Source organism: Acomys russatus, chromosome 1, assembly GCF_903995435.1.
Source record: "Acomys russatus chromosome 1, mAcoRus1.1, whole genome shotgun sequence".
Classification (NCBI taxonomy): domain Eukaryota; kingdom Metazoa; phylum Chordata; class Mammalia; order Rodentia; family Muridae; genus Acomys; species Acomys russatus.
Genome location: NC_067137.1, coordinates 34419982 through 34492070, shown reverse-complemented (window position 1 = coordinate 34492070; position 72089 = coordinate 34419982).

Here is a 72089-nt window from a genome sequence, read left to right as displayed (position 1 = left end):
TAGGGGAGAGGAATAATGGGAAAAAAGGGGGGGGGGAGGAATGGGGAGGATACAAGGGATGGGATAAACATTGAGATGTAACAAGAATAAATTAATAATAAAAAAAAGAAAAGAAAAGAAAAGAAAATTAATTCATTCACTTTGCATCCTAATGGTAGGGCCCTCTCTCCTCTCCTCCCAATCCTATATCCCTACCACTCCAGGTTATATACCCAAAAGCTGCCCAACCATAAAACAAGGACATTTGCTCAACTATGTTTGTAGCACCCTTTTTCATAATAAAAAGAACTAGACCCAATCTAGATGTCCTTCAATGGAAGAATAGATAAAGAAACTGTGGTACATTTACACAATGGAATATTACTCAGCTATTAAAAACAAAAACATCTTGAAATTTTCAGGCAAGTGGATGGAACTAGAAATGATCATTGAATGAGATAACCCAAACCCAGAAAGACAGGCATGGTATATACTCACTAATAAGTGGATATTAGCCCAACATAGATGTCTTCTGAAATACTCCACCCTGCAGGGGATCTGGACAGATGCTGGGACTCACTGCTGGACTCCAGGTGAAAGTGGTATGGAAGAATGGGGGGATAGAACATCTCAGAGGGTCCAGGAGACTCAGAAGAAGACCATCAAGGCTGGCAGGTCTGGGCCCAGGGTGGCCCGCACAAACATCCTGTGCCAACCAAGGGCAATGCATGCAGTATAAGTAGACTCCCTGTTCAGATCCAGTCAATGGACATCTCACTCTCCATGGTTGTGAGAAGAGCTGGGACTGGCTCTGACATGAACTTCGGTGCCCCCAATTTGGTCCCTTTCCCTGGGTGGGGAAGCCCAATATCACGTAAACGAAGGGTAAGCAGGCTATCTGGATGAGACATGATAGGCTGTCATCTTATGGTAAGGGAAAAGGTCCCCTTCTGTCAGAGGTCTAGGGGAGGGGAAGAGGGCAAAAGATGGAGGGGAGGGAAGGGGAATATAGAAGTTAGGAGATAACAATCAGGATGTAATATGAATACAATATAATAAAATAAGTTAAAATATATAAGCAAAAGCATTAAAAAAGAGTGAGAATCAAAGAACATCATCATGTTAAAGTACTTTACAGCTCAATTCAGCATGTAGTGTAAACATGGAGTATATGCAATTCACAATATCCATATGAAGGATGAAAACAAAACAATTCATATAATAGCTTCAGCATCTCCTAATGGACAATATCAATAACAGAAATGTAAAGTAAGAAAGCAAAACTTTAAAATGAAGCAGAGGAATAAAATAATTAAGTCCAATTACAATTACATTTACTCTTCCTACTCAATCTCATATATATATGACCACTATCATCTTTATATCATTTTCGAAACTGTTATAATCAAATTTTTTTAAATTTTTTATTAATTTATTCTTGTTACATCTCAATGTTTATCCCATCCCTTGTATCCTCCCATTCTTCCCTCCCTCCCATTTTCCCATTATTTCCCTCCCCTATGACTGTTCCTGAGGGGGATTACCTCCCCCTGTATATGCTCATAGGGTATCAAGTCTCTTCTTGGTAACCTGCTGTCCTTCCTCTGAGTGCCACCAGGTCTCCCCCTCCAGGGGACATGGTCAAATGTGAGGCACCAGAGTACGTGAGAAAGTCATATCACACTCTCCACTCAACTGTGGAGAATATTCTGACCATTGGCTAGATCTGGGTAGGGGTTTAAAGTTTACCTCCTGTATTGTCCTTGGCTGGTGCCTTAGTTTGAGTGGGACCCCTGGGCCCAAATCTGCCTATCATATTGTTCTACTTGTAGGTTTCTAGGACCCTCTGGATCCTTCTACTTTGCTATTCTCCCATGCTTCTCTCATTTAGAGTCCCAATAGGATGTCCTTCCCTCTGTCCCAGTTTCCTGGTAAGTGAAGGCTTTTGTGGGACATGCTCCTTGGGCTAGTATACTCTGGTTTCTCTTCAGATCGTATAAATCTTTCGCCTTTTACAAATTATTATTTTTAAGACTTGTGGTAGTAAGAAAACAAAAAATCTATAATAAACATATTCAAAAATACTCAAAGAATTGGAACATAATTCTAACTTAAATTACTTAACCATAAGAAAAAAGAGAAGGCATAAAACCACAAACAAGAACATTGGAAGATAAGTTACAGAATGCCTAGTGCAAGATCTCCCCCAGTGGATGATACTTATAACAGTAATGGGATTATGTATCCAATTAAAAGGCAGAGTATGTGAATGCATTAAACAAATAAAATGACTAGATAACTTAGCTCTTAAAGCTCAGTTCTGCTGAAAGGAGAAGCTTCCACTGGATTCCAGGGGTGGATTAAAACACTCCATGTAAATACAATACCACAAAGAACAAACCATAAAGACACACAAGATTTCAAGACAATGACTGAGCTACTGTTCTTAATAAGGTCACAGACTCAGGGTGACAGATACTGCCTATTCCCTATACATGTTTAGATGCATGTATTTGAGTAGAAGTAAGTTTTAAAGCAGTGGTTTTCCCTGTTGCTAAGGCTGGGACCCTTTAACATTTCCTCATGTTGTGGTCACCTCAAGTGTAATGTGATTTGTGTGTCACTTCCTCACTATAATTTTGCTACTGTTGTGAATTGTAACATAAATGCCCATGTTTCCCGGTAGTCTAAGGTGACTCCTGGGAATGGATCTTTTGATCACAAAGGGGTCACAATGCAATTGTTGAAAACCACTATTCTAGAAGACAGGGAACTAGAAAGTGATCTCCGAGTTGGGAAAACAAAAGTTGACTTTAAGTATGTGGGTAGTGCTAGGAAGGACAAGAGAACAGACACGATATGAAAGCCCCTAGAGGAGGAAGTGGACAGCGTGGAAAGGGCTGCAGAATGCTGAGAAGGAAGAACAAGAGCAGAAGTTCCATCTGAAATGGACATGCACCTTTTCCTGTCACTATTTCCTCAGCATTGAATTTACATTGTACTAACATTGTAAATGTTGTATGATTTTTTTTAAAAGCAAGCAGGAGTAGCCATATTTTTATAAAACAAAATTTAAACTAAAAATATAGAAAATGACAAAGAAGTTCATAACACAAACTTTACATTCTAAATTTGTCTCCATATAACAGCACAGTACCTAGACAGACAAATAACATGAAATAGGCTTATAGGAGATCAGAGATAAAGACAACCCTTTCAGGATAGACTTAATAAACACAACATGCTGCTACTAAATATGAAGTCTGGCAAGTCTTACATTTCCCCAAGTCAATAAATTAAATTCAGTTATACCAAATTTACATGAATCCTATGAGACCTTATATGTTCATTGAAATTTATACATCATAGCATTAAGAAAAGATGAAAGAAAGCATAAAAGATAAAGCAGATTTACAGAAAGTAAATTAAAAGTACTAATCAGATGTAATGATGTATAATACAATTACTAAGTTAATGTGATAATCAGGAAATCAAAGACACACTAGTGGAACAGAAAATAAGGCAAAGGCAAACCCATACATGTAAGGACACAAGAACTGGTCAAAGGTATATATGGGAGATGCTAAGTGTCTTCGTTAGGGTTTCTGTTGCTGTAATAAAATACCAACAACAAGAGCAACCTAGTGAGGACATGGTTCATCTCATCTTACACTTCTACCACCCTGCAAGACTGTGCTATTAGGTCTTTTCATTTTCTCATGTTGCTGTGGATTTTACTGTTTGAAGCAACCAATACAACTTAGTTGTTAATTTGAATTTATTTGAGTGAGAGATTGACTTCCTTGGTTTTTGGTCTAATGATTTGATTCCTTCAATGTTAACATTAAATGTTTTATAGCAACCTTACATTTCTCCCACAATTATTATTTTAAAACTTGATTTGTACCACTAGGATGTATCTATACTAAAACTGGTTAAACATTCACTGGATTTTTCTGGGAGGCTTCCTTTCACTTATTTTATTTTAAATATTAAGTGCAAAGGAACTATAATATTTTGCTGACCACCTTTAAGGGCTTTGGTCTTTATACTGTTGTCCAATAGATGTTTCTTTTTTCACGGAGTAACTACTTGATTGTTTGACAACCTGGAACAGGTGTTACAATATCAGGAGTTATCCAAGATTCACAATTGCAAAGATGCCAGGTGTTTTGTTTTGCTTTATTTTGACTTCTATATAGAGGTTCTCCCACAACCTAAAGCTGTTCATGATTTAAAATTACTCTAAATTTTTGTTTTCTCGTGAGACAGACATTCTTTACAAAAGCACCTACAGGTCAACAGAAAGTCAGTCACAGAACACTCCTCTAATGGAACTTGAGTTTAAATGATCTGTAGCCTCAGAGATTTGTTTGAATTCGTATCGGAAAATAACTGCAAATTACTAGATGGCATGAAGTGTCGTGTAGCAGACAGATTGGACATACATTGCTTGGGTTTCAATTATAACTGTGGCTGGAGTGAATAGAAAGGAGGCACTAGATTGGGAAGGTATTTGAGTGGTAGGACCTTTCTCCCTCTACAATTCAGCAAGGGAAACTTCATGACCTTTCTTTGTTCTATCAGTAGGATTAGTCATTGATTCAGGGTTATTATCATTTTTTATGAATAGATTCAGTTCCCTGGTGTTAATAAAATTATTCTCCAGTACTCCTCTAGTTTAAAATACATAATGTTCAATTTTCTTTATATTTTCTCAAAAGGTCAAAAACCTGAAGGATTTACTTTTCTCAGGCTATTCCCCTCTTTCCCTCCATCTCTAATGATGCTAAGTATTTTTGTTGGGTAATTAATATCTTTGCAATCAGTACTCAAAAATAACACATGATACTCAGTATTTCATTATATATTTGAATTTTAGATCAGAAAGTTCCCCAATCCATGGAGGTAAAGTAATCCTAAAATTTGTAATTACTTTGAAAATGAATGGTTTATAGTATTTGTTTTGCTTTTTACATATATATCTAACTTGTTGATACTACAAAAACAACTGCTTTCTATTGCAGAGCATTACAAAATTCTGTAAGTAAATAAATCAAGAATAGACTGTCACAGAAAGCTCCTGGAATTGCATTGAAACTCTTCCTGTTTTTTCCCTGTCACTGTGGAAGAGGGTATAAACTACTAAAAGCCAGAATATTAGGGAATTTGTAGGGCTTGGAAGTTAGAGGCTATGACATGGTTTCACTGGTTGCATACTTATGAAGTTTGTGTTTAATAGAGAAATATATTTATTATTTACAACTCGTGGATGTTTGTGTGATTTCTTATCTTACACTGCTTTAAATTTGAAACAATAATGCCTAAAGCACTTACTTAAATATGCACTATGTATATATCGTAGGTAATTTTCTTCTTTTAGTCTTCAAAATATGGAATTGATATTTTAAATGACACACACGATAGTTTTATCTCTGAGTTCACAGTTCTAGGACTTAGCTCTGAAGTTGTATGAGTACACACTTTGATAGACATCTGCCAACCTAACATTTTGCTTTGTGTTTGAGTATTAATTACTGAGGAAAACTAATAGCTCATCATGTTAATTTGCATTTTGTACTTAATCACATTGAATGTTTATTCACCACAACCATTTTCTATTTATCTTTCTTGCTTCCTAAAGTTGCAATTCATGCACTGAAATAGAGAAGTTTGCAGCTTTAAAAATTAAAATTAATAGAGGATTGGAGATGGGTGCACAAGATAGCAGCCAGGACTTGAAGTTACTCTGTATGCCAGACTTAAACTCAAACTTAAAATAATCTCTCTGTCTAAGGCTGCTGAACGCTAGGATTATCATTTGCACCACTATTCCCAGCAAGGTGTTTGCAGAGACAAAAACATTTAGGTAGCTGCTGGGCAAGCTAATGTCTGGTAGAAATATGAGCTTCTCCTGATATATAAAGGATCTGTTGGTGCATTCTAGTCTGTGAAGCACATGGACAAACAAATGACCTATGGTCGATGATCCAATGTCAAAGCCTACAGCTTTAATGTCATCCTGACATTTTCACTTCTGTTGAAAAGGCTGGCTTTCCTCACAGTAACCTAGACATGTTCATATGAAGTTCCTGTGCAGATGAATTTTGTAACAAGAGTTCTATAATAGAATCTGAAGTTATTAATTGCCAATTATACTTGGCTCTTCATTTAACTTCAGCATGGGAGTGAAAGATATGGAGAAGAGAATCCTGCCTTGTTCAATTTAGAGAGCGGAAGAAATTTAATTTGTTTAAATCACATTTCTCCTAGGAAAAGGACAGGGAGAACCTTATGAAACACAGAGTTCAATTTTTTAAAAATGCACTTATTCCACAGAGAAAGAAATAGATATGAAAGAACATAACAAGATGTGGGGGTGTTGGAGCCTACAGCACTCATTTAAATCTTCCTCAAAGTTTATTTATCAACGGTGTCTTGTTTAATCATCAGGGAGCATTATTTTACTCTAAGAATTTAATTCATTTCCTCCACAGGAATCATGTTTTATTACCCAATAAATTTTGTACACTTATCTCTTTATAGTTATGTCCAATGACACTAATCAAAATGACAGTGTAAAATTTTATTATAAAGAGGGTTTTTTTTTATGTCGACCTTGTCTTTGTATCTCTATTGCAGACCCTAAAATAACTGTCCAACAAAGAACACTGAGCCTCACTTAGTTACCAGCCTGTTTCCCACAGGGCATTCTCTTCAGGCTGGACTGTATTGTATTCAGTTATGTAACTCTACAGCCCAACATGACACTTGCCATCTACCTGGATCCAGTTATTAAACACCCACAAAGTACAAGACTAACCAAGAGCTTCCAAGAATTATCCAACTGATAGCGGCATAATAGCAAATATTATATTACTGACACAAAGGCAAATGTTGATAAATGAAAGCATTTGGAGGAGGATCTGTGCTTACAAAGGCTCTGTGCTCATTTCCTAGAATGCATGACTTTCAAATCCAACTGAAGACAAATGTGAGAAAGGTGTTATTAATAATACAAAGAAGGAGGCATGGTGGGCTCATTTTATTTCCGGTGGATCATAGGCTATCCTGTTTTTGCACAAATGCCAGTATTCACAAACATGCTTATTGATTATTTGATTTGTAATTTGAGCATGGGGAGTTGCACAAAGTACTATCAGCTCATTATTGAATGAGTTGGCTACTAAATAGGGTTTAAGCAAATTTTCTGACTTCAGCAAGGTTGCAGTGGCTGCTACTAAGAATGATAATATCTAATTACAGGTGACCTTACAAAAACAGTCTTCTCTTAAGGATCTGCTAAATGCTAAGACCCCCCCAAAAGCACCTGACACTGTGGCAACAACATTTCTTTAGTAAAAGGAAATGAACATTTATTGAACCTCAAGTAATGAAATGAAAACCCTGTATTTTTGTTACAGTTACAACTGGATGAAAACTCCTTTAAAGAAGATGGGTCTCAAGCTGGTGGTATTGTTTAGAAAGGTTCAGAAAATGCTGCTTTGCAGGAGGAAATATGTAATAAGCATGTAATTGGGGTTGGGCTTTGAGAGGTTAAAGCCTCACACTACTGTACTGATGGAACTTCTCCCAGGCTCTATCAAGTTGTCCCGAGGGCTTGTCTTCCAGGTGATTCAAGATCCATTCAAGTTGATAATCAACACTAACCAACACACACAAAAGTAGTTGAAAAATTAGATAAATGAATTCTGTTATACCGTGGATAAGATATTCTAAAATAAAAATTCATCAATGTCAATAACATTAAGCATAAAGAAATCAATCGGCCCCATGTACTAAGACCACACTACTCGTTAGATACTGAACTTCAGATATCTATGCATCACTTGCTTTTCCAAAATCAATTGAGATAATGAAGCTCATTGAGTTAAAAATACAAAGCTAAAACAACAACTGAATGACAAAGCCAAGGTCGAACTTCTTGACAAATCTGCTGGGTTTTGTTGCTGCAATTTTTTTAAATTAAGAAAACCACAATTGCCTGGTAGAAAAGGAAGACCTCTGTACCAACCTTTGAGGAAATTACTTTCTCCCCTCCTTTTCTGTCTCCCTCTCTACTTTTTTTCTTAACCAACTTCTTTTCCTGCTTAATATAGTCTCACACTTTTCACAGACAAAGATTGTGATATGAAAGTTTTTTGAGTATATGCTTTGTTCAAAATCCAATCTAGAACTGACATATTAGATGCATGTAATTAGTGTGAAGTCGGCAGCATTCTCATTTTGAAAGTGATATCATAATTAAGAGGGTGTCAAAGAACTCCTTAATTTAATAAAATCAATAGTTAATGCAAAATTTTAAAACACACAAAATCTACAAAGAAATGAACATCATATTTTACAAAACAAGAGCATATAAACCTGTACTTGCATGACTTTTCCTCCTGGTCATAGCTGGGAGAGTGTGTGTGATGCTCTGAAAAATGAGTTACAGACATCTATGAAGCTGCCATGTGGATGTTGGGAACTGAGCCAGGGTACTCTAAGAGCATCAAGTGTTGTTAATTACTGAGCCATCTCTCCAGCCCAGGGCCTCTTATCTCTAAAATTTGGTAATGGATCTAAAAGTTTTCCAGTGAAAGTGCATTGACTTCCCTGTCCATCTCTCCAATTACATGGGCACTTCAAACCCAGCTACGTAAGGATACCTAAATTATAGAGCAGGACTGGGGATATGCTAGGGTTCCTAAATCTTGAAAAAAATCACACATTAGAGAATTCTTCAGTTCCTAAATCACTGCCCAGAACATAATAGAAATTTTAGTAACAGCCTAATAGTCATTTTTGGCTGAATCTAAGATTTCTATTGTTTTGTCCCCCTAGCAACTTGTTTTTTGCCTTATATTTTTTACGTGTATGCATTTATTCATACATATACATTACAATAATAATTAAAGAAAAATACAAGATGAATTATAGTCGAAACTAGAGGATGGGGATTGGTTTTTAGGAGAGAAATTTGGAGAAAGAAGAAGGAAGGGAGAAATGATGTAATTATATCCTTATTAAAAATGCTCTTTTATTAGAGTAAAGACAACTTTCTTTAGTTAGTTAATCATTTCTCCATTTCAGTGATTTTGAGTTGTATTGATACAGACACTGACTCTAATAGATATAAAATTACATGATTCTAATTTTACCATTTATCCAGATATTATATACCATTCCTTTCCCAAAGTTATGTACTGATAGAAATTTGTAAAATCTTAAGCGTGTTTTATATTTTTAACTGTAGTAACCTATGTGTGTGCATCTGTATACATCTGAAAATAAAAGATGTGAGGCTGAAAATAAGATTCACTGGATTTTCTTTTCTTCTTTTAGACTGGTATTTATTCTACTCACAAGTACATTTTCCTCCTCAAAAGCACTTGATGAGAAGGAAGGATCTTGGATTTCAAGTCTGAGCAGAGGTGTCATCACGTTGTTCTTATACAGAATGAGCATAATTTGTGAACCTGGCACTGAATGGAGGTTTCGGCTTTGTTCCTCTGTGGACTGATCTCCTCACCTTCCTTCTGTACTATAAGTTTATTTGAAATCACTGTGACACATACTGTATAGCCACACTGATCTCTTATGTGCAGACAAGAACATCCTGTGCTGTCTCTCCCGTGGTCCTGCCCTTCCCCCACTCACATATGTGTCAAGAAACATCTGTAAAAACCACAGCTCCAGCTCAAAGTCTCTCAGGTATTTACTTTGTCTCAATTTTTTTCTCAACCACATATTACTTCATACTGGTTATAAAACCTCTAACGATTTTAATCCTGGGAGCCTCAGCAATATAATAGCCATAATTAGAACATGTTTCTTCAATTCATCTTTTTAAGGGTCTTGTCAAAAGAAAATGATACCTGGCATTCTTAAATATAACTATAATAACTTTGGGGACCATTGTTTCAATCGAACCACAGACCACAAATTACCTTAGTTTCACGTGCCATTGGGAAATCTTTTTTTTTTCTTGAACCAAGATCAAACTGGCATATCTATAATCTAGTACACAAACAATGTATATATCCAATAAAATGTTTAAAACCAATACCATATTTCATTTTTTCTAATAATGTTTTAAGAAGGACACATCTATAATCTGGTGTGTCTGCACAGCAAGTACAGTCAAACAACCACCTAAAGTTTCAGTCCTTCTCAAGAAAAAAATTAAAATGTAATTATATTTTCCAAAGGATTATTATAAATTATGATAATATACAGGATTCACAAATTTAAGCTGCACTAATTGGGGCTACTCTATTTATGGCCTGTATTCAAAAATTACAATGAAATGGAACCGAATGTACATTCTACAAGGCCCCAAATTGATGGGTTGCTAGCTAAAATATTGCCCCCTTCTTCCTTTGGATAAGTTCTAAGCAAGAGTTAACTACTAATTTTGAATGCAAAGTGTCATTAGAAGTGGGGGCAGAAGAAGCAGAGGGTAGGAACTAGCACCAAAGAGAAGTGTAGATAAGTAATAGCATTAAAGTAGAGACTACAATTATACTGAAACTTACATCCAGGCTGTCTTGTGAACATGTAAATATGCAGCTATAAGAAACACCTACCAGCATGGATTCCCCAAGGATGCAACAGATCTGTGACTTCACTACCATGCTTAGTGTTAAATGTATATATCATTTAGTAAAAGAAATTATTTCCTTCAGCAGCAAATATAAGTTGCTTAGTCTTAAATCTCTTTGAATATCTTTGTTTCTCAGGCAGGCTATTCAATAGGACACAAGGCTATCTTCCTAGCTGTGATTTTCATATTCCTTGAAATGAAACTCACTCAGGCAGGCCCTGTAAATGATTAAGTGCAACTGAAATTAGACTAGAGCAGGCAATGATGAGTGAGGCATTTCAGCATGTACAGAGGACGTTGCCATTCATATTGACAATTACCTGTAAAGCAGAATGAGTCCATGCTGTGCTTTGCATTAATGGGCACCTCTCATGTTTCCTAGTTGCCCCTCAACTTTAAATATCTCCTGATCATTTGGAAACTCTTGAGTGAATTGTACCATACACCCTCTCTTCCTGGTTTCTCTTTTGCAAACTTAAGGATGTGCTGAGGACACTAATAGTCATAAGTCCCTGTAGGGGACTATCTTGGAGCAACAAAATGGAAGGTGGAGTTTCTGGTAAGGGTGAGATCTGTAGAGTTTCTGGGCACCATGTTTTGTGTGTCTCTCTGTGTTCAGTGCAATGAGCAGCCTGTGGATCAGGTAGAGAGAATATCACTTTGGACTTTGATAGTAGCAAATTTGACTGTTTCAGTTCTCCACCTTTTAAAATGTTTTTGTTAGTTCCCCAACATAATTTTATTACATGAATTCCTAGGAATAAAAACTAATGATGTTGAAAATGCAGATTGTGTGACCCCAGTATAGTTCTGCTTCTGTCACTCTCACACCACAGATGAAGAAGTTAACTCGCACATGTGAAGAAACCTACCAGTTACAGAGCCTTAGTAATTGATGGAAATAAGTAGAGCACATAGCCTGTGGAATTCTAGAACCCATGCTTGTTAGTGTCCCACCATGCTCTCTGACACAACATATCCCAGAATTATGGCATAGGTATCAGTCCATAGATTGAAGACCTCTATGCACCCTGGAAGAATGGATATCTGTGTGTTTGGAGCATGACTTTGTGTGAACAGGTTCACTAGAAAGTTCCCAGAACTGTCTTAGTTTTCATGGCTTCTCTTCCTAAAGCTGTAAGTCAGATTCCATGACAAGCTTCATTTTTTTTATTCAATTGCCATAAATTTGTTAAATACTTACTCTGTGTTAAGAACTGTGCTAAAGGTATTCATTAGGAAACATACTCAATACAGACTCACCTTTCCCATCTACCATTTGTTATCAGCATGACCTTGGGCCATGGGTTTTTTACTGGATTATTAACCATACTGTTATTGCTCTCAAAAGGTTTACAATGTAAGTTCCAAGTTATATTATAGTGCTAAGGACAGGGCCCAACAATGAGTATTTAGCTAAGTTATTTTAAATTATTATCAAAATACATACCATAACATTTAACTCAGTCCTTTGAGAAAGGACTGCGATAGATACAAAAGTCAATAAAGAATTTCTCAGCTGAGGAGGAGTCTCACAGTACTCTGGTTTAGCTGTGAAGTGTCCCACTAAATAGATTGTGCAGTGAAGACTAGGTCTAGTGTGCAAGCTGAGTTCATAGTAGTGATGTGGGGGAAGAGATTGGGCCAGCATTGAAGCATGAAAGATGGTGCAACTGTGGAAGACTGCCTTATCCTAGCTTCATTTCTCCTGATGAGATAACATATGCTGACAATAAACAACTAGTAGGAAGATGACGCTTTGTTTGTGGTATTTTGTTTTGTTTTTTTTGTTTGTTTGTTTGTTATTTGTTATTTTGTTTACAATTCCAGGTTATAGTACATCATTGTAGAACTCAAAACAGAAACTGTGTCACATCACAATCAGAAGTAGCGAGAGAATAAATGCATGTATACTCAATACTAAGATGGCTTTCTCTTATCTTACACACTCTATGGCTTCAAACCAAGCTTTCAGGCTCAGTCTACCCACAACAATTATGACAATCAGGAAAATACCTATAGACATACCCAATCTGAACTAGGCAACCCACCTCTTCCTAGGTGACTCTAGTACTCATTAGAAAAAGTGTATTGAAGAAAGGCTTGGCTTAAAGGACATATTTGTCCCTGGCCCCTTCTTGTCATTCTATTAGCTTCTAAGGTGTCATGAACTGAGATGTCTCTTTCAAAACATGGTCCTGCCACTGTGTTCTTTCTTACTTCTGTCCACAATAGTGGATCCAGATGACTATGAAAACCTCTGAGACCATGAGCCAAAACAGATAGCTCTTCCTTTAAGTTATTTGAGTTTTGTATTTGCTACAGCAATATAAAGCACTGCCCAATACACTCTGACCAACACTCTCTGTAAACTGAATAGTGGTTCAAATCAGGAATGTTACTCAGGGATTACTTAGTAGGCAGGCCTCAGTACATACATACTTTAGTGTTATCACAGACAGAATACATGCATATATACATGGTCACACGCAAATATAGAGACCTACACAGACTGATGTAAAAACTGAACAAAACAGTTTTTTTTTTTCATTCTAACATCAGAAACATAAGATTTTCTTATTGTTTGTCACTGAGGGATTGTTATTAACATTCTTTATTTGCACACTGTAATTGACTTTTAAAAATAATGAGATCTTTGCCACCTAGCCATCAAAACGCATCTGTCAAAAGGGAAAGTAATTTGCATACAGCACAATTATATTTTGACAGGTAAATTACTACAGCATCATCCAAGTTTTGTGTAAACAGAACTTTCTTTTTCAATTAATAACTATAGTTCCATTTTAACTTGTTCCTTTTGGATTTCTGATGGAATGTAGCAAGAGATCCCATAAGGGAGGTGGCATTTATTTAGGTCAGAATGAACAAATAGGCTAAAATAAATATGATCTAAATGATATTACAGTGGGATCCTAGCTCACTTAAGTCTGTATCTTTATTCCAGTTAACATGATTTAGAATATTTAGAATACCTTCCTGCCCTCTGGGGTCACAGAATATTCTGTGGCTTTGAGTGAAGCAGTCCTATTGTATATTTATGATTTATGTCCTGTCTTCTTCCAACTAAGCTAGAGGCAGCTTGCCACAAGATGCAAGTGTAAATGTAGCATTAACATCCAAGAGAGACGAAGATATCAATGTAGATATAAAAAATGCCCACAGGAAAGTTAAAATGAAAATGAACAGAGAAAAGAAAATTTATGAAGAAAGCAGGTGATAGCTGTGTCAGGAACCAATTTGAAGTTTATTCAGGACTCCCCAGCAGCCAAGATAAAAAAGGAAACAAAATTGATTACATAGCATCTTAGTCTCCCAGATGGTTTCCTGGAGAATTAATCATGCCCATTTCTAGCAGGCTGCCCATCACTGACTGAAAGCTGGTTCACAAAGAAGGGGAATTTAAAGCGCCAATCATGGCTTCAATATTATCTTTAGAGGTTAACAATGCCAAGCCCTTGTGTGATTCTAGGGAAACCAAAAGAGTAATCAAACTCACATCCCCAAAAGGATAATAATTTGTCTTGAATAGGGTCTACTTTCCTTATTTCCACAGGATGATTTAAGGAAAACCATCTATAGTATTATATTATATTCTTTACTGCAAGAATTTTGGCTTATAACAACTCCAAAGGTAGCAACTCCATGTTGCTCAATGTTAGTTAAGATGTTGTGACCTGAAGAGTGTCATATAGGTTTTATTTCATCTATGTATCATGTTTATGTTTATGATATAAACACATATGTGTTTACACATGGCATGGACTCACATAGACAGAAGTCAGAGGAGGTCATCTTTCACTCTCCACCTTATTCTTTTGAGGCAGGGTGTCTCAATTAGTCTGCAATTAATATGGCACACAGCGAGCCCCAACAATCCTGTCTCCACCCAGTCACAGAATTGGGGTTATAGCACCCTGCCCAGCCAAGTCTGGATTAAATATATATATATTATATATATATATATATATATATATATATATATATATGAGGGATTTGAAGTCAGATCCTTGCACAGACCTGTTTCAAGTGATATAGCTCCATAGCTCCCCATGCTGATGTTGGTCCCTGTTGTCATTATTTAACATAGTCACTGAACACCACGGAAAGAGAGGATCAGAATGGAGTTGGGCGTGCCATCACAGTTCACGTAACCAGCATTGCCTGCCCAAGCAAAATTTCTCAAAAACTTTTGAGTTACTGTGTGTCCCAGAGCAATTGAAGAAACTCAAATAGCAACAAACCCTGGTGGACAACAGCTGCATTTGGCATATAGATTTCTGGAAGGCAACTAGAGAGCTCTGATCTGAGCCCTGGCAAAGATAAAGGAAAACAAAAGATCCAGCGCAGAACAGCTCTCAGTGACCACCCTTACTCTGTGCACCTGCTGTTTCACTTACACTACATTTTCCTCTCATGTGGTACCTACATTGTAATGGGCAGATACAAGTTAGATTTAAGGCGGCTGTGAGATATTTCTTAGTTTGTGGCTCAGTATTTTAGCATCTGGGGAAAAGGCACATTTTTGACATGAACTCTGGGTATAACTTTATAAACTCCAGAGATTATGATAGATTCCATAAACATTTAATAATAAAATATATGATGTACTGTCAAGTCCTACATTTGGTTATTTTTAATTATTATCTCATTTAATGGCCTCAAAGGCCCTATCAATATTATGGTGCCATTTTATACACTATAAAACTAAGTCTAGAAGACAGAAATGAAGCTGTAGTTTGAAGTTCATTTAGTGACGGGAACTTTTTCTTGTGTGCAATCTAATGTGTCATTCCTACGCTATGTCATATCTAAATGCTTCTAGAATTTACTAGATGTTGCAATCTCTCATATCTCTTCCAAAACAGGATGGTCTTTATCTATCCTAACTCACAACCTAATGATACAGCCAAAAAACAAACTGTGGAATAAATGAACTAACACAAAATATGTTATTTTAAAGTGCTGGCAGCTAAAATTTTTTCCATGAGAATCTATTACACCCAATTTTAGTGTTGAGCTACAGGAGACCTCAGGCCAATCATGAACACCTTTTTCTGCACTAGGAAGAGTTTATTTCAAATTGAAAGCAAGAGCATAAAATCATCTTCTATAGGTTGCCGAAGACACTCTTAATATATTCTAAAATGAAAGATAGCTTTGGAATTTCTGTGGCCACTTCATGATATTTGGCCCTTTGATCCTTGAAGTATTTTAGCTCTATTTTATTTAAAGTGTGACAGTAAGCTTAAGAGAAAATGAATTGTGCCAATAAATATTTACTTTCATCTCTTTTCTTTATTTCCCTACAGCTGCTTCTTATAAACTGTTTTAAAGATGGAAATTAGTTAAGCAACTGAAAGGATTTGTGAATAGGTTGGTAAAAGAAAACATTTCTAAAGTACAATATGAATTCATCTGCTATATGGTCCCTCATGGAAATTGCCTCTGAATGGCTTCAAAAGTGGGAACTGGATCTCAAGAAATTCAAATGCATAAATAAAAACCCAACACACTCACTTCAAAGAAGCAGTAAAGCATTTATTTCTTCTCCCTCACTGCTTGTGTAGAGAAAGTTGTTGGGTCACTGAGATTTAAGTACCTTTCCCTTATGGCTTCTATATCTTTGATAGGATACACACAGCCACAGCCACAGCCACAGCCACACAGCCACAGCCCCCCCCCCACCACACACACACCATTTTCCATTGATTGGACCACTTGTATCTCATATGCAACCAACTGGCTTACCTCCAGGGATACTTCTTGTTCCCTCATTGTTATAGTACACAGGCTGCTCTTCCACCGCCTCGGCTCTCAGCAAACACTTTCACACTGCTTTCATCTCACTTTCCTACCTTCTTTTACTTAACTGTCTTACTTAAGGTCCCAAAAGTAACTTCATTTTACTCATTTCAGAATCTCCGGTTACCTGAATGCCTGGTGAGGAACATGTTTGAGTATTTATTAAAGAATTAATGAGAAACTGAGCCCAATACCTGACTTGGAGACATATAATAGTGATGGATCTGGGTAGACATAGTTGAATGCTTCCTGTTAAGTCTTCGGCATATTCTGATTCTCATCTACCAGAGTGAGCTTCAACTTGAAACAAAGTCAGTGAAATAGTAAAGGGCTGCTCTGGAAAGAAAGACTAAGGAACACTACCAGTATAGGGGAAACACATTCTTTGTTGTGTAGTAGGGATCAGTTATCCTGGATAGTAAAAGAAAATTCAGGAAACACTTTAGAAAAAATATAGAATTGGTTAAACTCTAGAGTTATTTATTTGAAGACTTCAGCACCATGAACACACCGTGTCATCCATCGGTGGCAGTTCGTTTTGTTGTTGTTGTTGTTGTTGTTTTTTATTTAATGACTAACAATATCAGGCTCCTTTAGTTTTCACTTTCAAAAAGTGATATGTGAAGCTATCCAGAAAAAAAAAAAAAAAAAAGAAACGACAAAGGCCTACCAGTATATGAAGCCATGTGCAAATAAATAAAAACCACGAAAGCAAAAGGAATGTGATTGGCCCAAGGAAAAATATTCCGATGCTCTCAAATACCAATTCGAGAGCATGCCAGGATAGGATAGAAAACAGAACTCAGTCCAGGATAACTGAAGCAGTTACAGCAAATTCTAACAGCAATGGAAGGAAAGCTGATTTTCACACAGCTTTGCCCGGCTAAGTGAGTTTTCCACGCAAGCAGGTTCTCTAGGGGTGGGGAATTAATGTTACTAAATGATTCGTTCATAAATACATGCTCTATGTTCCTATCTAGTTAGTGAACAGAACACACTGTTCTACTGCAGTGCTTCATTCGTGGTCGTAGATATACCATATTTTATGATCATTGAGCTTTGAGTTTAATCATTTATCCAGGTATTTTTAAAATTAATTTGAATATATTTCACCCCTGGGCCGTACTAATTTCTTGTTGAGTGGTACACAGATGAACAAAAGTCTCTCTGGAACATAACTATTGCAGTCTAATCTTCCAGTCTTCCAGTCTTTTGTACATACATGACTTACTACCCACATTCAGAATTTCAGCTGAGTATTGCTTGAGTGATGCCTTGCACGGTTACACATGTAAAACAACTATAAATTAGATGCTAGTCTTAGTCATTGTTCTAGGAGATATCCTTCCCATCCTTCAACACCCAACTCAAGCTCAAGAAATATCTATCTCCAGAAGACTGCTCTGATGTCCCATATAGCACGATGTCCACACATCCTGCATCTCATTGCATCCAGAGTGTAAATTTACCTCTTTATAACTCAGAACTTGCATATTTATATGAAAGTTTGTGTAAGGGTTTAAATGTCAGTAGAATCACTGTTCATTCAAATACTGTGCCTGTGACACCAGGCACTATTTACACATGTAGCAGGTTTACATCTTTGATAAATGAATATAATTGTGTTTACTCTATTTTATGAATAGTAATGTATTCCATGCAGAGTTTACATTTTGGGGGAGATTCTTTGTGTGTGAGTGGTTCTTTCCTCATTCAACTGTTAATATCATGTGCTTTTCCCCCTTCCACTTATTACATTCCTGTGCATTTTTCTTATCCTTGTTTTTTGTTTTATTAAACACATGAACAATTTTAAACACTACTTTAAAATTAGTGTTGAATTGTCAATTAAACAATTGTTATTTCTTATGAGAAAGATATAGCTTGAGCTCTGCACTGAGAGTCTTAGGTGCTTTTATAATTATTGCAACTATATATTTGTTTTGTTTATGCAGCTTTACCTTTTTACATTAAAATTAAGCATAACAATTTTTGTTTCACTATTCCAAGCTTTATACATGTATTTTTATTTCATCTATTATTTCTAGTGTATCTAGTGCATAATATCCCAATTTTATCTTTTAAAGATTTATTTGTTTGTTCAGTTTTACATGTGTGCTTTTTGTGTCATATGTGATGATAGTGCATGAGGTCACAAGAGTGTGTTAGATCCCCTGGTACTGGAGTTACAGACAAGAATAAACTTCCATGTGGGTGGTGAGAACATACATAGGTCTTCTGCAAAAGCAGCAAGTGCTCTTAACAGCTTACACACTGTATTTGTTGTTAATTTGCACTCGAAGTTAAGTCTTTTTTTAATATATTGATTTTAGGATTAAAGCTATGCTAATATCCAGCATCTTATATGTGCACACAAACACAAACATATTTATGTAATGACACTCTGTATAGAACTACATACTGTAAACACAAGAATTTTTTCTCATTGTACAGAGTTATTTTTCTTAATTGGTGGACACATTATACTTACTTATCGAATATTTAAGCTATTTTTCTAAACAGAATTGAGCTCTTTTCCCTTTGTATACATAGTTACCAATGTCATATTACATTCAATGTATTGGCTAGAATGTTAATTCTGCCATCAAGTATTCACTGAGTGACTTGAACATACCTGCCACAAAGCATAGGAGATTTAATGTGGACCCTAGGAGACATCAGTCACATGGTGGTCACTTATCATCCTTGAAGACCGTGGATTGCACACTGTCTGGTATTTGCTGCCCAGATCCCGAGCCCATGGGTCTCATGCAGAAACAGGCAGTTCTGTTCACCCTTCATGAAGGAGTCCCTTTCTTGCCCCACTCTATTCTCTTCCAACTATGTGCCAAACCTATGTTCTGCACAGCTCTTCCAAACTACGTGTATTCAAGAACTTATCTCAAACTAAGGTTGACATCACACACTTAAAAATTCATAAGCTCCTATTTATCATGGAAAAACTGTGTTTTCTACTGCCTTAATTCCTCTGTTGTATAATCATATTGGTTGTTTTATTTAATAATCTCACTCTATATGCAAACACCATGCTTCCTATAGGCTATTTTTTAATACCATCTCTAATAGTTTCCTCTTGTTCCAATTCAGTTGCAATTTACAGGATTTCTGCAAGAGTGTACTATATATAACTCATTTTCTTTTTTTTCTTACACTTTATTTACTCATTTGTTTTGTGTGTGAGATACAGACACAGAGGCAAAGATACAGAGAGACAGATAGAGAAGAAGGGAGGGAGGTAGAGAGGGAAGAAGGAAGGGAGGGAGGGTGAAAGGAAGAGAAAGAGAACTTATGTATGTGAGCTGGGTGGATGTGTGCCACTGTGCACTTGTGGAGGTGAGAGGACAACCTTGTGTGTCTGTCTCCACCTTCCACAATGTTCGAGAGGGTGTCTTCTTTTTCAACCATTGCATACACCAAGCTAGCGGCCCCGCAAGTTCCAGGAATTTTCTTGCCGCAGCTTTACACCAGTTCAGCAAATACTGGGTTTCCATTGTCCCACTATCAACACTGGGTTTTATGTGGGTGGGGGGGGGCGGGTGGCAACTGAAGCTATGAAGCACCTGAGCAAGAGTTCTACTGAGAAGCTGTTTTTCTAACCTGAGTCATGCCTTTCCCCCTTCAGAGTACTGCGAATTGAATTCTCTTAATGTTGCTTTCCATTTGCTGAGAAGATCTTCTGCTGTATTCTTAGTCTGGGAGGGGACTCTGAAATGTATGTGCATCTATTTCCTCTCTCAGTGGGTTGGTGTCCGGATAGTAAGATAGGAAGAAGAGCACCAGCAAGTAGACGCAACAAGCTGGTGTTGTTGGTAAAACCCATCCTTCTGCATGAAGTACTTTTCTTTCTGCTATTTACCTGTGAATTATAGAACCATTTTCCATTCTTAGCTTAGTTACTCCTCAGAATAGATTCTTAGATCGGTCTCATGAAATTTATCTCTTAATTACCAGTGCTGACATAGGATTAATGAGAAATGGACACAATTAAATTGACCACTAAGAAAGAAGTATATGTCAGTCATGTAGGTCTTTGGGACAATAAGGTGTCCTGTGGAATGGACCACATCTTCAATGCTCTCTGTTATTTTGCTTGCTTCACCAGGTCGTATCACATTTCTATTTAAAAGTGTGCATATAGTTTTGATTCACATATTTATCTCACTCTGCATAATGCCAAAACATCTGTTTATTTCTTATTACATTGTAATAGCTACCAAAGTTCAGGATCTAGTGTGTTCTCGATAAGTTTCAATTAAGTGTATTATCATATGTGTGAATAAGTACAGAAAAAAAAAAAACACAACAGTGCTGAAATTGTTCTGGATAGCAGATCCAGTCAATTCCAAAATCCTATGTTGTTTCAATAGCTTATTCCAAAGACCTGTGAAAACAAGTGTTTTAAAATTACATTATCATATACTTGGTGAAGACCTGTGATGTTCAAGGTCACACAACAGAGAGGAGAAAGTACAGTTTAGGCATTTGAGAGGATTTCATCAAAGGCCATGCACCCTCTGGAACAGCTATATGCAAGGATGCTCTTGATAAAGGACCAGAAAGCTCTTGCACCTCCATCAGTCTGGCAGCTTTGTAAGGGGAGGAGGTGAAATATTGCACTTATTTCTTGTCTGTATTGTCAAGTCACTGAGGGAGAGTTTGACATTTTGTTAACTATTAAATATGTTTGTCATGAAAATGTTGGGTGATTTTCAGGTGACTTGGAAAAGCGCTTTTTTCCTTGCTTTTCTGCTCCTTGTTGTGAAACATTTGAAAATTAATAGAGGGGGTGTGAATCTTTCAACTGTTTGGAAAAAACCCTTGATTTATGCCAGACATTAAAAGAATTCCTTTTATTAGTGAAGTCTGCGCTCATAAATTCATTTCTTTAATAATTTGCATGTGTTCAAAACAACCACAACTTTCATACCCTATGGAATAAATACATGTCCCAGCTTAACAAAACTCAGCTGTGTTTACTTGTAAAAGCTTGGAACATATTTATGTTCTAGCATCCTGGAAAAAAGAACCCTCATTCCCCCTAAAGGTCTGTGAATATTAAATATTTTTAAATATTTTAGAGAAAAAAGGGAGAATGGTTCGAAAATATCTCTATTTTGTTCTTCAAAATAAAATGGCTTGATCCTTCCTCCCCTGCAAAATAATTGAATGCTCACTTTATAAGTTTTGGTACTCAAGTCTTTTCCCTCAAGCTCTTTTCCATTTCAGATAACATTTCAAGCCCTTTTATTGTCTCTTCAGTCTGAGCATTGCAATCCCCTAGAGTGTGTTATTTTGTCCTTAGTGGCAAATTGCACATCCTTTTGAAAGACCACTTCTCATTATAAGTATAGGCAACACCTTAACAAATGAATGTCTCTTGTCTGTCATTAATATGCATTCATTGTGAAGATGACACTTCTAAATGGAATATGAAGTTCTCTGCCATCTATGTATCATTTTGATATTTGAGGATAATGAAGGAGTGTGAAATAGTTTGAGAAGTCAAAATGAGCCACACTCTGGTTTATTACTTCAACCTCAACAATCTCTTATTCTCATTTCTTTAATTTATAATAGAAAAAAGTAGTTGATGGGCTTTCATGTGACACTAGATTGACTTCCTGAAATATATAGCTCAACCAGCCATTTGCAAGATGAGTCCCCAAGAGACAAAGTGACTTAAATATAAATTAATTAGGATTCCAAGTGTCAGCTGCAGAAGATAGATAGGACAGACTTATAGAAAAAGAGCACTGAGCTACTCTCTGGAAGATTGGGAGACTAGCATTTTGAATAAACAACTATAGTAACAACAATAATGTCACAGTAGTGTCTAGGTATTGTGTAGCTTTCAATGAATGCCACAGCAACTGGACAGAAGTAAGACCCTTTACAAGACCACTGTCACTTTAGAAACTCAGGTGGCTGCTGAAACCCCTTTCACTTCAATGGATTCACTTGGGATTTGTTCCTTTCTTCACTCTATCTTAAATGGACATGCTTCACATAGACCACAGGACAAATCAAAGCTGTCAGAAACACTACTACAAAGGTTATGCATTTAACCACAGAAATCCAGAGCTGTAAAGCATGAAGCAAATTGTAACATTTTGAAGGTATTGTAAACATAAAAGAGGGTACATGGTTGTATTAGACTACATATCAAAAGTGTTCATTACTTTATCTTTCTTGTCTCCTCTTTTTATCCTCCTTTCTCTACATCCATTTGTACTCTCTCTTCTCCATTTCAGCTCTTTTCTCATTCCACTTATTCATTACAGTTTGTAATAATGAAACATACCTTATAAAAGTATCTTGAATTACATTTTATGTTCCTAAGCACCAAAGGTTATGTCGAGAGCCCTGAGAGCACTGAATATAACCAGAGCTGTATGTTCAGATTATCTGGAGAATAATCACAGACATCTTTTGTATAATTGGAGGCCTGAAAACCCTACTGTGAAACCAGATCTCAACAATATCAGTAAAATATTAACATGTGTCAAGATGTGGGGAAATTGCAAAAGCTACAGGGAAGGAGAACAATGCACAGCTGAGGATCATCTTTCTAATGTATAAAACATAAAGCTTCCTAGGAAGTGCCAAGATGAAAAAAGATGTAATACACCAATGACCTTGACCACCATGGGCATTTTCTTCTCCATAGAGGGTTTTTTCCTACTTAAAGAATTGATTTCCTCAGTAGTGTACGCCAGTGAGCAACACACAGAGCAGAGAAAGCTCCCATGTTGTAGTCCCACTTTTCCCATCTCAATACCTTCTTCTCAATGTCACTCTCAAGTCTTATATTGTTCCTGTGGCCTTTAATTTCCCACATCACCCTTCACTGAACATCTTACTCTGTCTCCTTTTCATTGAATCTTCTTCTCCATGGTTTGTTCCTAGATCTTTCCTTCCTACCAAGCACTTTGTTACAGCCAATTTGATGGACACTCCCATCCCTACTCTGCCTGCCCAGACACAGCACTGGTGGGATTGGAGAGATCATGGGATTCATGGAGACCAAGTGACAATTAAATTATTTTGCTATGTCCTTTAGCTTGGCAAACCATATAAAAATGAAGTTTTTTCCACAAAGTTTTTTAATGTACACCTTGGCTAAGATATGATGATCCTGGAGCCTCTGGCTGATAGAATAATATGCCAAAAAGATAGTCTTTACATTTTATCAAAAAGCCAAAATAGAATATATGAGCTCATCCTGAAATAGCAGCAGCAATTAATGTAAGAATAAAGAAATGGTATTAGATTGGCAATAGGAGTGAAAGCATTTACTTTATTTCCAACTCCCTATTGCAAAACACAAATAGTCTTTAAAGTCTAAATGATAAAAATAGTAAAAATAAAAAATTAGAGAAGAAATTTTAACTATTGATAAAGAGACTGGAAAGATGTCTCAGCAATTAAGAGCACTTCCTTTTTTTAAGGGGCCCCAAGTTCAGTTTCCAGTTCTTATGCCAAACAAGTTATAACTGCCTATAGCCCCAGGCCCAGGATTTGAGACAGACTTTTCTAGTCTCTGTGTGTTCCTACACATATGTGATATACATAAACTAATGCAGACATACATTCAAAGAATAAATAAATACTTTTAAAATAAAAATGTAAATATTAATAAAGACTGGACTTGAAAAATTTCAAATACCTAAATATGTCCTGTATATAATTGAAATTAAATAAACTGTCTATTATAGGTTATCACTAAAGGAGAGACAAGCAGAAAGAAAAAGAGAAACAGAGATAATAGTGATATGTGAAGGACTAAGAATGTATAGCTATAGATTCATGGATTGTATCAGAAACAGTAAAAAAAAAAGTAAAATTGAAAGGCATAAAATCATAAAAAAATGAAGAAAGGGAATTAACATCACTGGTTACTCTAAGAAATATTAATGAAGTCAAAGGATGTAGTAAAAAACAACTAAAAAGGATAATGGATAAAAAAAGGTAATTAATGGTGTCTATGAAAGTCACATAAATAAGATAACCACTCAAAGCTATATAAATCTAAGTATTTGAAGTATACAGAAAGAAAAGATGAAATGGAGGGAGCAAGAATGTGTGTGTGTGTGAGAGAGAGAGAGACAGAGAGAGAGAGAGAGAGAGAGAGAGAGAGAGAGAGAGAGAGAGAGAGAGAGAGAGAGAGACAGATACAGAGACAGAGACACAGAGAGACAGAGACAGAGACACAGAGAGACAGACAGAGACAGAGACAGAGACAGAGACAAAGAGACAGAGACAGAGAGCACTCAGAAAGTCTAACTGCTATAGTTCTCAGCATGAAAAGATTAAAATAGAGTTATCAAAGTATAAAATATAGTATTTTACAAAAATCAATAACATTAAAGGGCTTACCTTTGCTATGATAAGAAAATGATTTTTGTGATGCCCCTGAGGTACACTTTTAACATTTATTAAAGAAGTTAAATAAATCAACTACCCCACTCTAGATTTTTTGAAGTTGATAAAATGCTGCTAAAATGTTATACAATTCGAATCTTTAAAATAATTTTTAAGTGTTATGACTATTAACTGATAGGCAGATTTATCGAATTTGATACATTAGGATATACAAAATACACAGATTCTTTTCTATAGAAATGGGCACAGAATAAAACATCTGTTTTATTTTTTTCTTTAAGAAGTGGTAAAAATATCACGAATTGATCAGCGCATTCATTTATTTCTCTTCTTTAAATGTGTTTCTATGGACTAAGAGTCTAACTTAGTTCGGGTACTCCACTTAGTGTTTTCAAGGCCTAATTTGAGATGGAGGCCAAATTTTCCTCCTTCAGGGGCTTGGAGTCGTCATTCAAGCTCATGTGTTTGTGAGCTGAATTCTTTGTGGTTGGAGAACTGAGGGTCTTCCTTTCTTGCTCACAGTCATGTGAGCTGTGGTCCACACCTGCAAGCTGTGAAGTTGCTGGCTATGTGCTACACAGAGATGTCCTCACAGCATCGCTGGTATGACTGGCCTGACCACTGAGAAGATAATCTTATTGCCTTTGTCTCTATTTTCTTTCTGTCTGTCTCCCTCTCCGTCTGTCCCGTTCTTTTCTTCAGTTATAGATAATGTAATAGTTGAAGAAAAGTCTATGTCAAACATGACCAATATGGTTTACTCATTATTACCAAGTGAAAGACTCTATCTTAAGCAAGACAGAGTGGCTCACATCAGTAATTTGAGAAGGTTGTGGTGAATTAGGATTCTGGGGTATTTGAGCTTGTTCTTGGCTCTGTGATTGTATAGAGAGGTTGAGACCAGCCTGAGCTACATGATACCATATTTAAAGGCAGATCCATTTCTGCAGGAGATGAAGGAGAGCATCAAGGTGTGGCTAACTTGTGATGTCACTGAACATCATTCCAAATCCTGCAGACCATTATACTTTTCTCTGCCTGATTATTGATAAATATCACATATCTAGCAGTTCACAGATCCACACAGACCCCTAAAGAAGAAGAAATAGTGAGCACAGATTAATAAAACTCGAGCCCAAGATAAAAGAAAGACCGAGGACAGATAAAAAGCAATGCTTGTCTGAGCATAATGCTTCCATAGTTCTCACTTTGAGACGCAGGTGAATATTCAACTTGAAACACAAAATGAAATCAGTAACGAAGGGGAATTAAATGCTCCAAAATATATATAATCTCAAATAGACTCTTGCATTTCAAGTAAATAGCAGGCACCCTGTGGAGAAAAGGAAGCTGAGCCAAACAATACTGAGACTCATAATGCTGATTATATGCACTACGATGAAAATAAATGCACCAGAACACCACATGAATCCGGAACCCTAGACAGTAGTTTCATTTCTCGCAGTGACATAGAAAAAGCAACTGTCAACGTGTGCTGTTGGAAGCTGTGGTAGATATTTTGTGACAAAATTGCTGCATAGAAACAACCGAAGAGAGGAAAAGGTAAGCCTGAGACACAATCTATCCATGTGAGAAGACAAATAGTGAAGAAACTGGGCTGTGGCAGTGGCTCATTTACATGGTTAGGGACTGGTAGGGAGCGAACTCGAAGACTGGAGTGAGAGGCACAAGATTCCTCTAGTAAACTTCATCAAGTCTGGCCTCATCTACGAAAACATCACCTACTCTACAAATACCACCACAAGCTATATACTAAATGCAACAACCAATAGCCTTTAGGAACATTCCAGAATCAAATCATAAAAGAGACAAAGCTGAGAACATAATGACAGTGTAGAGAATCAACATTTTCATCTCAAAAAAAGAAAGCACCTTATGAAAAAGATCCTTTTTTTGTTGAATGAGAATTTTAGGAATTCTAGCTCTTAACTATACAGTGCTGGAATCAACAATGCTCCTGTAGTGATGAGTACAACAGTCGGGATCTCTATTTCTTAATACTATTCTCTCACAGTCATAACCTGAAGTCTTTGATAAAGTGGCAGAATTTTGAAGTATGGATTGACTGTATCAAAGAGAGATGAATATATGTGTGTGTGTGTGTGTGTGTGTGTATCTGTCTGTCTTTGTCTGCATGTATATGCATATGTATGTGTTGTGTGACTGTGTGTATCTCTGTGTTATATGTGTGTGTATTTTTCTGTATCTGTGTGTGTATGTGTCTGTGTATTTAAACAACACAACACAAAAAACATTCTCTCGTAGAAAATCTGGCCCCTCTTTTACACAGAGAAAGCTCTGCAGCCAGAAAAAAAATCACTCTGTATGTTTCAAGCAAAGACTTAATGGAATAGGCAGCCTCTCTGGGTATTTGAGACAATGATTAATGGAAAAGCAACTTTTAGACCAACAGGACCATCAGCCTTTTCCCATAGCACATTTGTTTTCAGCATGGGAACTAAGATGGAGACAGTGCATTGAGCACAGGGGCTAAACACATGTCACTGCCTCAGGGTAGTTATTTACCTTTGAAAGTGTGAGTTGTCACCAAACCCAATAGAAAAGAAACTAGAAGGAACCAGAGAGTTGGTGCTGGTTAGTCTTATGTTATTGGGACAACTACTCCAAAGACCTCAGTCTAAGAAATATAAAAAGGCTGTTGTGGTTGTAGATTTGGTTTGGGTGGTCTTTGGTACCTTTGAGGCTGTGGTGAGAGTCAAGGTGGATGAAAGTGATCATGAGCGTTTCTGGGAGACAAAAGAGATAGGGGAGGGCTTAGAACCAACAAAGATGGTCCCAATTTCCCAGCATCCTCCCATAAGCCTCAGGGATTAAAGGTTCCAAACTTGTATCAGAGTTGAAAATCAAACCTCTAAAATAGAATGGCTGAAAGACCACTCTAGATTTAAATTATAGCAAAGCCATGTCTTCCAGTAGAAATCTCAATAACCAGGGGCTGAGGCAAGATTCATGAAAAGATTTAGAAAGGATTTTAGATAGAATGGTAAAAAGCAAATCATGAATCATCAAACATTTAAGGATAATGATATTTTGAAAGAAACATATGTCACTCAATAGGCAGAAATGTAAATCTCTGGGAGTTTAATGTAGCAGAGGAAAAATAGTAGTGTCATTTTAATAGACCATACTGTTAGAAGGATAAGGAGAAGTCTTCACTGTAAACAAAGAGAGCAGGATGCTATGAAAAGAACTAATTAGAACTTGTAGATGAGCACACAGTTGTACTGAATACCTAAATGCAGATGAGGCCATATATTAATCAAAAGAAAGAAAAATAAGATTCTCTTAGAATGTGCTTTAGGATGATAAACACAAATATAAGAAAGGAGTTAAGCAAAGTAAATCCAGGAACTCCAGTGTATGCCAGACCAGTGAAAACATCTATGCAGAGGGATGAGGGAGGGGGGCATGTAGGAAGGACAAACTGAGGAGAGAAAGCAGAAAGAAAAGCAAGGAGAGAGGGTGGGGTGAAAAGGGAAAAGCTGCTAGGAGAAGGAGAGGGAGTGAAGGAGGATGGGAGAATGAGAGAGAGAGAGAGAGCTAGAGAGAGAGAGAGAGGGAGACAGACAGACAGAGACAGAGACAGCGACAGAAAGACACACACACAGAGAGAAAGACAGACAGATAGAGACACAGAGAGTGAAACAGCAGAAGAATGATGACAGAATAATACTGAAGCGCAGTTTCTAATATTGTTAAGGAGACTTAAATATTCAGGTAGGGGAAATGCCAAATAAGATAAAATCCACAACTCTGAGGCAGCAGCATGTCTCAGCAGGTAAAGGCACTTGCTGGGTAAGCTTGTGACCTGCTTTCCACCACACATAAAGGTTGGAGGGAACCTGACCTAGAAAGATGACCTCTGATCTCCACATCCACAAGGCAGCATGACCCCCTGTAGTGTGTACATATGCATTATAAAAGATAATAAATTTTAAGTGCCATACAAATTGCACATAATATTTAAGACAAAACAGAACAATAATTTCTAGAAGACTATGCAGTAATTTTCTTCAGTGAAAAAATTTGATTTTGATCTCATTCCTTTGTTTTTATTAAATTACAAGTTAATGATGACTACAAAATAAAGGTATCAGACATGAAGTGACTCAGCTATATTACCTTTCATAGAGTGTGACTTATAAAGTATTCTCAAACATATTTCATACACAGAAAGAAAAGAAAATGAGAAAAGAGAAACTTTAGACAAAAATAAACAATTTGCTGATATACTAAAATTAATAACTTATTTTTAATACAGCTGATAGTTGGTACATGGCATTCAAAATTTAAGATGGTACTAACAGAAAACCGGCAAATGGTTTAAGTGGGAGACAGAGTTAGACATTCAAAAAGATAAGGCAACTCATCTCATATTCATAGTTTTAAATTTCCAAGTCTAATAATATAAAATTAATGAGATAAAATACGTTAAAGAGATGTATAAAAATATGTTTTCTAAAATATTACATGGATTCTAAAAAATGAATCGGCCTATTCCACTACTGGGCCAAATTTTAGAGACTCTCCAATCAGCAACAAGTTGCTGAGAAAGGTTAAGTAGGGTCTCCGGGAGCCATAAAGCCACTTTGCAGATCCCAGGAGGAGCTTCTGAAGAGGGATTAAACAAGAGGCTGTGTACTATTAAACAAGAGACTGTGTATGTTGGGTCTCTCACGCCTGCAGGCAGGGATGGAACGGGGAGGGTACTCAGGCCTCCCATTTCCTCTCCCTGGAGGCTGAGACTGATGGTGATGGTGAGTATTGGCAACCCAGCCTCTTCCTGTGATGCCCAGAAGAAAAGTACGCTGAGTTGGGAGACTCATCAGAGCGAGGTTTCCACTTTATTATTTCTTGTATAGAGCATAGGGAGTGGGCAGGGTATAAGGCATCAGGAGATATGCCATATCCCAGGATGTAAAGTGGCCTGACATTGTGGGACCAATTGGTTTGTGGTCCATGACTGTTGGCAGGCAGGGCTCGCACCAGGATGTACCTGGATGGACTATGCTGAGTCATCCCTATGTGGAAGTATTTACAAGAGACTGTTGCTGAAACTCAAGACAGGCTCTGTTCTGTCCTCAAGGCCTCAGAGGGCTGGCCGATTCAGCCATAGAGCCTTACATGTCTACTCCGATTTCACAAGCCCACAGAGAAAGTAACAACAGGACAAACTCAGGGACTGCACATGGAGTGCCCTGGTTCAAGGCAGAGGCCTAAGCATGCATTAACAGGAACTGCTCTAAAGGTGACGCTGTTGCCAAGGTCCCACTTTAGGTCTTCTGCCTTAGCAGAGATTAAAAGTGAATAGGGTGAAAGAGGGAGGGAGGGAGGAATGGGAGGATACAAGTGAGGGGATAACAATCGAGATGTAATCTAAATAAATTAATAATAATAATAATAATAATAATAATAATAATAAGAAGAGAAGAAGAAGAAGAAGAAGAAGAAGAAGAAGAAGAAGAAGTACTGTGGCTTGTTCTAAAATTTCTACCAGAATGCTTGAGCCAGTGACTCTCACACTTCCTAATGTTCTGACCCATTAATACAGTTCCTCATGTTGTGGTGGCCCCCAAACATAAAATTATTTTTGTTGCTACTTCATAACTGTAATTTTCCACTGTTGTGAGTCACAATGTAAATATCTGACATGCAAGGCCTGAGAAACGACCTGAAGGGGTCACAACCGACAGACTGATAAGTCTGCATGTGCTCCTGCTCCTGGTAGGGTCTGCTCCACGACATGCTTCCTCTAGTCCTGGGATTCCACATTCCCATCCTGAAGTCTGGTCTTTAGATCGTATGCCCTACAGCATTTATGAAAATTAATTCAGAAAATGGAAAGGATATACATCTGGGAGAGATAACTTGAACTCAATGTTGGATAGAATAAAGAGCACTGATTAAAGAACGATTTCCAGTATGAAAATATACACGGTAAATTGATGCCTACAGTGACAGTCTACTATGGAGTGTGCCATTATGGGCCTAATATCATAAAGACATGTGGTGCATATTTATATAGAACAGCATAATAACATGAAATGTTATATTTTGGAATAATTCCTGGATGGTAGAAATAGTATTATGTTTTTGCCCCTTTAAACTTTCTTTAGTTTGTCAAAGAAAAAAAAAAAAAAAAAAGCAACACTAACTTAACATCCATAGTTCTTGCTGCTTGTCATCGTACTGAATGTATCATCGTATTGTTGCATGGTAACCCAATAAAGGTGCTTGCCAAAAGAGCCTGATTGCCTGAATTCAGTCTTCAAAACTCATGGGTTAGAAAGACTTACAACAAACTACGTCTTTCCCTCTGACTGTTACACATGTTTCAAACTATGTATATGCCCACACCCAACAGAGATACAGAGAAGTGTGGAGAAGGAGGAGGGGGAGGAGGGAAGGAAGAAAAGAAGGGAAAGAGATATGTGGAGCAATTGGAGGTAGTACAAGGACACTGGGAATCTGTGATAGCCACAGAACATGCTGGATAATGGGTGGCAATGCAACTGCCGTGAAGTGATGTCCAATGTCCACCCTGCAGCCTGTTTGTCTTACTTGTCAAAAGACAGCAATGAATGTGGATTGACACATTTGTAGTTGACAATGTCATATCAAAATGTCAAAAGGGTTGGACCCCCTGAATAAGCTGATTTGAACATGGATACATCGTGTGACCTCAGGGCTCAAAAAGATGGATCAAAGAGACAAAAATAAACCTGTAAAAGGAGGCCAGCATCATTGGAACTTGACAGAGGTTGAAATAGGATGGAGGATTTATTCATAAACAAGGACCATTCAAAATCTTTATTGTTTTTTTGGCACTAAAATGGGCTCAGTTACTTTTTTTCATTTTTTAGGATCCTTTGGAGGATAAAACACAACATTCATTTAAAAAAGTAATTACCACACTTTTCAGTTAGCAGGTGATTTTAAATCACCACCACCACCAACAATAACACCATCATCATCACCATCATCATCATCATCATCATCATCATCATCATCTCTTTCCTTTATTTTGCTGTAAAGTCAAAAGCAGCTTTGTCAGGCCGTGGGTCCTCTAAAGGGATCCATTCTCTTCTCCAACCTATGTGCTTTATTTTCTTGGTATTCTGGAGACTTTTTTGTCCTCCAATGAATAGTCACTTGATGATTTATTTTTATTTAGGTATTGATTGTGACAATCTGAGTTCTTTTGTATCTTTCTGTGATAACATCTCTTTCTCTGTTGTTGTAAAAAGTGAAAATTTTTTTTTCAGTTGGGAGGACTATACTTAATGCCTTCTGCATACTGTGACCTGAATATCAGCTCTTAGATCACTGAAGAACAAGTTATCTTGTCTTGTTCCTAGAAGTCTCTCCATTTTAACCTCCTTTCAAGAACTATATCACAGGCTCATTTCTTGCCTCTTCAGAATATAAACTCTGAATGAAAGTGAATTTTCTTGAACTTGCTTCCTATCACTCATGTTGCCTGCCAGAACTGGTAGGAGACAACTCATTAAGAACAGCAGCTGGCAATGCTGAGGGGAAAATGAACACACAGCCAGTCTCCAAAACCAAACAGTCAGAGCTCACAAACCCACATTGGCACCTCTATTACCCCCTTAGCCCTTAGTGACACCACTACTTTGCTAACCAAATGTCCTATCCTTCAGCCACTGCAGTATTAATCTATAGTTGCTAAATTTTAGTTTTCTGCATAGACTGCTAAGGCAATAACTCTTTGTTCTCATGTGCCCAGGTGCTTTCTATAGTAAAAAAAGATTTTCTCCTCTTGCCTAAAGACAATAAAATTACAATAAGCCATATTCCCCCTTCTGTCCACTAGATGTATTGAAGTGGGGGGAGGACAATCTACTTGAGTATGCCTTAGTTGACATGATGTTATTAACTCAGTATTTTAAAGATGGATACATCCACCAGAGGCCCATGAATATGTTTTATGCTTTGGTACATCCATAGATTTGATAAACTTTAATTCCATGACTCTAGATGTTTGCTATCACAGAACCACAATTTTCTCACTACTATATGTGGATATCTCTCTGTGCTCAAAATGCCATCCATCTCAGTAATCATCTCATCTCCTTGTTAGCTGTGCACTATATGCTCAGACCTCCCTTGCTTTATAAAACTCGAAGCATACAAAAAATACTATCTGGCACTCTGACTCTTTCCCTTCTAAAACACTTGCTGATAGCTTGGAGAAATGGCTAGTCAAGAGACTGAAAAACAAAGCTACAGTGGTGTCGAGGATGGAGGTAAAACATAAATAATTTTCATCCATGGGGAGGCTGCTTAGAGAACACAGGTCATCATATTGCTGTTGAAGCTGGAAAGACTCATCCCAAGCTCTGGTCCAGCTCCCTAGCTATGGCAGTGAGTGATGGACAGGGCTGAAAGCATCTCTCCTTTCTCTGGTTGGAAGAATGGGGTGAGTGCCATTGCCCATAGGTTATGAGTAGAGAACATAAGTCCATTCTTGAGAAGTTTCAAAACATCAAAGATCTTAATTAATGTACATGTCTTCAAGCTCATGTTCTTTGTTTTAAAAGAATATGTTTAGAAGATGGGCATGGTGGTACACGCCTTTGTTCCCAGCACTCATGGAGGCAGAGGCAGGCAGATCACTGTGATTTCCAGTCCAGCCTGGTCTACAAAATGAGTCCAGGACAGCCAAGGCTACATAAAGAAACTCTCTCTCTCTCTCTCTCTCTCTCTCTCTCTCTCTCTCTCTCTCTCTCTCTCTCTCTCTCTCTCTCTCTCTCTCTCTCTCTCTCAGAAAAACTCAAAAAAGAATGTTTACAGTGTCAAACTACATTAGTCACAACGCTTGACTGTAGACTATTATTTTCTTACCATTATCTATTACTTATGCATGAAGCAAATGATAACACAGATTTCAGTTTCTTTTCTTTTTCATCTGTGCTTGTTTATGAGTGTGTGCTCATGTTTCTGTGTGTTCACGTATGTGGTTGTGGGGCTGGCAGGCAAGTGTTAGGTGACATGTGCGGAGGTCATAAAAAATGTAGTATGTAAGTGCGTGACGTGACTTCTATCCTGTAGACAGTCTCTTGTTTGCTAGCTGGCTCCAGAATTTGCAGAATCTCTGCCCTCCAATCTTACCACTGGAGTCCTGGGATTACATATGCATGCTTCTACATCCGGCTTTACATGAATCTTGAAGATCTGGACTCAGGTTCTCACATTCACATTGCAAGTGCTTTGTCTACTCAATCATCGCTCCAGTCTCAAATTTCCTCTCTGTGTGCATGAGTGTGTGAACAGAAACTGAAATTAGAGATTCAGTCTGACACTGTTACCAGTGCCTGCATCTAAGAGGGTTGGTTCATTTCCTTATTGTTGTTGTTGTTGTTATATCTGCTACTGCTGTTGCTGCTGAGAACTCCTTAAAAATAAATCCTCTCTTCTCAACATAATCTGGGTGTGGTTACTGCCTTTTTTTGAAGACAAATATAAACAATTATTTTCAGAAATGCATCAATCAGAGTCCAATGAACTGTAGACATCTCTTGGCCCAGTCTTACAGAATATGTTTTACTGAAGTAAACCAATGAGAGTCCCATCTTGTTCAAACATTTTAACAAAAACTAGCTTCTTTCTTAACGATGAATAGGAGCACACTTTCATCCATACTTAGCATGTGTCTAGATGTGTTTGTTCATTCTTTTCTTTTTTTTAAATTTTTTATTATTAATTTATTCTTGTTACATCTCAATGGTTATCCCCTCCCCTGTATCCTCCCATTCCTCCCTCCCTCTCATTTTCACCTTACTCCCCTCCCCTATGACTGTGACTGAGGGGGACTTCCTCCCCCTTTATATGCTCATACAGATTCAAGTCTCCTCTTGGTAGCCTGCTATCCTTCCTCTGAGTGCCACCAGGTCTTCCCATTCAGGGGACGTGGTCAAATATGAGGGACCAGAGTACATGTGAAAGTCAGACCCCACTCTCCACTCAACTGTGGAGAATGTCCTGTCCATTGGCTAGATCTGGGTAGAGGTTTGAAATTTACAGCCTGTATTGTCCTTGGCTGGTGCCATAGTTTGAGCAGGACCCCTGGGCCCAAATCTGCCTAGCATAATTTTCTTCTTATAGGTTTCTAGGATCCTCTGGATCCTTCAACTTTGCCATTCTCCCATGCTTCTCTCACCTAGAGTCCCAATAGGATGTCCTCCCCTCTGTCCCAGTTTCCTGGTTAGTGAACACTTTCATGGGACATGCCCCTTGGTCTAGTATGCAGATATAAGTGAGTATATACCATTTGAGTCTTTCTGCTTCTGGGTTAACTCACTCATTATGATCATTTCTAGTTCAATCCATTTATCCACAAATTTTGGGAATTCCTTGTTGATAGCTGAGTAGTATTCCATAGTGTAAATGTACCACAGTCTCTTTATCCATACTTCTACTGATAGACACTTAGGCTGTTTCCATGATCTGGCTATTATGAATAAGGCTGCTATGAACATGGTTGGTCAAATTTTCTTGTTGTGTGCCGGAGCATCTTCTGGGCATATTCCAAGGAGTGGAATAGCTGGGTCTTGAGGAAGCCCTATTCCCATTTTTCTGAGATAGCACCAGATAAATTTCCAAAGTGGCTGTACTAGTTTGCATTCCCACCAGCAATGAAGGAGTGTTCCTCTCTCTCCACATCCTCGCCAGCATGTGGTGCCGCTTGAATTTTTGATCTTAGCCATTCTGATGGGTGTAAGATGGAATCTCAGAGTTGTTTTGATTTGCATTTCCCTGATGACAAAGGAGGTTGAGCATTTCTTTAAGTGTTTCTCAGCCATTTGATATTCCTCTATTGAGAATTCTCTGTTTAGTTCCAAGCCCCATTTCTCAGTTGGGTTATTTGGTTTGGTGGTGTTTAATGTCTTGAATTCTTTTCTACATTATCATCAACAACAACAACAAAAAGATGGGGCAAATACAGACTTCCTCTCTCTAGAGTAGAAATAGAGATTAAATCAGGCTCTTACCCTTCTTGTGTCACTAGCTCACTTTCACCATTAATTACAGCTCATGTTCCATCAACTGGCTCTAGTTAACTTGAAGAGTTCCCTTGCACAGCACAAGAATAAGAAATGTCTTCTTAATTAGTACAGCTAAAAGTTTATAATTGTTGTGATCTGCCCTTGTAAGATTCACAAGGGTACTATGCACATGTTATTGAACTCACTGTCTTGAACAATTTCTGGGAGATATTTTTGGAAACTCACAGTTAACTATAACCACCCACTTTGGCAAGCTCACTGGTTCCAAAAAACTCAACAGAAGGAAATGCTTAGGTCATATACGAGAGTTGTCAAAAAAAATAGATGAAGTCAGGCTTGATGGCGCACACCTTTAGTCCCAGCACTTCAGATGCAGAGGCAGGCAGATCGCTGTGAGTTCCAGGCCACCCTGGTCTACAAAGCAAGTCTAGGACGGTGAAGGCTAAATAGAGAAACACTGATTCTAAAAACAAAACAAAACAAAAAAAAAAAAAAAAAAAAAAAAAAAAAAAAAAACAAAAACAAAAAAAAAAAAAAAAAAAGCAAAAAAGATGAAACGGTTTCCAAATAGTTTATCTAGGGAGAACAACAGGTTTGGATGAATTTTTTTTTTTGGCATTAAAACATGAAAATAAAATATGAAATAATAACAATTGTGGAAAGAATAAGGCTGGGCATTTTTAATATTGTTTAATTAACATGTGTATTCATTTAGGATTGGATTTTATATTTATCCTAAGCTACCATTTAGCTGCATTCATCATTTCAGTAAAAGGTTTTAAGATGATTCTTACAATCAACTATAGTATTTTTTCTCTTTATTTTTTAAAATAATCTGAATCATTGTAAAAAGTGAATCCAAATGTTTCTTCAGATTCTAATGATACCTATTGTATTATTTTTGGGAATAATGTAGGTTTTATATTCTTATGAATAAAATAAAAAACACAGAAAATAACTCATATCTGGGGACTAAATTCTTTTTTACCAAACAAAACCCATCTTTGGACATGTGAGGGAGGTATTTCAATTCCCATCTTATAGAGCAGGATGGTAATCTTCAGAAACACAACATAGTGTGTTGAGAGAAAAGTTAAACTCTGGAGCACATACTGTAGTGTGACTGATTTTTTGTACCAAGAAAAGGGTGGGTACAGGATGGAGGGAGAAAATGAAGTTGAGCCTTATAGGTCTTTCAACCTGGGGTGAGCCTTGTTTTTTGGAAGCCCAAGCACCAGTGGCTCTTCTCAGGGCTTACTGTTGTATTGTGTTTTTATTGCATTGTCCTCAGATAGACGTAAAGTCTGACCCCACAAAATTACCATTTTCAACCCTAGTACTTTACTGGGGATTTTGTATCTTCTTATCATAAACCACTTTTAAGTGATAAGAATGAGCAATCACTCGACATTTCTGTAACAGAGACACTGTCCTCATGCCTACAACAAGCTGAATAATAGCATCCTTATGTCTGAAACGGAGGCTGTGAATGTTACCTTGTGTGGTCCAGGGAGCAGACATCTTTGACTCTGGTGAGGAAAATGAAATAGAGAGATTATCCCCACTTATCCCAGTGAGCACTAAATACAGCTCACGCGTACTTCTAAGGAGAAGAAAAGAGGTGATGTGAAGTGTGAAGTAGGCTTTTCACTGCTTTTGAAGATAGAACAAAGGCCAGGATTCAGGAGTTCAATTCTGCAACGCAAGGGGAAAAAAAAAAAAAAAAAAACCTGACTGTCCTAAGAGGGGCATGATAGCACCTTTGAGGCATGATAGCACACCGTTAGCCTCCAGAAGAGAGAGCCTGATTTAAAAAAAAAAAAAAAGGTAAAACGGACTTTTGGCTCAACTATCCTAATTTAAGGCTGTCACAGCAGCTGTAAGGCACATATATTTTACATTAATTAATTTAATTCTTATAGGGTGTGAACTAGATTGTCCCTAACCACAGCAAAATACAGGCTTTTTATAAACTGATGGTTCTGTTTGATCATCAGTTCTATCGCCCACACTTACTTTCTTTTTTCTTTTTTTCCTTTTTTTATTACTAATTTCTTCAAATTACATCTCAGTTGTTAGCCCATCCCTTGTATTCTCCCTCCATCCTCCCTCGCTCCCACTTCCCCCCAATTCCCCTCCCCTATGTCTGTGACTGAGGGAGGCCTCCTCCCCCTGTATATGCTCATAGGGTATCGAGTCTCTTCTTGATGACCTATTATCCTTCCTCTGAGTGCCACCAGGCATCTCCATCCAAGGGACATGGTCAAATATTGGGCACCAGAGTTTGGCCCACATTTACTTTCATTTGTACTTCATGCAGACTATTGGACCAACACTATATTAAATTCTTCTCTTTATTGTTACAAAAAAATTTAACATTGGAATATTATGCAATATTTTAAAAACACATAAATAATGCCCTCAAATCTGAGCCCTTGTGCCTCAGTCATAAGTACTTAGGTGTGTATACTTTTGTATTTTCATCTTGTCAGTTTTACATTTATTAGTTTAATTAAATGTATAATTATTTATTATATGTGCATATCCACTTTACTATTCATCCTTGTTTATACTGAACAACATAAACTCAAATTACAATGTGGTACATATCTCCTTGGAATGTTATGATTATTTTTCTCTTTATTATTTTGATCATAACAAATAAGTAAAAATGACAATAAACAGGATGGAACTGCAATGTCAAAGTCCATGCCTCTTAGCTTCTAGGGTTCCTGTATGTATTGCCCAATTCTCAAACAGGAATAGCTAACACATAATTAAATAGATATGTATATAAATACATAGAGGTTAAACAGATAGACTAACGATTTATTGATAGATGATTGCTAAATAGATGATACCTAAATATAAATGAGAGATGGTTAACGTATATATAGACAGAGAGATAATTGATTGATAAATAAGGTTTTAGATAAATGATTGATAGATGAGAGGGTTGAATGATTGACAGATGATAGATAGCTACAGAGACACATAGGGCTGCGTGAATAAACACAGTTATTGCATCACATTCCACTCTTTGTGACTTGCAGGTTTTTCAACAGTATATAGTATGTATCCCATTTCATTAAACAGAGCTGGGTTCATTCTATTCAGTGACTAATATTCATCACTGTTCCAGTCATAATTATTTGCTAATGAAAATATAGGTTTTCTCCAGTATTCCACAGCTGCAATGAACATCTTCGCAACTCTTAGAATGCTCCTGTGTAAGATTAACTTGCATGTAGAATTTGCTGGTCAGCAGTTTTATATATTTTGTATTTGATTGAGACTGACAAGTTGCTATCTAAAAATGTTGTACCAATTTCACTTCAGTCTATGGAGGTACTATATTCACTGTAGACTTAATAATACTGCCTAGTGTGCTAGATTTGGTCTTAGAAAATATGATAGATTGAAATGGCGTTTCTTATTTTCATTTTATTTCACTGAAAAATGCACAGTTTGACCACATTTACATATATATTATTCATTTTTCATAAATTGGTATTCAAATCTTCTGAGTGGTTTTCTTTGTATTTATTTTTTAAATCACAGTATAACTTTAGAAGCAATGGCTAAATATCAAATGCTATCATTTTTCAGTATTGAAAAATATTATATAAGCATTTCTATGCTGAATACCTTTATATTTTTCAAGTTTATGAAACTGTGATTAAAATATTTGGACAAACTTGTGTTTAAAACACAAATTTATGGTTGTTCTTGTTTTCCAAACATTATCTCAACAAAATTATAATGTACAACTTAGTTAGAGAAGCCAAGAAAATACGACTTTGTAAAACATGCTCCTATCTAGGAAAGCAGGCAATAATGCTCATTTTTCAGGTAATACATAAACATAACTATTTAAAGGATCATTAAATGTTTCCTTAGTTGATTGTCTACTTCTTTTAGTACTTATTTTTTAAATTCCTTCTTGGAATCCATTCCTCTTTCTCCGATTGAACTCTACTATTGCTACAAGGATTCTCACTTTAGTTTGTTACTGCTTATTCATGGTTTTTTTCTATTATAATTCGTTGAAAAGGTTTGAGATTATTGTATAAGCATAAAATCCCCCTCCCCATTCCTCTAGATCCTCCCAAGATCCCTCTTGCTCTGTTTCAAATACATTATCTCTTTTTAATTATTATTTATATATTTTTCCAATGTATAAATTTAATCTGTACAGTTCAGATAATGTTAGAAGAATAGTAAATGGGCTGACCACTTACTATTGAAATACAAATTCATGTTCTTTCCCTGGAGCAGACTATTTCTTCCACTATTAGCAGTTTAATGTCTACTCTTCTCCCCCTTGTGTTAACATGTCTATTAGTGTCATCTTGGTTTATGTTGTGCTGTTTGTTTTTCCTTTTACTCAGCATTTCTGACACCTGACCTAGACATCGAGCATATTATAAAGAAAATAATATGTAGGTTCATTTTATCCAAGATCATTCATGTGAATTTTGTCAAAAATTAAATCAAATGAAATTGCATGTAGAAAATATGAATAACACATGTCCAAGTTAAATGTATTCCATGTATGAAAATATATTTTAATATTGTAAAATTTATTTGCCCACAGCATTCAAAGGTAAACTACATTTGACCGTTCATGGACCTGATTCTCCAGAGAACAATCTTGTCAAAGCCTTGCAGTCAGATCATCTCATGTGATACCTTATCACTTAGACAAAATAGTACTGCTCAGATGTAAATTCTGTCTGACCCATCTCTAAGCAGGAGCAAGCATCACCATGGAACTAGATTGTTCTTTGAAGAGAGAATCACTTCTATAGAGACACCTTACAGAACCAGATTGAGACCGGTCCAGCCCAGTTTGACCAAGAGTGCTTAATACACATAGCTTTCACCCTCTGCCCAGTTCTTTCTCTACTTAAACCTGATGCCCATGCCAGGACCCATGAAAACAGGGCACGAATTGATGCCTCTCCCAGTTCCATTGTAATCATATTGATGATGCCTCTTTAATGCTTCTCACAATTGTTTGTTTGTCTTTGGCGGGGGAATTCGTTTAATGGAAGTCCAGAGATGAGCATCTAAACTTTGCCAACAGCCCTACAGCTTCCTGGGACAAGTCTCCATGAAGGAAGAACAGATTTGCCATTATGAATTTGTTTAAAAGTGTTCCATGCAAAAATTCATTAAAAGTATCCTTTGCGTACTCTCCATGTAGCAGCATTCATAGGTAAACTACATTTGATCATTGGTGGAGCTGATTCTCTGAAGACAGATGTCATAAAGACTGGCAAATTGTCCAAAGTTAGTGACACCGCACAGCAGTGCATCTCAGACAGCTTGCCTACTCTTTCAAGATGACCCCACTTGAGGAAGCTGTCTGGTAACTGGGTAATAAAAGGTCCTCAATGTCCTCTCCCCTGAATCTCTGTTCATGACAAGGGATTCTTTTCTGTCTTTCTTTCTTTTTCAAGACAGCATTTCTCTGTGTATCATTAGCTGTCCTGGACTTGCTTTGTAGACCTGGCTGGCTTTGAACTCACAGTGTTATGCTTGCCTCTTCCTCCCAGATTGCTAGGAGTAAAGGCTTGCACCACCAAGCCTGGTTATGACACGGAATTCTTAAGGGTAAACTGATCATGTGGTGGATTCACTTTGGTCCACACACATTTATACTAGATAGCTTCAATTATGTTAATTATTTGGTTGTAAATATATCTCCTTAGTAGAATATCTTTCTATGATGTACAAAGCCACTTGGCTCAGTATCCAAAATGACAATTAATAAGATTTTGCCAATTGGCTAAGAACATTTACCTAGTTTGTAAACATTTTTGACAGTAACCAGTCTTTAATATCCACTGACAAATGCTTATGCATTGTTTATATTTCATTTTGTTAAACTAACTTATACACAAAAGAAGATCCCAACATACAAACATTTGTGTGCCTGCAATATTTGATATGTATTTATATCTAATTTCTATTCTTTATTGTTTGATTGTTTTTGCATAAGCCTTTTCTTCACAGGGACTTCTTTTGATATTTATTATTATATAATAACATAAACATATTTAATTTCCCAAGACCAATCACTAGCATAGTTTAGAGTAATTGACTATTTATATTTATGGAGTAATTGATCAAATTTCTTTCTTTCACAGTGTTGTTAAGCCATGATATGTTTTTGTGCTAGCCATTCCTCAAGTTCCATTGATTTTTTTTTAATACCAGTGCCTATTTAAAAATTATTATAGCTATACACTTCAGTACTTGTTAGAATGGTCTCCTCTTCTCAGCTTCTTTTCTACAAGGCCACTGTCTAACTTTAGTAAATCAGTGAAAATGTCATAGGAGAATAAAGAGAACAGGAGAATGCTGCAGCTAGCAAATGAGTTGGCTTACTTACCAGCTCCCCTAACAGGAAACAACAAGAGAAGAGAAAACCAAGTTGCATTGAAGCCAGTGCTCAGCAGTGTTACAGAAATAGAACATCCATGTAAATCTATTTTTAACTTAACATATTATATAATGTCTAAAATGTGCATGGATGATTAAAGAATAAGACATAAACTTATACAATGGATTTAATATGCACAATTATTAATTATAATATAGCAAACCCCTTCTCAAAAGCTAATTTATTTCATTCCATTAAACAAGTAAAGTAGCCATTTTGCTTTATAAAATAAGAATCTGCTGAATTTATCAAAGTGTCAAATGAAACTGAAAAATAAACAAATTTAAGCTAATGGCAACTATTTGACTTATCACTTAAAAATCTAGAAAACAAAGTCTTCACAAATACAACTGCAAAATAATTGTTTCTGAAACCATTTTCCTTTTTAAGAGTATGGAGTGAATATAATCCTTTTGTTTTTAATTTGCAAAATATGAACAGAATCTCCTTATTTAATTTGAACTTGTGATTTTACAAATGCTTAATTATACATAAACTGTCACAAACTGTAATAGTTTGAATATTTAAATTAAATTTATCATTATCATATAAAAATAAGACAAGACAACATACAAGTTTTAAGCCAGAATAATATATATAATATATATGTACATATAAAAAGTGTGCATATTCATGGAGTACTATGCTATGTTCTTATATTTTGTATATATTGTGCATTGTTTAATATATCTGTATCTGCTGAAACATTTATCATTTCTTGTATTAACAATATTTAAGTCATTTTAAACTACACACACACACACACAAACACACACACACACACACACACACACACACACACACACACACACACACACACACACACATATATATACTATAATTACTTTACTATACAATAAAACACCAGAATTTATTTGTCACATCTGACTGTCACTTAGTATGGACATTCATATTTTCCTGTCCCTCCACATACAGTCCCACCCATATATTCAGTACCTATTCATTGCTCTTTCAGCTCCTAAAAGAATGTTTTAGATTCCACTGGTATCATATTATCCCTCAGTACCTGACTTATTTGCCTTCGCATGATAATCTCCAATCTTGCCCACATTATGACCAGTGATAAGACTTCATTTTCTACATAGCTTGATATTGTTGCGTTATGTACAGATGTTAAATTTTCTCTGTCCATTCATCCGCTGGTGGACAGCTCAGTTGATTCTGTAGCTGGGCAATAGTTGTGGGAACGCCGGTACCTGTCTCTTCAGTGTACTGACTTCATTTTACTTGCCTGTAGAGCCAGTGCTGGAGTAGCTGGATCTGTTTGAGTGTGGTCCGGTGGTTTGTATTTGTTAATTGCTTGTCCCTGAGATTTTTACTGTTTACAAGCGGACTGTCATATATCCCAAGTATTGCTGTTTTACCTTGCCTCCCTGTTTGACCAATCAAAGGTCTACAGCTGGGCAAGCCAGACGAAAGGGGAGGAGTGAAGGTTCACTGGCTTTGGGGAGAATAGGATCCTATTGGAGGAGGAAGAAGAAGAAGGGTTGGCATAGAGAGATGCACATGGCCAGATCAGCACAGATGGAGAAAAGCACCCCATATGAAGAACAGTAGCAAGTATTTGGGGATTTGGGATGGAAAGGAGGAATGATTAAAGCAGATGGCCTGGAATAGGTGCTGGGAAATAGTAAGGATAATTTCCAGGATTAATATCTTCCGAGTTCCAGGTAATTGAAGCTATTCTAAAATACAACAAGTGTCTGTGTCTTTATTGATTATGATAACAGGTTAGATAACACTACTGTAATAATTATAGGTTTTAATACTGAACATTATTAGATATATCTTTAATTCACTACAACAGAGATCAGATGACAGTTCAATATCTTTTTTTCATTTTTGATACTTTTCTTAAATGTTTTCCATAATAGAGTTCCAGGGCTCTCTTTTCTCAATGAGTCCCCTAGCATTTGCTATCTTTGTCCTTTGAACAACAGACACTCCTACTAGAGTAAGTAGGATTTCCTTGTGTTTGTGACCTGTGTTGATGAGTGTTAATGGTCAGCATTTCCCCACGTGCCTGATTGCCATTTATATTGCTTCCTTTGAGAAATCCCTGTTATGTTCTGTGGGACACAATTAAATTATTTGGGTCTTCTTGTCTTTGAATTCCTTATACATCCCAGGTATTAATCTTTCATTATGTGTTTGCTTTTCAAGTATTTTCTATTTTTTAGCAAGTTGTATGTTTATACTGTACTGTTTCTTTGTTGTGTAAAACCTTTTTAGTTGGATAGAGCCCCACTTGCCCATGCTTGGCTTTATTTCTCTGAATTCTCATTTGTATAAATTATCTTAAAGTATGAAGAGAAACATTTGAAATTGGATAATTAGAAATGGTTTTTGCTTTGTGAATTTGTTGCTCAGACTAATGTGCTAAACAAGAGTTTTTCAAAATAATGAAACGAATTATCCAATCATTCTTTGTAAATTGAATGTTGCTTATTTCTCTACCTTTGCTCTCTCTTAGATTTCTCACAGCTTCAGTTATTAGTTTTAAGTCTCTAATCAACTGTGGGAAGAACTTGGCAATTGGTCTATATTAATTATTTTCTATATGAATATCTTTTTTGTTTATCTCCATTAATTGATTCTAATTTCACAAATGTATATATTATAGTGCCTTTGGATAACATTTTCTGATGGCCTGGCTACCTAGTAAAACTATTATAGATTATCATAGTAATGAGAAATAATGGATTATTACAATTTTTAAAAAATCACTGAATATATCTCTATATATCTATCTATCTCTCAATCACACTCATGCATTTCTGTGTGTGTGTGTGTGTGTTTATGTGTGTGTGTGTGTGTGTGTGTGTGTGAGAAAGAGAAAGAGAGAGCAAGAGAGAGAGGCAGAGACAGAGGGACAGAGAGACAGAAGGATAGACAGATAGACAGACAGAGACAGAGACAGAGACAGAGAGAAAAAGAACTGGAACATTAGCCATTCCAATCACTCTATGTCTACCCACAAAGCCAAGAAAAAATTTCAAAATTATTTAATTGTTGGAAAAGCACTCACAGAGATGCCCATTGCATGAATGCATTATCCAAATGCAAAGAGTATGAAGAAGTGGTGCAGGTTAGGATTTCCCTGGACTTCCATGTTATTTAATTTGAACTCTATGACTCAATTATAAAAAGGTTATTTAATTTGAACTCTCTGACTCAATTATAAAAAGTAATCTCTCTCTCTCTCTCTCTCTCTCTCTCTCTCTCTCTCTCTCTCTCTCTCTCTCTCTCTCTCTCTCTCTCTCTCACACACACACACACACACACACACACACTTAATATGACAGTGGTCAAGTGTTCAAGTATTAAATAAACTAATGATGTCTGGTAAGAGTATATTGCAATATGAGAAATAAGTCAACATAAGTAGAATTTATTATAAAGAATCCTATAGTTGAGGCCATTTGTAAGGCATATTCGTTTTCTAATTCTGTTTTTCACTCAAATATAATATATGTTTCCTCAATAATTTTAAGGGCCTCAAAAGAACATTGATGAGCCCTTCACAAATATTGTTACATTTCAAAAGTTTTCACACTTCCCCTAGTCTCTTCCTCTATGTTTTTTAATTATGTCTGCACAGGGTTGTGAATGGGAATTGAGTCCCTCCACTGCAGCACTAACTGAGCATCAGGGGAAAAAAGAGGCTTCCTCAATGTCTGTTGTTGTATAATCACAGCTTCATGCATTGACACAATAATGTCATTAGGAAACTACACATGAAAACAATCTACCTAAAATCCAATAAGGATCAAAGAAGTCATCTACGTCGATTTTCTTTGACTAGAGAATTTCTTTACTTTTTTTTTTTTTTTGATATTTTTGTAAGCAGCAGGCTGCATTTACTGTATGTTTTTCCATGATGAAGCTCAAGCCCAAGGAATGAAGTCAAGCAAACACTTTAACTGAGCTACACATCCCACTGATATTTCTTGTTGTATAAATACAAAACATTTGCATCAGCATGCTTCATAAAAGATTAAACAAAATGCCACTTGATTCACTATAATATTCTGACGCTTCAGCTGTAAGCTATTGTTGTATGTCATATTTATCAGCTTTCTGTCATATTATGCCTTTCTCTTCATCATCAATATATTTCAGGGCTATTGTATCATACTGACAATACTGATATTGTATTAAAATTCTGTTCCTCAAAAGTATTCATTTTCTCTTCTTGTTTTGTATTATTTTATTTGCCTCATTATTTTATATATAAGCACTGACACATGCATATAAATTTAGTATGTAATAACACAATATGACACTGACTAGAATTTTTTAAATTTTAATACTGAAATTATTTTTATATCTTAAATTAATCTATAGAACTTTATTTTGAAATAATGAGGTGATTTTTGAAATGCTAAAATTGGTTGAGGGTACTTTGGTGTGTTTTGTGAACAGAGTCCACTTTAAAACATAGGTTGATGACCTCTATTATAAGCAAATGGCAAAGAGAGACACTGAGGCTAGGTATAAAGCAAAGGTACTCTGTGTTGTTTATAAACAGAAAGAGGTAGAAGCATAAAGATATTTCTCTTATTTCTAACATGCTAGATTTTAGAGGTATGACAATTTTATGAATGGTGTTATCTTCAAAAATATTAAATACTTTGGTAATCCTGCATAGAGTTACAGTTATTTTATATAATTCTAATTGATCACCCAAACAAGAAGTACAATAAAGTATATATAGGAATTTACATGGACTCATAAATGGTAGCAATCTACTGCAAATGTTTCAGAAAAATTCTCTCTGCTGAATATCTACAGACTTATTATGTTTTAAACCTTTGCTCCTGAGCATTCATGAAGACTGACTTTTCAATTCCAAGGGATTTTTTTTAGCGTTCCCTGCAATTTATCATGTGAAAGGGATTAACAAGAAAGAAAATGGAAGCACATTCACACTTGCTAAGACACCTCCCTTCAGATGAGGAGGAAAGCTCTCTGAATGAATAACAGAAGAATGATTATTTGGGTGCTGCAAAAACAGAGAAATCACCTAAAGCCTCAGTGTCTGAAGCCAGCCTTCCCTCTCCTGCAGAATATGAATAAGCACCTGACACAATAGAAACCTGCTGTAATTCTGTTCATTATTGCTCAGGTTCAGACATGCTAAGAGTCTTGACCTCCTCACAAAACACTTTGATGAGCTAAGTATTATCAAATGCCTCTCTATACATAGTAACTCCAAATAAAATGTACTCCCCATTGTCTCAAAACAAACAGACAAAGGAAACAAAAAACAAAAACAAAAATCCACCTTCCCAAATCAGTTTTAGGTCAATGAGAGTTCATTGTACACACTCAAAATAGTGTATATGTTATTATTAGGATTGATGTCTAGCTTTCTTTTTTCTGCTCCTTCTTCTGGAGTTATCATCTGGTTTCCTGCTTTAATGTTCATTTCAATAGCTTCTTAATGAACCTGTAAGATTCTCTAGGCTCCAACTTTATCTAATTTCTAGCTAATATTTTGCTAGATTGTTCCACAGACATCCCAAATGTGCCTGAACTAATGTTTCTCTGTGCTTCTGTGTACTCAACTTGCTAAATCCAGCAACCGACCTTTTTTTTTTTTTTTCTGCTCATGCAAACTTCCACAGTTGACACAGTAAAAACTAAAAGAGTAAGCAAAGAGGAGCAGGTTTTCAAAGTAAAGAGAGATAATGCAGTACAAAAAGTAACTTTCTTTTTTCACATATATTACCATGGAAAGTGTAGAGTCCAACCACCAAAACCAAGAAAAAAATCCTTCCGTCCATAGAATGCACCAGATGAGGTTCATATGAAGGACTGAATCAGGGTGATTCCAAGAGGCATGATAAGTATTGGGGCAGAACACCTCATGTCTACAAAATTACAGGAATTAGCATCTATTATGGGAAGCAGTCATAATCTGCATACATTGATCATGACGAAAGAATGGATAATGATATGGCAACGATTCATGTTCAGACCACTATGGCTGACACAAGTAACAGTTGACTTAGGACAGAAGGCACTGCTTGCTGTATACAGTGGTAATGTTAATTATCTAGAAAAGAAAGGAAAACAGCAAAGCTAGAAGCATATTTTTGTGATTGCTGTCCATATACTACCGTGCTATGAAAATCCCTGCTAAAATTGTTTCCTAAAACATGTCTGTGTTTTTATGTCATGGTACTTGGCTCCTCTCACTTGACGTTTTCTGCACTACTATTCACTTGGCCTATTGTTTTGAGATGGTGTGTTTATATAGCCCAAGCTGGCCCCCAAATCTCCATTCTCCCTTTTCAGCCCCTTAAGAGGTGGGATTGTAGGTGTACGACCACATAGCTGACACTTAATATTTTTAATGGGCAAGATTTTTCATTTGTAGAATTTTCCTCAACATTCCAAATAATATTCACATGATTTGCTCATATCAAATATTTATACCATTGAAAGATATGATAGACAAAAACACATGAACCATAAATTATATTTTTAATTATTTGTAGTTGTTCCTCTAATTTTCTAAGGAAAAGATTCCTTGCCCCTGATAATGCTAAGGAGATTGAATATTGTATTTATGATTGTTATAACCCAAATACCAATATCATCCAAGCGTCTGTATTAAGCCAATCATGCAAGATGTCCAAGTGTTAACTGAAAGCTCCTACCATTGTCAAAAGGAAACATTGAACTTTGGAGCCAAGAAGTTTAAATCATTCAATCAAAAGTTTTTTTAGAACCACTGAGATTAAAAAAAAAAAAAAGTGGAGAAAGGGGAGGATTAAAAACCACACAGTCAACCCTTGGCTCAATTTCTATTTCATATATGTGTATCCATCTGCCATAGCCCAAGGTGGAAGAGTACACATTTGATTCATGAAAAGCATATCTATCATCAATTTGTCAGCAATAAGTCACTCATCACAAGAAAAGCTACAAAACCTTGGGTGGTTATTCAACAAATTGTGAAGAAAAAGAGAAACAGTGGTTGTTTAACCTAATCAGCCAATTAATGGAGGTGAGATCACCATCGGCAGCGTTCAAGGTTGTCTTTTCTGCTTATCTGAATAATAAACACTAAAATGTAGTATTGCAAGGAGGCCTTTTAAATGATCAATGGTGGTACACAATTTGTGATCAGCATTTGAACTTGGTGAGAAAGCCAAAGTGCATCCTAAACTCCTAATATCCCTTTCTTTTAGCTGAACAACTATTGTTGACTTCTGAAATAGATCCACACATAATGTAAACATTTTGACAGAAAATTGTTGTTGGTGACTATGGCATAAAACGATCTGAGGACAAATGGACTGTGACTTGGAACATGAGGTACAATTTTCTTTGCATAGAGGCAAAATGAAGAGATGATAGGGTCCACAAACCTATTCTCCTCCCAGAATTGCATTCCGACTTTGTCTTTCTTCAGGCATTTTTCAAAAAGAAAAACTTGACACTCTGAGCAACTCCAGTGACACTGCTGCTTTGCAAGTAATCACATTTCTAGAATTTGGTTTATTTTTTTCCTTTGCAATAGTCTTTCTACCTACAAGAGTATTAAAGACGTTTCTGCCTCTCTTGTGTTTTATTACAAAGTTTGCTCTAGGGGAAAATACTGAAGCAGTCCAAACTATACATCTTGCCTGTCTCTCCCTGTGTTGTGCATCATTTTCTTTTATTAAGTAAATAAACAATGCAAACACAGTGTGAACAACACAAGGATAAAACTTGGGGGTAGAATCCATTCCTAATAACCACTTCATTTCCATTACTGTACCCACCCATATTTAAAGAACCCCACAGAATTCCTTACTCTCTATGCTCTGGTGAAATTATATCCACATTTCAAATGGTACGCAATGCTTGCTTCTTAATCTATCTATTCTCTTTCAAATGTCCTTACCTTGAATTTGTCTAGGTCCAAACATGGTAGGTTTTCTGGGATCCTATCTATATATTCTCCTATACCCAATGGTTTCCTGATGTCCCACTTAGAAAGATTTACTTTCTGCTGAAAGACTCCAGGTGTTTACTGACCCTAACAAGTTATAGGACACTGTTTCCTTGAGCTATAGGACACTGTTTCCTTGGCACTCAGATAATCTGTGCATATTTTCCCCTGCTGGGTCTCAGCAAACTGAGCACAAGAATAGGTCTGTCCTTTCTGAACTCACCCCTCTCAGTCCTCAGTGTTTCAATCTAAGAGACTTGCGTGTGTAGATCGATGTCAGTGATTCTTGGTTATGTAACTATTATTTTCATTCTTCACCAGATGCAATCATAAGCTCAGGAAGTCTATTGCTGATGAGAGCCAAATTCACATGAATAAAATATTAAAACAGCACTGAGAATTTTCATAAAAGGAGGAATGAAGACATTAAATTAAAGGATGAGAACTGACCACTGGTTAACCTTTCTGTAAATTGTCTAATTTAGTGCAAGTACAAGCATATACCACAACATGTGGGAAGGACACTTGTAGAATGCAATAGGGTTAGAATCACAGTAGAGGAATATAGAGAGGTATGATAATCAAAATGAAAAGAAGGCATGCATGACATCTTCAAAGAACAAATTTAATAAAAGTTTTTAAAGAAATGTAGCTTGGGCTATTTATTAAGTTGCTTTTCTGAAAAATAGCAACAAGCTAGTTACATTAAAATGTTATAAGGAACTCAAGAAATTAAACACCACCAAACCAAATAACCCAATTGAGAAATGGGGCTCAGAACTTAACAGAGAATTCTCAACAGAGGAATATCGAGTGGCTGAGAAACACTTAAAGAAATGCTCATCATCTTTAGTCGTCAGAGAAATAGAAATAAATATGACTCTGAGATTCCATCTTACTCCCATCAGAATGGCTAAGATCAAAAATTCAAATGACATCACACGCTGGCAAGGATGTGGAGAAAGAGGAACACTCCTCCATTGCTGGTAGGAATACAGACTAGTGCAGCCACTTTGGAAATCTGTCTGGTGCTATCTCAGAAAAATGGGAATAGGGCTTCCTCAAGACCCAGCTATTCCACTCCTGGGAATATGCCCATAAGATGCTCCAGCACACAACAGGGACATATGCTCAACCATATTCATAGCTGCCTTATTCATAATAGTCAGAACATGGAAACAGCCTATGTGTCCCTCAGTAGAAGAATGGATAAAGAAATTGTGGTACATTTACACTATGGAATACTATTCAGCAATTAAAAACAAGGAATTTCCAAAATTTGTGGACAAATGGATTGAACTAGAAATGATCATAATGAGTGAGCTAACCCAGACGCAGAAAGACTCAAATTGTATACACTCACTTATAACTGGACACTAGCCCAAGGGGCAGGTCCCGTGAAAGTCTTCACTTACCAGGAAAGTGAGACAGAGGGGAGGACATCCTATTGAGACTCTAGGTGAGAAAAATATAGAAGATAGGGAAATAGATGGATCCAGAGGGCCCTAGAAACCTACAAGAAGAACATTATGATGGGCGGATCTAGGCCCAGGGGTCCTGCTCAAACTATGGCACCAACCAAGGACAACACGTGCAGTAGACATCAAATCCCTATCCAGATCTAGCCAATGGACAGGACATTCTCCACAGATGAGTGAAGAGTGGGGTCTGACTTTCACATGAACTCTGGTGCCCCATATATGACCACATCCCCTTGTTGGGGAGGCCCAGTGGCACTCAGGGGAAAGATAGCAGGCTACCAAGAAGAACTTTATACCCTATGATCATATACAGGGGAGGAGGTCCCCCTCAGTCACAGTCATAGGGGTGGGGAATAGGGTGAAAGTGGGAGGGAGTGAGGAATGAGAGGATAAAAGGGATGGGATAACAACTGAGATGTAATATGAATGAATTAATAAATAATTTTTAAAAAGTGAAAAGAATGTTGTCAACAGTCTTCTACTTAGAATTTTAGCATTATGTCTTTGATATCAATTTCAAGTTACTACAACTACAAATATGAGGTAAGAAAGAGTCCCATGTTGTCACTGATTAAAACTTCTGTTTTCGTTGTTTCTTGTTTCTAAACGTGGTGTTAAAATGTGTGGCATATGGAGGACAGGTTCAAAGCGAATGCATTCTTCCCCAGGTCCTTTGAATACCTTTGCATATAAAAGCAAAATTTTAAAATGATGCCTTACCAAGTACTTTTATGAACTTGTTTGTTTCCTTTGGTATTACTCCAGGAAATCAACAAGGCAGTTAAAACAATTATTGTGCAAACTTACTTCACCTTTTATCAAATAACAGTAATACAAAGTCATCTGAAAGTCTACAGAAGTGGGCATTTTACAAGCATCCAGAAAAAGCAGATGATGAATACTACGAAATATATTATACAAAAATAAAAGAGAAAGGGAGACTCAATTTTGAAACTCCAAATCTTTGGGTGAAAATAATGTGTAATTTATGAAAACATGAATATTTAACACAGCACTAGAATAATATTAATTAATATCTGATTGATTTTTCAATGCCTGCTCTGGAAGCCAGAACTAATAAGAAAATTAACAATCAAGCATTTCAGGCTATAATACAATTATTATTTCTGTGTGCATTAGAATTTCTCTAGCCCAATACTTTCATTCCATGATGATGGAAGGCTGTCCAATGAAAGAAACTGGCTTGTGATTACTGAGTTCAAGCAGTTTCTAATTCAAGGCTCATTGAGGAATAAGGTAATCAGTGAAGGATCAAGCTACTACTATGAGCTTTTATTAACTTCTGGGCCAAAGTGGCTTTTTTCTACCCTTTGTTAGGTGAAGCTAAGATGGATTTCTCTTGTTGAGTTCAGAATAGATTGTATCTTCAATTAGCATATATGGACTCATTACATGACTATGTAAAGCTCTGCCTCTCTGAAACAATCACTTTTACAGAGTGGAGTTCATATAGAGGGGGAAGGGGCCCTGAAGGAATTATTGCTTGCTGTTTTAATTTGCATTTGTGCATGAGCTTTCTGCAGGAAAATATGCTTTCTGGTACTTCTTTTCTCCCACTCCTACCCCCAGGAATTCAAAGGGAAAATACCAACTGAAAAAATAATAAGATTATTTTTATTACATACCTAAGAGAAGGCAGTCATAAATTTAAAGATCTTCTCCGTTAAATCATAGGTTCTACACCAAAAGTCAGGTTGTTATCTCCAGTTTTAGATGATAGATTTATAGTTAGCAACGTTGTAGAAGAATTATGCAAAGAGTAATATCACATATAAGGCTTATGAGCCAGGTGGGTTAATTCTTGGTTTCAATATTTCATAGCTCTGCAATCTTGAAGTGCTTTGACAGTATACTGCCATTGTCTCACTTTAAAAATGAGAATAACAACATAAAATTCATATTGTTCCTGTAAGGATTAAGTGGAATAACATACATCACTCCAGACAGCACATGGAACACATAAATTATCAATAAATATTGATTGATTGTCACCACAGTTTTCTATTATCCAAGATCACACAATCACTAAGTGAAAGAGACAGAAATTAATGCTCTCTTATGGAATCCCTAGAAACTGTTCAGCAATTTAATCCAAGTGAAACATTTTATCCTATAGGGAGATTGATTCCCTAATATTCTGAAAATAGACAATTCACAAGTCTCAGGAAGTTCCTAACATTTACAAAACATCCAGGACATGTTTACAAAAACACTGCTGAGGAACAACACTTCACCTGGTTAATCAAGTTGGCTGTGAGAATTTGACCTGCTGAGCTGCCTACAAGTTGTTCAGAGAGCTCTAGGATTGCAGCTTTTGTGAGCAGCCATTTTTGCTTGAGTAAACTGGAGGTGGTGCAGTCGCCTTTGTTGTAGTGATGTTCTGTAAGTAATACCTCACTTGTACTTTGGCAAGCTGCCCAATAGACTTATTTATTTGCACATTTGGACTTTGATGGAGTAATTTAGTCCATCATGTATTCCTCATCTGTAGTAAACAGTGGTTTCTTCACATGCTCCCAGGTAAAGTCAGTACTAACTCTAATCCCCCATTATTTATTCCTCAGCTTTCCATTATTTCCCTCTCCAAAATTTATGATTTTCAAATGAAATCAATGTTTCCTTCAGCCTTTATATCATACACTAAACATTTACATATACATAAACTTAGTACTATTATTAATAATATGTTTTAATAGATTTTTTTAAGATTTATTTTTTATTTATCACATATACAGTGTTCTGCCTGCATATACACCTGGGCACTGGATCTCATTATAGATGGCTGTGAGGCACCATATGGCTGCTGGAAATTGAACTCAGGACCCCTAGAAGAGCAGCCAGTGCTCTTAACTGCTAAGCCATCTCTCCAGCCCTAAGAATATAGATTTTTAAAGTTAAAATTATTTTAGATTAGTGCAAAATTACCGTCTTTTATGATGAACTTTCACATGCTTCTCACTTACATTCTGCAAGTGGAATTATCTGACTGCATGAGCGTTCTGCTACAATGACTGGCAAGGACATGACATCTCTCTATGTGCTTTGTGCCTACAGTTAATTACCTGAATGCAATAATAGTGAGGGAACAATCAGGTTAATCCAATCCAAATGACCCAGAACAAAACAACTAGGCAGTACTTTTGAAAAAGTTACAAGGGATGAAACTTCCAGAAATGCAGAGTAGTTGTTCCAGAATGAAGAAGACTAATGAGCCATGAGAAGTAGATACAATGTGTGTTTCTAACTTGGACTCTGCAATGGACCTGGGTCACCAGACATTGTGTAAACTAGAATAGGTTGTCTCGTTACTTTTCTCTTTCCAGAAGAAAATTCAGTTCAGGGATAAGTAAATTACAGTAGTGCTATTTTCCTGACTGGATTACTCCTTATTGGATTTTTAAATATTTATAACACGTAGGAAGTAAAATGTAGGAATTCCTTTCATTTGGGTGGTTAGGAGGTGAAATGAAGCCATGCTATGTATGGTAGAGACCGAATTCTTGGACTTGCGAGGAAAGTGGTCTGTGCTTGGTGAGAAAGCATCAGTTATATAGTCTGACTCACACCTCTCAGGCTAGTGTGCTTTCTGGCACATTCAATTAAAAATAAGATTTAGACCTTAAAATAATTGCATTCATTTCTACTGCTATTTTATTAAATTTTTAAAAAATCACTTAGCTTCAGACGATACACATTTAATCATTGCCATCCTGAAGGTCAAATGCTCTCAATCAGTTCACAAGGCTCATGTCAAAGTTGTCAGCACTATGTCCCATCCAAAGAATACATGTCCCTAATGCTACCACAGTCCCAATCCCTTAAATCCAAGAATGTTACCTGACCCACAGTTGGAAATCACCCATGTTTTGTAAATATTAGAAGGAAAAAAGGAAGGAATGGGAAAGAAAGGAAAAATAGGTGACCAACCTTATAATAATTTTTCCTTATTTTCTAGACTAAGGGTGTTACTTTCCTCTTCAATGAGAAAAGTTAAAATTTTATTGTTATTATTTAATTATTATGCCTTTCCATGTCTTCAGTGCCATGTATTTAAGTCCACACCTGGGCTTGAAAGAGGACAAAGTCCACAACTGGGCTTGAAAGAGGACAGGATGTCTCTCCCCTTCACAGATCATTTGTGCTTGAGTGACTAAATGCCACAAGAAGAAGCTCAGATGACAGGTGGATGGGCTCTTTCTAGAGGTGATGCTTGCAGTAATTGGAAGCAGGGGTGGGGGTGGGGATTGGAGGTGCTTCTCAGGTAGAGTTGTCTCTCTTCACTGCCTTAAGAAGACCATTCATTTTTGTCTGAAAGTTTACCTAAAGCCACATCACGAAGGACGATGTTATTTTTCGGACATTATTTTATATATATATATATATGTGTGTGTGTGTGTGTGTGTGTGTGTGTGTGTGTGTGTGTGTGCTATATGAGTATATGTGCATGTAGGTGTAGGTGTCTACAGAGCCCAGAGAGTAATTTGAAGCAGGTATTATAGAAGGTCAGGATCCAGGCAATGTGAAGGCTGAGAACGGACTCAGGTTCTTAACTACTGGCCTGCCCCAATAAAGTCACTTTTAACATATACTCCTTTCTGTTCCTTTCAGGAACATGATTGTTATTTGGTACATCTGGTGATATATGAATTAGCATAGTCCACGTAGGTGGATTCAGATGTACTATCTGCTGATGTGCATCAAACTGATCTGTGGTGTTTGGAGGAGAACCTGTTCATGGGCTAGAAGAGTTAGGCAATGTCCCAAGTAGTATCATTTTCTTCCACTGGATAGTTTTCTCAGGTCTCAAATTAAACAAAAGTGAAGGTGGAATGATTGGAGCAATTAAGCTCTTATACCATAGACTTTTTTCCTTAGTTCTTCTATTGAGATTCAAATAAAACAAAGAATTTTTCCTTGACTGAAATTACTATTAAGTTTGACAATATTCAAGAACCCTTTGATATTTGTCCAAGTGAAAGAATTCACTGCTCTGTCATAGAGATAAATGAGGCAAATTCATCAAGGATCCAACCCAGTAAGAATATTGATAATGTTCTGCTTGAGTACATAAACACTCCAGTTATGAGTGGCTTTCCAGATACCCAATGTAATAGCTTGTTATTGTTCATAAAAACAGAACTGAAAGAGTGCATCTGGAGCTCCTATTCTATGCATTCCCCAATTATTTTCCAGCTTGTGCTACATTTGTCATTATAAATTGTACTAAGTCAAAGATGAAATGGGCAAGGATTCAAACAAACAAGTAAATACACTGTTGAGTTGAACCCAGCATTATTATATTTGTACTTTTTACCAAAATACTAGGCACTGTTTTAAAATGAGTCTATGGCAGTAGGCATGCATATCTTCCTTAGACGCTAAAGAAAATGGTGTATGTGCATATGTGTTTGTGTGTGTGCCTACATATACACAACGCAGGTGTATCCTAGGAAAGTCAGGAGCTACACCTCTACATTCCAACCCACATGGCTGTCAAAGCATGAGGTAAACAGAGACAACAATAGGCATGTAAAGTGGGCAAGTGAAATCTCAGGAGGCATCAACCCTACACCAAGAACTAAAGGCTACTAAAGAAAAGTGAAAGCAAGAGAAACAGTTTTCCCCAGAATAGAACATGCCAATTAGCTAATGATCAATCCTGGAAGCATGCATACAAGTAAAAGAATACAAATTGATCATGCCATATTTAGGATTATATATGCCTATACTTATACATGTATGCATATAACAACCTTAAAAGGAAAAGAGTGAATATGAAAGAAAGTGAGGAAGTATATCCGAGAGTTTATGGGAAGGCAAAATGGTATAACTGTATTATCATCTCGAAAAATAAAAGAACTTTTAAACTTTTTAAATTCATATTTGCATTTAGTTTACTTTCTGTCAGCTCTGTTTCTGTCCCCTCTCACATCTATTTCCAGCCACTAAAATAAAGCAGACCAATACCTTCTACATCTCTGCTTATGGTAGGTAAAATGGCAAATATATTACAAATGGAAAAATATGAATATATGTTTGAATGTTGATACAACATTTAAAGCAATTAGACAAATTTTACTTTAAAGCTGCTAATAACTCTTTTGAGTAAACAGGTAAAAATCCTGCTCCATTCTTTCTATAAGCTCTATCCTATGGTGTGTGTGTATGACATAACTTATGTGACCAATTTTTAGAGAATATTTTCTTTTTTTTTTTGTCTATACAGATAGCATTGCAAGAAAGCTCTTTGTACACTGATCTTTGGTTTCTGTTTAATGTACATGTCTAGAAGTAACATATTAATGAATACTAAAATATATACACATTAAATTTTAGTATTAAGTGAGCAGTAGAAGAAACAATGCATATTCCCAGGAGCAGGAGTACACATATCTCTCTATGCTCCCAACAATAAACTACATGTAAATGGGTTAATTAGTATCCCTTATCGATTTAATTTGGTTTTTTTTTTTTTACTGTTGTTGTTGTTGGCAATTATTTTTTAATTTTAGTTTTATTAATTTATTCAGATTACAACTCAATTGTTATTCCATCACTTCTATCCTCCCATTCCTCCCTCCTCTCCACTAGGTCTATGACCAAGGGGGACCTCCTCCTCCACTATATAGTCATAGGCTATCAAGACTCACTTTGGTAGCCTGCTTGTTCTTTCTTTGAGTGCCACCAGACCTCCTCACCAAGGAGAGGTGGTCAAATATGGAGCACCAGAGCTCATGTCAAAGTCAGTCCCTGCTCTCCACATAACTGTGGAGAATGTCCTGTCCATTAGGTTTATCAGAGTAGGGGTTCGATGTTTACTATTGTGTTGTCCTTTGTTAGTGCAATAGTTTGAACAGACCCCCATGGGCCCCAATCCACACATCACGATGTTCTTATTGTGGGTTTCTAGGACCCTCTGGGTCCTTCTATTTCCCTTTCTCTTATATTTCTTTTACCTAGAGTCACAGTAGGATGTACTCACATCTATCCCAATCTCCTGGTAAGTGAAGACTTTCATGAGACATGACTGTTGGGCTAGTTCCCAATTATAAGTGAGTATATACCATGTGATTCTTTCTGCTTCTGGGTTAACTCACTCATTATGATCATTTCCATTTGTCCACAAATTTTCGGATTTTCTTGTTTTTAATAGCTGAGTAGTATTCCACAGTGTAAATGTACCACAGTTTCTTTATTCATTCTTCAACTGAGGGACATTTAGGCTACTTCCAGGTTCAGATTATTATGAATAAGGCTGCTATGAATATGGTTGAACATATGTCCTTGTTGTGTGGTGGCGCCTTTTCTGGGTATATTCCAAGGAGAGGAATAGCTGGGTCTTGAAGAAGCCTTATTCCAAGCTTTCTGAGAAAGCACCAGATAAATTTCCAAAGTGGTTGTACTATTTTGAAATTCCACGAGCAACGAAGGAGTGTTCCTCTTTCTCCATATCCTCACCAGCATGTAGTGCCACTTGAATTTTTGATCTTAGCCATTCTAATGGGTGTAAGATGGAATCTCAGAGTCATTTTGATTTGCAATTCCCTGATGATTAAGGACATTGAGCATTTCTTTAAAAGTTTCTCAGCCATTAGATATTCCTCTGTTGAGAATTCTCTGTTAAGTTCTGAGCCCCATTTCTCAATTGGGTTATTTGTTTTGGTGGTGTTTAATTTCTTGAGTTCTTTATTTTGGATATTAGACATTTGTCAGATGTAAGGTTCGTGAAGATCTTTTCCCAGTCTGTAGGCTGTCGCTTCATTCTGTTGACAATGTCTCCTGTCTTACAGAAGCTTCTCAGCCTCCTGAGGTCCCATTTATTAATTGTTGACCTTAAGGCCTGGGCTGTTAGTGTGCTGTTCTGGAAGTTCTCTCCTGTGCCAATGTATTCCAGGCTCTTCCCCACTTTTTCTTCTAACCTATTTAGTGTCTCTGGTTTTATGTTGAGGTCTTTAATCCACTAGGACTTGAGTTTTAGTCATGGTGACAAATATGGGTCAAATTGCATTTTTCTACATGTAGAAATTCAGTTAGACCAGCACCATTTGTTGAAGATGCTATCCTTTTTCATTACATAGATTTGGCTTCTTTGTCAAAAATCAAGTGACCATGTGTGTGGATTCATTTCTGGGTCTTCTATTAGATTGCTTAGATCATCCAGCCTATTGCTGTGCCAGTACATGCTGTTTTACTTACTGTTGCTCTATAGTACAGCCTGAGATTGGGTATGGAAATTCCTCCCGAGGATCTTTTATTGTATAGGATTGTTTTAGCTATTCTGGGTTTTTTGTTTTTCCATATGAAGTTGAGAATTGATCTTTCAATGTCTTTAAAATATGTGGTAGGTGTTTTGATAGGGATTGCATTGAATCTGTAAATTCCTTTTGGTAAGATGGCCATTTTTACTATGTTAATTCTCCTGATCCACATACAAGGAAGATCACTCCATCTTCTGATGTCATCTTCAATCTCCTCAGAGATTTAAAGTTTTTTCAAATGAGTACTTTACTTGCTTGGTTAGAATTACTCCTAGATATTTTATATTGCTCGTGCATAAAATGAAGGGTGTGGTTTTCCTAATTTCTTCCACTTCATATCTGTCACTTTTATATAGGAAGGCTACTGACATTTTTGATTTAGTTTTGTATCCAGCCAATATGCCGAAGGTTTTTTTTCAGCTGTAGGAGTTCTCTGGTGGAATTTTGGGGGTCATTTATGTACACTATCATATCATCTACAAATAAGGATAATTTGACTTCCTCCTTTCCCATTTGGATCCCCTTGATCTCCCTTTGATGTCTTATTGCTCAGGTTAGAACTTCAAGAACTTATTGAAGAGGTATGGAGAAAATGGGCAGCCTTGTCTGGTCATCGATGTTAGAGAAATTTCCTTGAGTATTTCTCCATTTAAATTTATGTTGGCTATTGTCTTGCTGTATATAGCCTTTATTTTGTTTAGGTATGTGCCTTGTATTCCTGAGCTCTCCGAAATTTTAAACATGAATGGGTGTTGGATTTTGTCAAATGCTTTTTCTGCATCTAAGGAGATGATCATGTGCTTTTTTTTTCTTTCAGTTTGTTTATATGGTGGATTACACTGATGGATTTCCATATATTAAACCATCCATGAATGCCTGGAATGAAGCCTACCTGGTCATGATGAATGATATCTTTGATATGTTCTTTTATTCATTTTGCGAGTATTTTATTGAGTATTTTGGGTCAATAATCGTAAGGGAAATTGGTCTGAAATTCTCTTTTTTTCTTGGGTCTTGTGGGGTTTAGATATCAACGTGAGTGTGGCCTCATAGAGTGAATTTGATAATGTCCATCTGTTTCTATCTTTTGGAGTAGCTTGAAGAATATCAGTATTAGCTCTTCTTTGAAGGTCTGGTAGAATTCTGCACTGAAACCATCTGGCCCTGGGCTTATTTTAGTTGAGAGACTATCAATGTTTGCTTCTATTTCCATAGAAGAAATAGGACTATTTAATTTGTTTATCTGATCTTGATTCAATTTTGGCAAGAGGAATCGATTATGGAAATTGTCCATTTTTTCCCATAGCTTTTCAAATTTTGTGGCATATATGCCTTTAAAGTAGTATCTTATGATTCTTTTATTTCTTCAGTGTCTGTTGTTATGTCTCCTTTTTTGTTTCTGATTTTGTTGATTTGGATAGTGTCTCTCTGCCTTTTCATTAGTTTGGCTAATGGTGTGTCTATCTTGTTAATTTTCTCAAAGAACCAACTCCTGGTTTTGTTGATTCTTTGAATTGTTCTCTTTGTTTCTAATTTATTGATTTCAGCCTAGAGTTTGATTTTTTCCAGACATCTACTTCTCTTGGGTGTTTCTGCTTCTTTTTTCCCCTAGGGCTTCCAGATGTGTCATTAGGTTTTTTATGTGAGATGTTTCCAATTTCTTTATATAGGGACTTAGTACTATGAATTTTTCTCTTAGCACTGCTTTCGATGTGCCCCACAAATTTGGGTATGTTGTTCCTTCATTTTCATTGAATTTCAGGAAGTCCTTAATTTCTTTCTTCATTTCTTCCTGACCCAGGTGTCGTTAAGTAGAGAGTTGTTTAGTTCCTATGTGTGTGTAGGCTTTTTGCTATTTGTGTTGTTGTTGAAGTCCAGCCTCAGACCTTGGTGATCTGATAGGATATGAGATATTATTTCAATCTTCTTGTATCTGTTGAGGCTTGCTTTTGACCTACTATGTGATCAATTTTGGAGAAGGTTCTATGGGGTGCTGAGAAAAAGGTAGAATCCTTTGTGTTTGGGTGAAAAGTTCTATAAATATCTGTTAGATCCATTTGATTCATCGTGTTGGTTAATGATATTATATCTTGGCTTAGTTTCTGTTTCAATGACCTATCCTTCAGTGAAAATGGGGTGTTGAAGTCTCCAATGATTAATGTGTGGGGATCATGTGTGGTTTAAGCTTTCTTAATAGTTATTTTACAAATGTGGGTGCCCTTGTATTTGGAGCATAGATGTTCAGAATTGTGATATCGCTTGGTTGATTTTACCTTTGATGAGTATGAAGTGTCCTTCCTCATCCCTTTTGATTAATTTTGGTTGAAAATCTATTTTGTTATATATTAAAATGGCTACACCAGCTTGATTCTTGTGACCATTTGCTTGAAATATTTTTCCAGCTTTTTGCCCTGAGGTAATATCTATCTTTCTGAGTGAGATGTGTTTATTGAATGCAGAAGAATGTTGGATCTTGTTTATGTATCTATTCAGTTAGTCTGTGTCCTTTTATTGGAGAATTGAGACCATTGTTGTTGAAAGATATTAATGACAAGTGACAGTTAAGTCTCTTAATTTTTGATGTTGCTTACAGTAGAGAGTTTGTGTGGTTCTGTTTTTGTGGTGGTGTAGTTTTCTATTTCCTGTGTAGTTTTGCTTGTGGCTTGTCCCTTTGGGGAGGAGTTTTCAATTTATTTTGTATTGCATCATCACGTAACCAAATCTGTACTTGACCTTGAAGTATTTCTGGGAATCATAGTTATTCAATGGCTTGTACTTTGTGTTATTAATTAATTAATTAACTGTGTGTGGGTATGTATTTGTGTGGATGTGTGATGTGTATATGTGTGTGTTATATTCATGTATGTATGGCTAAGTTGGTAGAGATGAATATATGAATGCCAGAGAACACTGGGCTTCCTTCTCTAAAACTCTCTGCTTTATTCCATTGAGTCAGGATCTCACCTGGAACCTGAAGTGAAGCCAGAGCCTACCAAATTACAATGATCCTCTTGACTCCACCCCCCAGCTCCACACTGAGGTCAGAGGAAATCATTTCTTTATTTCAATCAGACTGGGACACCTGAATTATTCAAAATCCATATGTGTGGGCACTTTCCCCATTATGTCTACTCACTGATCTTGAGTTATATTATTGAAGATATATCATACAAAGTAATCTGAAACTTCTGCACTAGCTCCTTTTAACAGAACAACTGCTGATGATGACTATATGCCCCACTCTGTTTTTTGCTGTATATCTTCATTTATTAAATTCCTCCTTGGGGGTGAAGGAATAAAGTCTTCTTATCGTGATGTTTTACTCCATGTCAAAATTATTATATTTTACTATATATTTCTGTCATGTGATATCAAGGCAAAATATAACAAAATTAACAACAGATTTCCTTTGTCAGACATACTAGGCTCCTAAAGTATATCTCCCCATTTTCATTTCTAAATGGAGGGGACACAAACTAAGCTCCATGCATATTACAGGTGCAGACACCTCACTAAGAACTGATAGGTGGGACTGAAAAATCTGCATTTCCCTAAGTAACCCAGGGATTCACACACCTCTGGGTAAAGCCAAGGACCTAAAGCTGTTGTTTTCTCACCACCACTGGGGAGTCAGAACTCAATCAGCTGTCAGTTAGAAGAAAAGTGCTAATTAATATTAGATGCTCAATTTCCAGGTAGTACTGACTTCTCTTCCTGACTAGGAAAGCTGCAGGTTCCTCCCTTAAGGGGACCTTACCAGTGACTGTTATACTCTTGCTGTGAAACTCTGGTTAAGTGGGAGCTTTCTATGATGGTTAATTGACTTGCTCCTATTTCTTCCTTTACAAATATTTCTTTATTTTACATTTGGCTTCCTAAATGTGTCATATCCTTAAAATATCAGTTTTAAGTAGCCAAATTATTTGGAGAGTAAACAAAATTATAAAGACTGAATCTCTTAAATTATAATAAAAAAGGTCTTTCAAAAAGATGGGTTTCTTCTCTCTCTCTCTCTCTCTCTCTCTCTCTCTCTCTCTCTCTCTCTCTCTCTCTCTCTCTCTCTCTCTCTCTCTCTCTCTCTCTCTCTCTCTCTCTCTCTCTCTCTCTCTCTCTCTCTCTCTCTCTCTGTGTGTGTGTGTGTGTGTGTGTGTGTGTATTCTCTGTATGTGCGTGTGTGTACTTTTTGTTTTGGTTTGGTTTGGTTTGGTTTGGTTGGTTGGTTGGTTGATTGGTTGGTTGGTTGGTTTGTTGGTTGGCTGATTACTTATGTTTTCTTTTAGTTTGAGGTATAAGATCTCTTGTAGCTCATACTGTCCTGAGACTGTGTAAAGATGGTCTTGAATGGCTGATTCTCTTGTCTCTTCCTCCAGAATCCTGGGTGTACAGGGATATACCACCATGCCTAGCTAGCTTACATGTTCTTTATGTTACACATACATCTTGACATTAGAAGAACTTTAGTAAGGGTCTTTTTTTTTTTTTATCATATCACCTTTGATTTCTACTAAATTGCAAGGTTTAAAATATTACAAAGCTCCTCATTAGAAATGTAGTTAAGACCTAACTGGTAACATTTTGATTGACGCATTAAAGATGTCTCAGGGGTTAAAGATGATATTGAAGACTCAGCAAAGGATATGAGGGCATAAAGAACACCAGAAAATCAAAGTGCACCTTAAAGATATGTCTGCAGCAATCAGGACTTTAGATATGAATGAGAAAACAATAAGTTCTGATGTTTCAACCCAGTTCTTTGTATATACAGTCAAGTACAGGCAGGTGATGGGTCCTTTCTGAGTTCTACTTCTTTCCTTGGAATGAAACGTAATCCTTTCGCCCCATAATATGCTGCTGGTCCAAGTATACAAAGTAAAATTGTAACTCCTTTTCCCTTGATTCCTGATGGCAATGTGAGAGGCTTAACATTGAGAGTGACACCAGTATGTAAACTGGAGACCATGGGAGCCTCATCCTGGGAGTTCAAGAGCATTGTTTCAAGCACGAGGAGAAGTCATTAGAGATGAGGATCCCATGTTGGTTGATAATTGCTTGCCCTTCAGTGAGTCTGCAAGGATTCAAAAGAACCTAATCCTGGTAAGATGATTTATAAATGATTCTTAAGAAGCCACACCCTAAGAAGCTAGTTAAGATGCTGAGGGAAGAATGCAGGAACTGAGAGAAGTCCAAAAGGGTACACTCAGATTAAGGTCAATGTCTCTCATGAAGGGCCAAGAAGCCATCTGAATGTAAATAGTTATACCTTTGGAATTTGTGCAAATGAGGTCAAGGAAACTGGTCAGAGCTTTCATGCTTCTGAAGCAGCCTGTTGCTGTACAAACCCAAGAGTAATGTTAGTTGGGAGACAGGTGCTCTTAGAAACCATGGCATTCTGGTTATAGAAGATGGAGGATGGAGACATGAAACTCCCAAAATTAAAAGCCTTTTTAACAAGGAAAGTTACAGATAGAATATAAATGGAGCAAAGGGACAGAATGTAAGGGAACCAATGGCCAGAAAAGTAGGTAGAATTTCGGGGGGACAGATGTCTTGGTGAACACAGCATCATATTGTTATAGTTTGCTATCGGCTCAATTGAGGCTCACCATCATTCAGCAGCAAAGCAGTCCTCATTTTCACACCCAAAGCTCACAGCTCAGTCCTTCCACATCACTCCAGATACTTTATATCCTATCCATGTTCTCTCTTCTTAACTTAAATTTTAAATCCATGTCTGAAAGCCTAGCCAACTCAGGACAAAATTGAAGTGCAATTACACTATAGCAGTCCACGTCTCACAATGTTACAGATGACATAAGAAACTGTTTCTGACACAGAGCCCTGCAGCCACCTGGCAATGCTCAGGTAAGTGGAAATACCCTGCTTATGAAATGGTCTGAAGAGGAAGTTTATTTCTTAAACGTAAAATTGTCCTAAAGATTTCTTATACAATTGCAAGATATGGAATGGGTCAGGTGTGTTCTTCAGCATATCCAAAATGAAAGAAAAGATGAATGAGGTTAGGGAGATGATTCACTGTAGAATGGTGCTTGCTAAACAAACATGAGGTTTAGAAATCAGATTCCCAGATGAAAATATAAATGTCAGGGAGCCAGGCATGGCTTATCTGTATTCCCAATTTTTTGGCCACAAAGACAGGGATTCCCTGGAGCCTAAATGGCAGGTAGCTTAACTGAGCTATAAAGTTTGGGATTCAAGTGAAGACGCTGTACCAATATATAAAGAGGAGAGTGATCAAAGAAGGGACCTAAACGTTCAATTCTAATGGCCACATGAATATGCACACACCAAGATGAGCATATACGTGCATATCCATACATTGAAACATGGCTGGGCAAATCATGGACACAAATTAATAAATTAAAATAATCCCCACCATTATGAACCTGGCTGCTCAAAGGAACTAAACACTTATTTTGTGCTTATAATCAGATGCAGTGCACACATCTGATGCTAAAGTCAGAAGTATAAAGTTTCATGGTCTACAATAACATTAAAGTCTATGAGCTTTGAAAGAATCTTTGAGGGCCCACAGGTACTGTTTCAACATAGAGGTGGAGAGGCTGGTGACATTCTTGACTCCCCCCTTTGATAAGCTATATTTGATGATCTAAAATATGTGAGAGTTTGTGGGTTCAGGCAAAATAATAATTGCTTTATTACACATAACAAGTGACTGTGGGATGTCTCTTCAAATGCCGAAGAATGACAACCAAAGAACAGCAATAGAGAAGCAGGGATTATTTCTCATACAGAGCAGACATGACCAATATAGTCTATACTAATTTTGCCTTTATTTTTCCTTACCCAGAAATATTCCAAACTGGAAGGGACTAAGAAAAATGACTACTCCGTAAGATCCAAAAATTTACTGTATCAAAAAGTAAACCTTTCACTACAGAGGTATCAGTAGCAGGAGAAATGGAAAAAGATGGAAGAAGGTGGTTTATGCTCCATCATTCCATCAACAATTAGAGGATCACATTCAAAAACTTAAGTCTGTGTGATCCAACTGGAATACAGACATGCCCTTAGTACACACCTTTAATTCCTCTGACTGGAATATAGGCACACCCATGTCACATATTTCTAGTCCCAAACAATAACATCTAGTTGAAGGGCAAAGTGAAAAATCAAAGACTTGACAAAATGAGTAGAAGATAGGATATGTCCAACTCTCATGAAAATAGACAGAAAAGGGAGGCTACTTAAGACCAGTGCAGGAAAGGAAAGTGGAATTGAGTTCAGCTGAGCTTGTGAAGTTCTGTTAAGTTTCTGCGGTCAGTGTAGTTTAGCTTGTGGAGTTCAAAAACAGTTTTTCTAAGCCTAGCAATTCAGTGAGAAGTTGATAGGAGCCAATTTGAATCAGTCAGCTTGGAGAGGATTTCTGAGCCAGAAGAACTGAATTGAACCAGCCAGCCAGAGCTTAGAAACCACCAGAAAGGGTGACCTTATTCATCAGTAAGTCTCAGAGGCTAGAAACATTCTAGGCTTAGGTTAATGGACAAAATTGGAAGCTGAGGCCTTTAATGTCCAGGCTATAGAAGATTAAATTGTATGGAGCCTAGAAGTTTCTAGGCATAGGCCCAGGGAAACAATCTGGGATCAGCCCAAGCCATGTATTCCCAAAACTTGGATACAGCTCTCATCTCATCCATTCATCGGAGGAAATAAAAACATATCTGTTTGCACTATCATCTTAGACAAATGCTATTTTCAGGATTTTAAGAATGCTGTACATTATCATATAAGATTATATCCAAGCTTACTGTATATCACGGACAGGGATAGTCCCATTATAGAGATCTAAAGAACAATATTAGTTTAACCAACAGCACCTCAACATTTATGATTATCAACAAAAATATGGGGTTATTTCACAATATCCAATGAAGAAAACAAAGAAAAATGAGTTTTTAAAAAGCATGTCCAAAAATATAAAGGTCTTACCAGGTTAAGTATATTTAAGTTGGACATTATTGGACAGTGTTTATGCATTGAATTTGTTTTGGTGATACAAATAGAATTCCTTAACTCACTAATTGTGAGGAGAGCAGGGACTGACTCTGACATGAACTCTGGTGCTCCCTATTTGATCACTTACCCTAGGTGGGGTGGCCTGGTGACACTCAAAGGAAGAGGAAACAGGCCACCTGGAAGAGACCTGAGAAGCTGTGATGATATGGTAGGGGAGGAGGTCCCCTTCTGTCACAGGCCTAGGGAAGGGCAGTAGGGTGAAAGGGGGGGGGGAGAGGCAACTGGAAGTTACAAGTGAGGGGATGACAATCGGGTTGTAATCTGAATACATAATTTAAATAAAAAAAACTTACTTGAGATTCCATTGTGGGTTTCTATATGATACAGATTATGGCCTCAAATGAGAGTGGTAGTGACTAAAACATCTTTTTATATATTTAAATTACCACTTCACAACTCAGAAATCTCCTACCTAGGTCTAAGAATGCATTTAACTTGTTCTAACTTCCATTATTTAATTTAATACAAGCTCAGGCTTTGAAGTTGGATGGGACTCCAAGAATCTACATGCCCAACACTCTTATTATAAAGATAAGATAGGCATGAGGATGGGACACGAAAATGATTAGCAGTCACAGGTTCAATGGGGAGCAAATAAGATCAGAGGTTAAGACTACATTCAGTAAACAGTGGCCACCAGTCCCCTCCTACCCATGAACACATTCTGAGTAAATCTTGGTCTAAATACATTGTCATGATTTCCCACACACCTTTGTTGTTTTCGTGCTGTGGTTGTTTGCTTTTCTCTTACAAAGGAATCTACCAGGATAGAAAGCATTCGTACTCCTCCTCTTGACAGAGTCAGCCTAACCAAAGAACTCGTCGTGCTTCCTCTAACACATGAAATCTCCCTTATGTGGAAACTGACACATGGCAATCACTGTATCTGGAATCTTATTCCTGGTACTTGTGGCTCAGCCTAACTTACATTTATGTACTAAAATATAAGCATTACTCAAAGCTCTCCCATGCCTCCTTTATTTAATTTAATAAAACTGAGACACACAAGGTGGTTAGATTCTGAAGATGGCTCTCAGTGTGAATGTAGTTTATTCTAAATCACACCTTGATGAGCTCTGTGAAATTTCTCTGAAGACAGAGCTGAAGCTGAAATACCATCTCATCAATAAATTTCTATTTCTGAAAATCCATTTATTTTGAGATCTTACCTTAACGCAAGAGATAAAATGAATATTTCAAAAATTGTCACAGGCTTCAACTTCAAACCATGCTGCATTATCTCCCTATTCAGCAGAGACTCCTGGCCAACAGCCCAAACCTCTTCTAGTCTGATCTAGTCATGCAATTTTCTTGGAATTTTGAGTTCTCTGAACTTTACTTCCATTTTTTTTTTTTTTTTTTTTTTTTTTGTCTCGTCTGTCAATTTTTAGGAAAAGACTCTGGATTTTTCCACTAGCTCTTTCTCTTTTTGCTTCCTTTGAAGACAACAGTTCATGCTTCTTTAGATTCAATACCATGAGTTTCTAAGCACCAAGGAGATGACAGCATATCATTCTTGCAGTTAAGGGGTCGTTGGCACCAGAGACATACCTCAGGCTCAGCTGGCTGCATTTCTAGTTCTCCTGACTAAGAATCATCATAATTTCTAGATGTGACTTCAAAATGCATAAAGAATAAAAGCACAGAGCATTCCCTCCCAAGCTGTCCTGGTATCTCCATATCAGCTCAATAAACCTTAATCCGAAACACCATTTGAGGGGATTCATGGGTATTTAGTTAACCGAAGAATGTTCTTCTCATGAAGAACCCTGCATAAAAGTGAGCTGCTGCACATGCAGGGGTACAGAAGGTGTGGTAAGGTACCGTCCAAAAGGAAATCTGCTTGGCAACTTTGAAAGATCAGTACCTGTGATCTCCTGTTGATGGGGAAGCGTCCGTCTCAGAAGATCATCATCCATGATTCTGTGTGAGGAAAAAAAAAAAAAAAGAAAATCTAATTAAACACCTGCCCTGCTCAGGGACTGAAGCTGGCTCATAAAGATGCTAATAAACCCACAACTTCCCAGTGCCCTGTTTGCTTCCTTTTCCTCATTCCTACATCAGAAACATCGTCTCATGTCATTCAAATTTAGAACAACTTTTAATGTGTTTGAATCATTATACCAGAGTGTATTGTCTCTATGATGTGAAAAGAGGCAAAAAACCAATTCTAACTACCATGTGTTGCACTCAAGGAGAACCTGTGGATTGGAAAATACTGTTTCTTTCCTAAAGTCCCTCTATGATAAACAATTTAGCTATAATTCCTGATTGTCTATTTTCCTGTATGAATTCTGTTTTGCAAAATAATACAATTTATATCATGTTAGTTGACCTGATCATCAAAAATTCTTTCTAAGAATTTGTAACTTTTGTATTAACTAACATAATTTGCAAAATAATCATAAAATACTCAATGAATATTTACCATATGCCATGTGCTCCACTACAGAAATTTGAATTGCTTCTCAATAACTTGTAAAATAATAATCTTAACAAGTGATAAATGGTTAACATTTTTATAACTGTTGCTTTACATCCACAATGCAGTCAATGCAATAATGAGGCAACTTTTAAAATAGAATACTGCAAGAATATTAAAATATTAAATTAATAAACATTTTACAGACCTAAGGGCTTCTAAATCCTAGGCTCTAAAATTATAAAAAGTAGAATTATGAAACACAGGAGGGAATATTGTTTCTTACAAGGTGTTGTTAGTATCACATGAGATAATTTAAATAAGAATATAAGACAACACCTACAGGAAAAAGGGATGGCAATGAGGGACACTTTCTGCTTTTCCATGAGTTCCCACTTTATAGTTCCAAGAATCCACCTCTGGTGGTTTATAACCACTCATAACTGTAGCAACAGAGGACCTGCTGCCCTCTTCTGGACTCCATAAGCCCCATATTGTGTGTATATACCCACATTCAGGCATATATATATATATGCAATTAGAAATAAATATAATATTAAAAAACAAAAAGAAAATTAACAAATAAGTTTTTAAAATAGTTAATATATATGTCTACAAATTATACTTAGTAATAATATTTAGCAATGATATTTAATCTAATCCCAATTAGCATGATTATATTGCGGTCAACATAATGATTTGATTAGATGCAACCAAATATGAAAGCTAATTTGACTGAGACTGAGAAATTTGTGCCATTCAAGGTAAAGCTGTACTACATAGTGAGTATAATGCTATTCTAGATTACATAGCAATGTCTTACGTCACAGAAAATCAAATAAATGGTCATCACAACAGATCATCGGATTCTCTTCTTGTAACAAAACGTTACTGAAAGTTTTAAGGAGGAAGCAAAAGAGTGGTTCAAGCACAAGAGGGTGCTACATGCGTTTTCAAAAAAAGTGTTCATGATATTTTAAAATTTTATATAAAAATAAGATGCTACATGATTTGCTAGCATGTGTTATAAATCACCATTCTGGTGACTGGTATCAAGTAACACTGTAAAATGAAAGCTTGGCCATAACGAAATAGTCTCAATGAAGCTTCATAAGGAAAAAATATAGACATTAAAATTTTAGACATTAAAGAATAGAATTGGTGGCATTAAATATTTAAAAACAAAAACAAAAAAAAGACCAAAAATAACGACTAATTGGTGAAAATGAAGCACTCTAAAGACCACAAGAGAAAAGTAGAAATAGCTTCTATGAGCCTTGTAAAAATATCCAACAATGAAGAGAGGACAGAAAGGTACTTCAAACAGTAGTCAAAAACCATCAATATTAGACAAGTATTATAAGACTATGCATTCAAGAAATTCAATGAAATAAACAGAAGAAGCATACAGACACTCACAAATCATATTTTAATTACAAAAAATCCCTACATAGAACAAAACTCTAAAAATCAGCTATTTCTTTTTTCTTTTTAAAAATTTTTTGGTTCTTTGTGAATTTCACATCATGCACCCCAGTCCCACTCA